This window comes from Ixodes scapularis, unplaced genomic scaffold (assembly GCF_016920785.2).
Source record: "Ixodes scapularis isolate PalLabHiFi unplaced genomic scaffold, ASM1692078v2 PGA_scaffold8__174_contigs__length_109621045, whole genome shotgun sequence".
In the NCBI taxonomy this organism is placed as follows: Eukaryota; Metazoa; Arthropoda; class Arachnida; order Ixodida; family Ixodidae; genus Ixodes; species Ixodes scapularis.
The window spans coordinates 54,782,010-54,854,098 of NW_024609883.1; the positions used below are offsets into that span (position 1 = coordinate 54,782,010).

At 46.6% G+C, this 72,089-nt stretch overlaps 1 protein-coding gene, 1 long non-coding RNA gene and 1 pseudogene across 2 annotated transcripts; all 3 read right to left on the reverse strand.

Moving 5' to 3' along the window:
- Positions 1-27,871: 27,871 nt before the first annotated feature.
- On the reverse strand, positions 27,872-30,355 carry LOC121833579 (annotated as a pseudogene).
- LOC121833429 lies at positions 30,025-31,509 on the reverse strand. The gene is made up of 4 exons (XM_042286712.1): positions 31,246-31,509; positions 30,956-31,034; positions 30,541-30,901; positions 30,025-30,461 (listed from the first exon to the last, which is right to left on the reverse strand). The coding sequence occupies exons 1-4, from the start codon at positions 31,328-31,330 to the stop codon at positions 30,225-30,227; spliced, it is 762 nt and encodes a 253-aa protein (XP_042142646.1). The 5' UTR covers positions 31,331-31,509; the 3' UTR covers positions 30,025-30,224.
- A 790-nt stretch (positions 31,510-32,299) lies between these two features.
- On the reverse strand, positions 32,300-33,814 carry LOC115330385. Its single transcript, XR_005716299.3, has 4 exons — positions 33,054-33,814; positions 32,766-32,834; positions 32,624-32,692; positions 32,300-32,332 (listed from the first exon to the last, which is right to left on the reverse strand). It is a non-coding gene; the product is annotated as an uncharacterized LOC115330385 (long non-coding RNA).
- Between the last annotated feature and the right edge of the window lie 38,275 nt (positions 33,815-72,089).

Sequence of the window (72,089 nt, forward strand, 5' to 3'; positions counted from 1 at the left end):
ATTGCCAGGGAGGGAACGAAACGAAGGACAGAAAGGGATCGGCCGTCAGGGCTCGGCGACTGAAGCTTGTCCCGGGACGGACGTCGGCGAGCGACCTGCTGACAAGCAGCCACAGTCAGACCTCACCAGCCCGTGCCTGCTGACAAGGAGCCACAGCCAGACCTCACCGGCCCGGGCCTGCTGACAAGCAGCCACAGCCAGACCTCACCAGCCCGTGCCTGCTGACAAGGAGCCACAGCCAGACCTCACCAGCCCGTGCCGGGTGACAAGCAGCCACAGCCCGACCTCACCACCCCGTGCCGTGTGACAAGAGGCCACGACACGAGAGAATGACGTGCAACCTGCCAGGTTCCAAGTGCCGGCCCAAGCGGGTGAGCGGACACCTTACGTCCCCAGTCGGACAATAAACGTCCTAATTTAAATCCGAGTCTCGTGGCATTTCTTCTCCTCTCTACCCCAAAAGGGACCCCAAGGGTGGTGTAACCGCTACCTCCGGTAGCGATCATCACATTGGTGGCAGCGGTGGGATCCATTTAACTTTTGGCGGTTGGCATTGACCCGACTTGTCTGGATCCCCTTTGCCAGAGAGAGCTGGAGGAGTGCCACGGGATTTCGAGCACGTTTGGTCTGTGTGTTGGCCGGCATGGCTCTTTCCGGGAATTCTGCCGCAAGCAGTAGTGCAATGGCTCCTAGTCTGCTTACATTAAGCAACCTAATCCCAAGTTTTGGGGGTGACGGCTCAGTTAAAGAGTTTTTGACTGTTGTGGAGCAAGTGGCTACTATGGGGCTGTGGAATGACGCCACCACGCTGTGCTTATGTAAATGTAAGATGTTGGGGGCTGCGAAAGAATTCGTATGGAATGACGCGAAGGCCAGGTCGGCTAAGACGTTCACGGAGCTCAAACAGGTTCTCCTGAGCCGTTTCGACACCGAACCGCTAACGATTCGCGTGCAGAGGTTTATGGGGGCGAGGCAGCTCCCGAGTGAAGACGTGCGAACGTTCGCGACTCGCGTTCAGATACTCGCTCAGGCTACGGTGATGGATTCGGACGGCTCTCCGGACGCGAAGTCGAAAATGAGACAAGAATTGTTGCTCGAGCAGGTGCGCTCTCAGTTTGTGGCTGGGCTCCGGGATCCCGTTCGGAGGTTTGTCATGTCACGTGACCCTAAGAGTTTCGACGACGCGGTAGACTTTGCTGCTAGGGAGGAGGCGAACGAGTCGTTGAGCAACGGCATCGCGGGAATCCGGCTAGTGAGTGAGGGTGACGGAAAGGAGAAAACCGAGTTGCAGGAACTCAAAGAAAGGCTAAGTAACATCGAGAAGATGTTGATGGAACAAACGCGATTGCCGTCGTTCAACAGACGCCCAGGCAGGTCGACCGGCCCTCCAACCTGTTATGCGTGCGGCAGGGTCGGGCACATGGCTCGCAGCTGTGGAGAGCGACCCGCAGAGGATCGTTCGCAAACGTATCCAAAAAACGTATAGACGTCCCCTCTGCTAGGGAGGAAGAGGGGGCGGCAGTCGTTAGTAGTCGGAAAGGGAAAGGCGCAAAAAGGGCGAAAGACAGGGCAGGAGGGCGCGGGGAACCGGCGCCCACAGTGGTCGCGAAGCCGGTAGCTGTCATCCGGTATTCAAGGGAGACGAGCCCCGTGATCGCGTGCAGTGTTAATGGTTTCGGCGTTAACTTGCTCGTTGACACTGGATCACGGGTGACTTTGATTCGTGAGAGCGTGCTGCAGAAGGTAACTGAGGCAAATGAAAAATCTCCGGCCGTTGCGAACATGAGCCACGGGCCATTAGTAGGAATAACCGGGGAGGAAATTGACATCAGAGGGTGTTTCTTGATGCAGTTCGCTTTGGGGGAGCACCGATTTGATCACGCATGCTACGTGGTTGCGGACGGCCCGGCCGTTCCCGTTGACGGGATTTTGGGTCAGGACGTCCTTTCCAGTCAGCGCATCGACCTTCTCACAACGCGAAAAGTTTTGAGGGTCGGGGAAAACGAGATTCCCATCTGGAATTGGCGGACTGCTCCTGCGACTGAGCATGGCGACAGTGTTGGTGCGGGGCGGGTTACTCCAGCGGGCGTTTCGGTGCGCCTTGCCAGTCCTTGCACTATACCTGCGATGTCTGAAGTCGTGTGTTGGGCCAAACTGGCCAAACCAATCGCTGCGGGAGAGCTGGGCGTTGCGGAGACCGGCCCGCTATCGGTACACGGACTCGCGGGAGCATCGGCGCTGGTCCACGTAACTGAAAACCTCCGGGTACCTGTGCGGATAGCCAATTTCACGTTGGAAGAGTTGACACTGCCTCGGAACAAGAATGTAGCACTGTTTCATGGCGCGGAGCTCAGTGCTGAGGTGGAATGCGTTCGTGCAGTTCAGAAGACCGCCGAGGCATTCTCAGACGCGGAGATTGATTCCCTTTTCGACATTGCTCATGTGACCGGAGAGGAGTTGGTCGAGCTCCGGCAGGTGATAAGACGATATGCGGGCGTCTTTGCCAGGACCAATCTAGACCTAGGGCAGTGCGGGGAGATCAAGCACCGGATTAACACCGGTGACGCCACGCCTGTGTTAATCCGGAGGAGATGGATCGCCAGGTGGGAGGCATGATGAAGGCGGGCATAGTGGAGCATTCCAAGTCGCCCTGGGGGTCGCCGGCGCTCTTGGTCGAGAAGGCGGACGGATCGTTTCGATTTGTCGTTGACTACCGGAAGTTGAACAGCGTGACACGTGTGGACCCATACCCTCTGCCAAATATCCAGGAGACGCTGTCTCAGTTGGGGTCGGCCAGATATTTCTCTGTGGTAGACATGGCCTGTGGATTTTGGCAGATTGAAATGGATCCCACTGACAAAGAAAAGAAAGCGTTCAACACGACTAACGGGCACTACCAGTGGACCAGGATGCCTATGGGGCTCGTAAATAGCCCCGCGGTGTGGCAGCGTACTGCGGACGTGGTGCTAGAAGGGCTGGTGGGTCAGGTCTGCCACGTGTACATGGACGACATTGTCATATACAGCGAGACCTTTGATCAGCACATGAAAGATGTCGAAAGTGTGCTTCGGCGTCTTAGGGGCGCGGGTTTAAAACTAAAGCCAAAAAAATGTCAGTTCCTGAAGGCGGAGGTGAAATACCTCGGACACATGGTGTCCGCGGCGGGAGTTCGACCGGACCCAGAGAAGGTAAGCTCCGTGCAGAGCTTTCTTCGCCCGACGAACCTGCGAGAGGTCCAGGAGTTCTTGGGCCTTATCGGGTACTACCGCCGACACATCAACCAGTTCTCTAGGGAAGCGAAACCACTCACACGCCTGACGGCCAAAAATGTAAAGTTCGAGTGGACTGACGATGCCGAGGGCGCCTTTCAAAGTTTAAAGCAGAGACTGGTCAAGGCTCCGATCCTGAGGTACCCCGACTTCCGTATTCCGTTTGTTCTCGCCACAGACGCGTCACAGTACGCCCTTGGGGCGGCTCTGTCCCAGAGACACAATGGGCACGAGCACCCGGTGGCATTCGCAAGTCGCCAGCTGAACAAGGCCGAGCAGTCGTACAGCGCGACTGAAAAAGAATGTTTAGCATTGGTATGGGCGGTCCGGCATTTTCGATGCTACTTGTATGGTCGCGATTTTAAGATCACCACGGATTGCCGCCCTCTAAAATGGCTAATGAACATGCGAGACCCGAGTTCTCGGCTGGCGAGGTGGAACCTGCAGCTTCAGGAATACAACTTCGAGGTAGAGCACAAAGCGGGAAAAGCGCACACTAATGCAGACGCCCTGAGCCGTAGAACTCCCGAGCGTGACCCTCCGGCCCACGTTAAGTTGGTAACATCTTACGTCCCAACCATAAGCGAAGAGAGGCTAAGGGAGGAACAACAAAATGATCCCTCTCTTGAGGCCTTGCTCAGGCGACTTCCCTCGGAGCCAGCACTCCAATCGGAGTACAAAATGAATGACCAGGGCTTGCTTTGCAAGATTTCCCAAGAGCGAGAGGGCAGTCGCCGAGGGTGCCTCTCGGAGAGATTCGTTGTGCCAGCATGTATGGTGCCTGACGTATTGAAGGCATTTCACAATGCCCCGTACGCAGGTCACTTTGGAGAAAAGAAAACACGACAAAAGGTCGAAAAGTCATTCTTCTGGAGTGACATGAGGAAGGAAATTAAGCACTATTGCGCATGCTGCGAATCCTGCCAACTCCGGAAGACCTCGAAACAGAGAAAGAGGGCGCCTCTGCAGGTGTTCGGTGAGGTGACTCGGCCGTTTGAGAGAACGGCAATGGATATTGTGGGACCGTTGCCCTGTACGGCCGATGGTCACCGGTACATCCTCATGTTCGTCGACCACCTCACGAGATTCGCCGAGGCCCTCCCTTTGTTTGATCAGAAAGCGGAGACGGTGGCAAGGGCTTTTGTTGAAAAGATCGTGCTAAAGCATGGGGTACCGCACCAGCTTCTGACTGATCAAGGCAGTAACTTCGTGTCGGGATTAATGACAGAGGTCTGCAAGCTTCTTGGGGTAGAGAGGCTTCGGACAACCCCCTACCATCCCGAAGCTAACGGAGCAGTCGAGAGGCTGAACCAGACCGTAAAGGGGTTGCTTTCACATCTGGTCGCAAAGGACCAAAAAGACTGGGACGTTTGGCTTCCCTATGTAATGTTTGCGTACAATACCGCTACACACGAGAGTACCAACGAGACTCCATTCTACCTTGTGTATGGCAGAGACCCGGATCTCCCGCAGGAGCTGTTGACGCGCCCTCAGCTTCCTTACTACGGCACACTCGAGAACTACAGGGAGGAGCTTGAACTTCGTCTGCGGGTGTCTCATGAGCTGGCTCGCGAGGTCTCCTCCATGGCAGCAGAGAGTCGGAAGGGGCAATATGACAAGCGCTCGGCAGATGCCGATTTCGAGGTTGGAGAAAGAGTTTACCTTCGCGTGGAGCAAACCGGTCAGGGCCTGTCCCGAAAACTTGCCCCAAAGTGGAAAGGTCCTTATCGGGTGGTGGAACAGTTGAGCTCAGTTGTCTACCGTTTGAGGTGTAGTAACGGGGGAAGGGGTACATTCACCGTTCACGCCAACAGGTTAAAGAGAGTGATGTATGAGGGCCCGTACCCTCAGGCCGACGGAGAAGCGCCCGCGGCCGACCGGCCAAGAACAAGGCAGCTAGATTTTCAGCGGGAACAGCCAACATTACCCGACGAGAGCCCTCCGCGTTCATCAGACCGGGGTTTTTTTGAGGCCGTCGAGGAGTTCGAGCGTGAGCTGCGGCGAGCGCATTTGTCTCAGGAGCAGGGAAGTCCGACGGCGAATCAGACGGAAGGAGCTCCAGAGTCTTTGGAGCAGCCACAGGGTCACGCAGTCGCGATCGATCCGAATGTTTGGGAACTGAGTTATACTCCACAATAGAGAAGTACATGGAGGGTGTCTATGCCCGTTTGCGCATATTCTTCAAGATTCATTACTCGGATGCAGGCATGATAGTTTTATAGAGCATGTTTGTATGTTTAGAGCGTATTTCTTTCTTTTAATGCACCTGACCAAACGTGTTCCTTTTCTTTGGATTCTGAGTCAGACTGGGGACTTTGTGTGTCTCCGCTCTTACAAAAGAAGGGGAAAACCAGCGAAGCGACGTGCAGTGATGTGGTTTTTTTTGTTGTTGTTGTTGTTGTCGCCTGAACAAAAGCTTGACTACACTGTTAAAAAAAAAAAAAGTGGTGGCGATTGTGAAGTGCGCACAAACTGGGGACCTTCCCCGAGAACAACTTTGGTGGATTAACCGTGACCGGACGTGGGGACACCGTGGCTAATCTTAATCCTCAGCGCGCCCTCCGTTCCAAGGAGACGAGGTATGGGGTCAAGGAGAGGGCTGACTTTCGGCTGTCTGGCGACGCGAGGCTTATTTTTGTCTGGCGCGTTTCCGCGCTTTTTGTGTTGCACGTGCGGATCATCTTCGACGGGTGGCGTCTCCGGGGACTGTAAATATTGGTGACCCTGACGGGTTTAGAGGTTGGCGTCCGTCAAGGTTCCGGAAGGGGGAAAAGGCTCGAGAACGAGGTGGAGATGAAGAGCGTCACGGAGGTTCCGGAAGGGGAAAAAGGCTCGAGAACGAGGAGGAGATCAAGAGCGTCCCAATCGAGGCCTGCCCCGATTGCCAGGGAGGGAACGAAACGAAGGACTGAAAGGGATCGGCCGTCAGGGCTCGGCGACTGAAGCTTGTCCCGGGACGGACGTCGGCGAGCGACCTGCTGATAAGCAGCCACAGTCAGACCTCACCAGCCCGTGCCTGCTGACAAGGAGCCACAGCCAGACCTCACCGGCCCGGGCCTGCTGACAAGCAGCCACAGCCAGACCTCACCAGCCCGTGCCTGCTGACAAGGAGCCACAGCCAGACCTCACCAGCCCGTGCCGGGTGACAAGCAGCCACAGCCCGACCTCACCAGCCCGTGCCGTGTGACAAGAGGCCACGACACGAGAGAATGACGTGCAACCTGCCAGGTTCCAAGCGCCGGCCCAAGCGGGTGAGCGGACACCTTACGTCCCCAGTCGGACAATAAACGTCCTAATTTAAATCCGAGTCTCGTGGCATTTCTTCTCCTCTCTACCCCAAAAGGGACCCAAGGGTGGTGTAACCGCTACCTCCGGTAGCGATCATCACATATGTAACAGTGTGCTTATTTTTTATATCGTATTTTCCGGGCTATAGTCCAAGGTCTATACATGTTGAAAAGTTAAAATTTTAGGCTGTGCGAACTCTCTACAGCATTTTGTCATAGGCGTCTTCCCCCCCCCCCCCCCCGAAACAAAATTTCGGCTACGTGCCTGATTGTAGGCTTCTTCGTGTGCTAAGAAAGCAGACATGTGTCAAGGTGTGCCGTCTGTAAGATTTTCGTGTCGACCTAGCACTAGGTGCCGACTATGCACGGCACGCGGACTATGCACCGGGTGCGGACTATCTAAGTATCTAAGCAAGAACTTTTACTTTGGACCCCCAATTTGCCCCTGCGGACTATACGCCGGGTGCGGACTATAGCCCGGAAAATACGGTACATATATTTTAGGTTTTTGCATGTCCTATATTCCGTTCACGCCTACGCTGACAGTGCGGTGCAAGCTACTTGTTCGCCAACTATAATTAAAGCCTCTTATCGCTTGACCTCGCTCTCCCCGCGTGAGTATGCGGAGAGGCGGTGACCACGTTGTGCAGAATCGACAGTTGACTGGTCAAACGAACATGCAGCTTCCACCGCACTGTCTGTTTAGGGGTGAACATTCCGCGAAATCGTAATAATTAGCTTAGCATACCCAACGGCTGATCGGCTTCGCAGAAGTTTATATTTTATTTATTTTTCTGCGCTTTCTTGTTTTATTTCTCATTGATGAGTACTGTTCATTCATTTGCACACCTGAGTCATTAGACAGCTGAAATGACGTCGAAAGCTTCTGGTGATATAGTTTTTTTTTTTTTGTAATCTTGAACGGATTGTTAAGGAAAATGAAGGTGATATATATGTGGATGCCGTCCTTACTGTATAATTATAGGGCTCAGCGGACATTAGACAGGCGGATAAACGTCGAAATATGTTTACTAATTAACCAAAAATTGTAAAGTCACTGTTTAATTACTTAGCTTTTTACTTTTCTTTTCATATTTCACTGTAGATTACACTTTTGCACCTTCAGACACCCCGGCCGTGACACTTCCCCTTTGGACTCGGTTTAATGAATTTGTGTTTAGTATAGTTGCGTTATTTGTGTTTAGTATAGTTATGTTTATTATCATTAGTGCAGGATCTTTTTTTTAACGAGGTTATAATTGCTTCCTCTTTTTTACAGTGACTATTTTCAAACCTAACGTTGCATTTGCATATGTTGGTGTGCATGTGCATGTGTGTGTCTAGATCTAACTGTGTCACATGACACCTGTGACATCCTAATGACGTCTGCATATAGTTGTTTCACTTTGCACTCGGGCTGAAAGTATAGCTATGTTGGACTGTTAATTTCAGGGTGGCATATCCCACAAGCCTCATGTTGGCTTTGATGTGCCCATCATGCTAACTGATGTGCGCTAGATACAATAAATGTATTATATTATTATTATGAATATTATTATTATTATTTAGCGGTTTAATGGGCCTCTTCGCAATTGCAATTTTAGAAAGAGTAATGTAACCCCAAAACTCTAACCCGCGATTTCCGAAAAACATGGATTACCTCAAAACTTGCTGCTTTTTCACGAAATTATTTCATTTAGGTTGGGCTTTAATAATGTCTCCGTTTAAAATTGCAATCGCAGAATAGCCCATTATACCAATACTTAAGAAGGTAATTAACATATTTTGGTTAGTAAACATAATTTTATGTTTATTCACTTCTCTAACGTTTGTCATTGCTGTGGTATTGCTGGCTACTGCACTGTGTGACCCAATTGTTATATGTTTGTTAAAGGTAGTTTGGCCAGATAAACCTCAAAAGAGGTACCAGGTGTGCACCATGCCATACCGCAAAGAGCGGCATTTATCCGAAAGTGCTCGGGCTCATCAAGGAAGGGAAATGAACCCGTACATACTATCCAAAGATTGCCAGCCGCTCTCTTCAAGCCGCATGGAGAGCTCTATGAGTTCAGCAAGCGTTCCTAGTGGTCCTTGGAATATTTCATGCTGGAGGCTTATGTAATATTGGTCTTGTCTTTGTAACTTTGTGGGTATATTGCAGGTTCCAGTTGCACCAAGCAGGTGCACTCACCCTCAGGTTGCAAGCCGCTCTCTTCAAGTCGCATGGGGTGCTTTATGAGGTGAGCAAGCATTTCTAGCAATCCTTGGGACATGTCGTGCTTTAGGCTTATGTATTACTGGCCTTGTCTTTGATCATTGTGGTATATGGCAAGCTGTACTAAATTTATTGCAGGTCCCAGCTGCACCAAACAGGTGCACGCACCATTACAGATTGCAAGCCGTTCTCTTTAAGCCACATGGAATGTTCCATGAGGTGAGCGTGCATTTGTAGTGGTCCTTGGGACATGTGCTGTAGGCTTATGTATTACTGGCTTTGTCTTCCCTATTGAAAACATTTCTAAAGGGCCCGTCAGCCTTGAAGGATTATGGGACCTCACAGGCCTTCAAAACCCTTCAAAAATACCCTACAGAAAAACCCTTCAAGAATACCCCATAGAAAAACCCTTTAGCCCCACAGCCCTTCAACCCGTCAGACCCTTTAGCCCATCAACCCTTTAGACGCCCAAATGACTGTGAATCATAGACAAAAATGCAGGTCAAAACACTGAAAATTTATTGCCGACATTTAGTTTTACATGCATATTATAACTCAAAAAGCAACGCTTGTTCAAACCCGGCGCAAGGAGCTGTAGACGAAAGGGATCACATCAAACAGGGACAACTGACATCCTTATCACAAAGAAAAATAGCTTTCAAGGTACTCACAATGCCGCTGGGTATATTCCTGATGTACGGTAGTTCAGCTAATAAAACCGAGCAGGTGCACCTCACGGACGCATACGCAGTCTCAGTAAGCACGTTTAGCGAAAACCACGAACTCGTAAGCAGCACCCGCCGCCGTTGAGAAATCCCGAGCACAGTCACGGTTTCGTCCATGATGACATCGCGCCGGAGTCTTCGGCGTATTTTTCGCTCGCTGGTCTGAAGTCGGATGGACGAAGAGGCGCAAGGAACAAGTCCGGACAGCGGCCGTCATCCACTGTCTCAACACCCACAGTGCCATAATCCCGGTGCGCAGGCACAACATGCAGCGGGACGCTGACCCCGACTGCCAGGCTTTGCAGCGAGTAAGCCGACACCGGCCACCATCTCCTTGAATGCGCTGAACACAATGGCGCTCGAGCGGTGCTGAAGGCGGCCTGCGCCGAACTATGGTTCACCTGCGGTACCAAGAAAGAAACTGCACGGATCAAAACAGACCAAGGGGCGAGTCCTCAAAACCATGCATGCTCACCTTCCTGGAGGAAATTGGTCCGCTCCAAACATCCCGACTCGTGGGATAACCGGAACCGCACACGAGCAGAGAGAAAATGGCTATGGCCTCCCCCGCTTGCACACACGACCCTCCTCCCCCCACCGCTGGCCTCGCAGCCCTGCACCCTCTCCCCATCGCCGGGCGGAGAGAGGCGATTGCTTTTTGGGGACAGTCCCCCGTGGGGGGACCGGTTTCCGGAACGAGTTGCTCCCGCGTGCGTCCCTGTTCCTGGAAAGCGCGCACTGCTCTCGGGTTGTTCTTTTTTTTTCTTTTTTTTTTTATACATGGTTGCACGTATTTCGCCTCGAGCGGACAGGATTGCGTTCGCCTCAAAACACCGCTCGGCCAACACCACTCGGCCCGCGGCTCGTCAATTCTCCACATGGGCGGTCGCCCTCAGTAGCCTCTTTCGCGACCGAACACCCGGGCAGTGACAGACGGGTCCAGGAGCCCACTCGTATTTGATAGAAGAGCAGTAATAAAAATCTGACCGTACTCACACACGATCGGCATTCTCCAAATACTTATTTTTCCCCCCGTAGCGTACAATAAGCAGCTATGTTCATTAATTCTGCGAAATGTGTTTTTTCCACCTGGGCCGTTGCCCACAGACATATCAAGAGGCCTGAAGGTTTTCCCGACCCCATTAGAAAAGTTCTTGACAGGCTTTCAGACATTTCAAGGCATCGTAAAGGGGACTTTAGACATTTCAGGAGAGCCTCTGACGGGGCCAGTGAACCCACCAGGAAATATCGGTGCCCCCGTCAAACATCTCAGAAATTCCTGAAGTCCCCTTCACACCCTTTAAAAAAATCCTGAAGTCCCATCAGAGCGATTTTCAATAGGGTTTGTGGTATACAGCAGGCTGTATTAAATACATTGCAGGTCCCAGCAACAAAAATTGCAAGCCGCTCTCTTCAAGCCGCGTGGAGTGCTCTCTGAGGTGAGCAATGATTTCTGGTGGTCCTTGGTACATGCCCTTCTGGGGGTTTATGTAATACTGACCTTGTCTTTGTTATTTTCTGGTATATGGCAAGCTGCATTAAAGGGACACTGACACCCCCCAAAAATTTGTTTTCATTTTTTGCCAGGCGCTTCAAAATGGTGTCGGAGGACCACCCAATTAATATTTTGCAACAGAGTAGCGTATTTTTTAAATAAAGCCAAAAGACGCAACTGCTCGAAACCGAAACCGAAACCCGACGAAGGTCGGAGAAGTGGAGAGAAGAGAGTGAGTGGCGGAAGTCACGTGGCTACACCCGACTGTGCGTTTTTTTTTTCTCCTCTTTGTAGCAGACGATACGACATACGGCGTGCGAAGCGGCGTGCGGGAACTGCTCGCCGTGCGATTCTTTTGCAGTTATGTTTGTTCCGCTCGTTGTTCTGTACTCCAAGATGAGTTGTTTTGTACATTGAGGGGTTGAAGATGAGTAGTGAGTGCCCGTGGTGAATTTCCATGATCGGCTCCGAAAAGAATACACCCAAGATGTTGCGTGAAGAGCTGCCTCACATGTCCTGCATCCGAAAAAAGTGGCATTGTGCGACAGAGTTTCCGAAAGATCAACGGGATCGGTACCAATGGCTGGCTGCAATTCCTGTAGAACATTTACGAGCACCTCGGAAAGCGGACGCTACCTGATTTATATGCTCCTTGCATTTTGTGGAAAGTGATTACATTGAGTTCGTAGGTGTCAAAACGGAAATCCCATACCAATTAATTCAGCGAAGTGTCGTCCACAACATTTGCTTGTTATTTTTTTGTTTGTTTCTTCAGTGACGATTGGTAAAAAAAAAAAAAAAAGATATAAAACATCGGAAAATGATTGAAAAAAGAAAAGAAAAAGTTTCACAGGAGATCGAACCCGGTCCTACCGCGTATGAACCGGACGTTTTTTCCACTGAGCTATTGGGGCATATCTTCTCTGGTGGATCTCTTTCCTTAGTAATAATTCAGCCGGTAAACTGTAACTTGGAAAGTTTGCTGCCGATTTTTCTCTAGCAAAAGCACTCCCGGGTCGAAGTCGGGAAGCACCACGCTTTGGGGACATTCGCACCTAGTAAAGAAATCGTACGCGTGCATATTCAACTCGAAGTAGACACGTCGTGCTTGACGTTTGCGCGAGCGATGTCTTCAGCCACGAGAAGGGAGCGACGGCTCGGCGACGTCTTCGTGCAAATCGGCTTGGCGGCCGGGCGTGTTGTACGGGACGAATACCAATTCTTTTGATCAGTCCCAAATTTCTATTTTAAAGGTAGACAGAATTCGCCGGTACCGCGAACGACAGTTCTGAAATCGAGGTCCCACGCTTGTCGTCCGCTGCCATCGCCGTCTCCGCGAGTCCCACGATACGCGAAACGACGAACGCACAGAATGCTTCCGGTTGTCTGTGGAACTTTTTTTTTCAATCAACGTATTTAATGCTTTTTAGAAGCCACAAAAAATGGGTTTCATATTTTTTTCTATTTTTAATATTGAGTGTGTGCCTTCAGTGACCCACGACTTTGATTAAATTTGGTGGTCGCATCGATACCTTAGAAAACGGCCCGTGACCGCGAAAAAGAGAGTGAGCGAGACTCGAACCGGCCAGTTCTTGATCGGCGGTTTTCGGGCTGAAAGAAACCGAATTTCGAGCAGCAAATTCTGTTCTGGGTAGTTGAGCTCTCATATGTCACGTACAACTAAAAACCTCGGCGAGCATAAATACCCTGTCAGTGTCCCTTTAACTTTCTCGCAGTTCCCATCTACACCAAGCGGGTTGACCCACCGTCAGACCGCAAGCCGCTGTCTTCAAGCCGCACAAAGTGTTCTATGAGGTGAGCAATCATTTCTGGCTGTCTTTGGTGCATGCCATGCTGGGGGTTTATGTAATACTGGCTTTGTCTTTGTTACTTTCTGGTACATGGCAAGCTGCATTAACTTTCTCGCAGTTCCCATCTACACCAAACGGGTTGACCCACCTTCAGACCGCAAGCCTCTGTTTTCAAGCCGCACAAAGTGTTCTATGAGGTGAGCAATCATTTCTGGCGGTCTTTGGTGCATGCCTGCTGGGGGTTTATGTAATACTGGCCTTGTCTTTGTTACTTTCTGGTATATGGCAAGCTGCATTAACTTTCTTGCAGGTCCCAGCTGCACCAAGCGGGTAGACCCACCGTCAAAGACCGCAAGCCGCTTTCTTCAAGCCGCACAGAGTGTTCTGAGGTGAGCAATCATTTCTGGCGGCCCTTGGTACATACCATGCTGGGGGTCTATGTAAAACTGGCCTTCTCCAGTTTGATCCAGTTTTACCTAAGGAAAAGGTGGACCTCTATAGTGGGATGGACATGCATTCAATATTTTTATGTACATGGATACAAAGCTGTCTATTTTGATTCGAACGAAATTAAAAAAAAAACAAAAAAAAAACGGCACGAGTTACTTAAATGATTCCCTCACTGTGTGTTTCTGGGACTTGGAGGACATTAGATAAGGGCATAACCGTTGCAGCATCTTAATCAAAACTAATGAACAACATTTGTTTAATAATGTTTTTAATTAATTGTTTTGTGGGATACGTTTCAATTCGAGTTTCAAAGGCAGTAAATATTAGACTAACAGAATTTCTGTATAGCAACAAGGTTCAAGATAAGGAATGCTAAAAATTTGCTTTTTTCGTCACCCGATTCGAAAATTGCGCACTCGGGGAAGACCTCAGGATGTTGTGCGGACGTGGTTGCTTCGGACGCACCTTTTTTATCTTGGAAGTATGACGTGGATGCATCTACCAAGGACACACTGTCGAGATAGTGACAATGTGCCCAGTACGACTATGTCACTCTTCCACCCACCATTAATGGCACAGATTCTTGAGCTCCTGAGCGCGGTTTTTGCATTCGACATTAAAACACAATGGACAATGAATATGTGGAAGCCGCTTGGCATTTCGTGAATTGTTTAAGTCGGGATAACCTTTAATATTGGCTGGCTTTTAACACTGGTGTTGCAGCATGGCCCATAAAGCCATTAGTTACAAAGCTAACAAATTTTCGTCAATTAGTCAACATACTGTGACGGTTATCTCCTTTACTGATGTCCACAGAGTTCCACGAATGCGCAATGAAGAAGACATTCTCATAACTCTCGCAGCCTTTTTTGAAAATTCTGTTAGCTTTGATATAGAAGGATATGTATAGATGTAAAACGACTTGTAGAATGTAATCATGCACATGATTGTGTTACAAGGCTTTGTTTTTCACCCAATTAAGTAGTGCATTTTTTATCGCAACCTTCCAAAAACAAGCAAAGCATCCAGTTTGGTATTCAAATTGTATTCTATTTCGGTAATAAATCAACGGACTATTACTTGGTTCGCTTTTGGCTTCATACTGAGAATAATAGGCATGTGCGAATCATGAATTTTGGGCTTAAAGTGTATAATGACTTGAGCTTATTAACTTTTCAGTTGAATATCACAGTGTCTGCACCTCTCTCCAAGCCTGTTACTTAGTGCCATCACGCTAGCCTCAGGCATCCTGACAGTGTTGGTATCACTTGTTTAGCTGTAGGCTGCTTTGATTACTTTAGTACATATGTTTTCAAAATGCAGTAATATGTCAGTGAAGGAGCATGATCGTGCACGAATAGTAACTTTAGGTATGGTACAAAAAATACCTAATATCAGGGGCAGATAGTCATCCACTGAAATAAAGTTAGAAGTGAATAATTTTGATTACCAAGCTGAATGCTCTCTTAAAATTCTCGGGGATCTGCTTAAGCTGCACAGTTGTAATCGAGGCAGCAAGCAAAGCTTGTCATTTATTTATGCTTGTCAGCAGCAAGCTGCATGGGCATATATATTTATAAGCGTACATAATCAGCATGAGGGCAGTACATATACTTTTTAAATGAAATTCTAATTGATCTCGTTATCATTGCCCCACTGCCAAAGCTCGGTTAGTTCTGATCCAAATTATGTAGTGGCTCTGGCTAGCATCAGGTCAAGGCCCACATAGAGGTTGTGAGTATAAATATACGATTTGATGGCCTTCTCGCCATGCTCATCCTTCAAATTCAAATTAGAACTGTTGCTGCAATGTCGTGACATAGCATGTTAGGACACTGCAGCCTAATACATATTCTTGATAACAGAATAGCTACAGTGTTATTTGTTTTCTAAATTTGACCTTGAGGGGAGTACCGACATCCATCAGATACATAAACATTCACGTAACCATTTTTAAATTTTTTTCTTAATTCCTCCTGTGTACATGTCAAAACCTCTCCGCTATGGAGGTGTGCATTTCTCACCAAAGTATGAGTCTGCACTGCGACAAAGCGAGATTCTTGCGACCGGGGTGTTACACCACCACCTAGATAAGCAGATGGCCTCTGCACCGTCATCACAGCCAGATCGATTGAGGCCTGAGATTGGGCACGAGTGCCGCGTCAGTGTTCGGCCGGGGCTCGTGTTCCATCAGCGCGTCAAAGGTCGGACTCGGGCCCAGTATAGCCGAGTTAGCGCCATCCGACTGTGATGACGTTTCATGAAGGGAGAGGAGGCGATGCCGAGGCTTTGATTATTCTAGATGGTGTTGGGTGTTAGCGCGATTAATGCGATTGCGGAGTCTGCTCCATGGGTTTCGCTTCTCCGCAGCGCAGTGCACATGCGGAGAAGCGCACTGAACAAAGCCAATTCATTGCAATGGTGACTTTACAAGCGCTTTGAAATGTTCGACTGGCGTAAACGACTTCATTTTCGCGAGCTTGATATTTCATACATTTTGTGAAGTGTCAGTTTTGGAAATACTTTGCGGGAACAAAATTTCACAATCAGGAGTAATGTTCAATGCATTCGTAGCCATGGGGTTACTTATTTGCATGACCAATTTGAAGCAATTTCGATAAACTCGCAAAAACTAAGCCTTTGCAAAAATTAAGCCGTTTACAGTAGTACGATTAATGTTGAAACCAATATCAAATACTGTATAATGCTAAACTGCTATAAGAAAATTTTAATATTAGCACAGCCCTGAAAAATGGCCATTTGCAGATGTTTTCGCTGTGGCCTTCATCAATCCATATGGGCTTCAAATGTAGCAGCTGCAACCTTGAACCTGGAAAAGGCTATTGTTTGTCACACATTTTCTTTATCGTGCCTAAGGTTTGATGTAATAAATGTTGTGCCCTGCAGTGAACACTATTACCTGTAACATAGCCCTGGGCATGCAAAGAAGGCACACCAGCAATGTCTGACATATCAGACTTTCAAAAATGCTATTGTCCGATTTTCCTCACCCTTTTGTCAGGATGAAGCTGTTACTCTCTTTCTTGCTTTCCTCTCATAGTGGTCCTTTGAGCGAGTTATGTGACGTTATATCATAAGGTGGCATAGGGTAATTTTCTCTTCTCTTTTCCAGCAGGATGTAATGGCACACCATCATCACCAAGGAGAGTGTACAGTGATAAAGCTCGGAAACTTGAATAAAGTGATAAGTAATCTTTCAATTTTTGTCTTTATAATTACGTGAAGAACACTGATCATAATGACTGTATGCTACACATACATACTTTCAGCTGAAAAATGTAATCCACATTTTCTTTATTGCTTTTCTCACACAGTTTCAGAAGACGCTGGTACATGATTTTCACGAGGAATGTTTGGAAATAGAGCTGCCAAAGATTGCCTCGTAATTTTCACGTACAAAGCCGCAAATAAAAATGACGTCTTTCCTAGTCAATTTAGAAAAACGACAGTACGTTATTTTCACGAGGGAAGATTTGAAAACGATTCAATCGTCATTTTCACGTCTATGCTCGTAAACTAAGAATGCGGTGCCTCGTTTTTTTGACAACTTTTCCCATATAATTTCAAAAAATGATTGTACGTTATTTTGGCGGGAAATGTTTGGAAATAGAGCTGCCAGAACTTTCCTCGTAAATTTCACGACTGATTTTTAAGAGTGTACGAGAACCAAGCATCAATAGCAGACGACAGAATCGAAACCACCTCCTCTCCTGAGCTTCTCGGCGTTGCCGCTACGTGGCGTCGATTTCGCTCGAGTCCTCAATATCACCGTCGTGATGACGTGGCGCCACGAATCTATTTTGTCTGGAGTTCTTGTGCCGTGGTCTTCCAACGTTGCATTCGCACAAATGTTTTCTTCATCTCCTGTGCCTCTCGGGCCAGCCTCTGTGCGTCTGGCGTGTCCCTTGTACGAGGCTTTGCTCGCTGATGGCCCTCGTTTATTTGCTCTGATATCTCTTGCACGACACTTCACCATAAAGATATTTTTTCTACTTTTCTTAAAGCTTGCAGATGAACTCTTTTATTTGGGACTAAAGTAATAAAAAAGGTTCTCGTTGAATGGGGACAAAAGCACTCCCGTCGGGGACCACCGTGGAAGTAGCCAAGTCCTTTGTTGAATATAACGTCCTCTGACACGGCGCTCCCCAAATCCTGATTACGGACCGAGGCTCCTCGTTCATAGTGCAACTGACACCAGAGATACTCCACCTGAGCCACACCGACCACCGCCGGACCGCGGCATACCACCCGCACACCAACCGGCTGACGGAGCGACTAAACAAGACCATCGCCGACATCATCTCGATGTACGTGGAAGTGGAACACAAGACGTGGGATGACGTGCTGCCCTACGTAACGTTTGCGCACAACACAACGATTCAAGAAACCACGGGAATGACGCCATTCCCTCTGGTACATGGCCAGACGGTTACCACGATGCTCGACGCCATGCTGCCTCACGTGCCAACCGACGATGGAAACAACTATGCTCAACTTATCTCTCAACGCGCGGAGGCAGCTCGTCACCTGCCAAGAGTCAAGTTTCAAGAGGAAAAGCGCCGAGTCGACGCACGCCGGTATAACCTTCGTCGCCGGGACGTCCACTTTCAACCCGGAGACCGGGACTGGGTGTGGACACCAATAGGACGCCACGGTCTCAGCGAGAAGCTTCTGAAGCGCTACTTAGTGCCCTACAAGGTTCTTCGCCGTCTCAAGGACCTAAACTACGAGCTGCTTCCCGACGGCACTTGATCATTAAGACGACGCCAACCGCGACCCGAAGTAGCAACGTCATGCTCCTCAGGCCGTATTACGAACGATAGAAATTTGGACTCTTGTCCAACTGTAAAGTGTGAACTGTGGTTCGCGATTCTGCTGTCCTTTCGTTGTGGATTTGTGTTTTTGGTTTGTGTTGCATCGGGACTATGCGCTTTTAAAGGGGAAGATAATGCCGCGCGCAGTGCCAAGAAAGCAGCGCTCGGTTAGGGGCTTGTAGAAGGTTCTCGTGCATTCTTGCTGCTGACATAACTTCTATCATTTATTCCTGCTTTCTTGTGGTAGAACGTTCGTGCTCATTCTCGCCCGAGATTGAGCCTTCTTTGCCGAATCTACGAGATAGTGACTCACTCCAGATAAGAGGCCACTGCGACCTCGTTGAGTCAGTCTCGCCCCAGCGTTCGATCCCGCTGTTACGCCGACTTCGACGCCCGCGACTCTCTATTGTTATCTTCTTCTTTTTTTTTTTTCTTGTGGGCACAAGTTCGCCTCATTAAACATTTAGCTTACTTCATTTTTCGTCGCCTGATCACTTGTCGTTCGTGACAATATTACAGAAATGACTCGTCCGTGCCAACTCTATTGCACCGTGTACATCACCAAGCCGGGGGGGGGGGGGGGGAGCGAGAGGAGGAGGGGAGGGGGCAAATAATTTATTTGCCCTTAAAAGTCCTCGTTTCAGACATTACAATAAAAAATCGTCAAAATATGCACAAAAAAATTCTCATGCAGCTCTGGCGGGGGGCATTATGACACCCCCCCCCCCCCCCCTTTCCGCTGTGGGTGCGCCCCTGTAATGTTAGCTTTACGAAGCAGATCTCTTCTCATTCCTACAGGTATCCCCTAATGACAACAAGTCGCCCCAGGGCTCAAGTGCAAGCTGGAGGTGTGAGATGCAGTGTTTGTGTTGCTTCATTGTATGGATGGATTGATGGTTATGGGTATACCCTTTGTAACGGGCGGCAGCTTGCGCCACCCTAGTGTAGCATTTCGTCATCCCTTCTTTTTTTTCATTTGTATACATTTTGTTCTAACACAACCTTTTCTTCATTCCCTTTAAATATTTCCAATGTTTATTTTTATCTGTATTTTTACCCCTCCCTAGATATTTTCCACCAATCTTCCAATCTCCTCTTAGTTACCGCAATTCTTTCCCTTTCCATTCGTCCATCCATATCTGCGACTCAAGTGCACCCTCCAAATTTATATTCATCCTTCCCAAGAAGATGGGACGAAGCCCCGTGCACTTTAAAATTACATGCTCTATAGTTTCCCTTTCGCGTTTGCATATGTTGCATAGACTGTCTATTTCCTGGTATTTAGCCCTATTTAGCCCCGTTCTAGATTCAAAGAGCAATGAGCTCCCCAAAGAATTGTCATACAACTGTTACTTTTTTTATTTCTTGTTTTTGTGCCTTGTATATTGTTAAAGCTGATTTCCCCTGCATTCTCTCTTCCCACAATTTCCTCTCAGTTCCCGTTACTCCCTTTTCTACTGATATGATCTGATCTGCCTCATTTTGTTGAATTTATTTTGATCTCAGCTTGCCGGTTCAGTTTGTCCACTAAAGTTTAGACATTTCATATATAAATACTCGTACGCTTTCCCTGCCCACCGTGTATCCTCAATTCCAGCTAGTCTTTGTTCTAATTTTACTTTACTGATCGCTCTATACTCTCGAAAGGTGCCCAACTTATATCCCCCCTGTACTCTGTCATTTGGTGTATTCCCATGTGTCCCCAGTGCCAACCCAACTACACTCCAATGCTCTATCTCTAAACCTGCCTGGGTTTCTGACCTCATACAAAATACCGCATTCCCAAAAGACCTTCCTGGCACCATGACTTCCTTCCATACACCCCCTTCATACCTATTATAGTTCGAGAGTGACCTGTGTTTCATAATATCTAAATCTTGTTTCCCCTTTTTTATTACAATATCTTCATGTTCTTTTAGAAACTTTCTTCCCTCACTTAACCATTCGCTCAGATATTTGTACTTTTCTACGTGTTCTACCACTGTTTCCTGTGACTCCAAGGGTTCTCCCTTTCTTGTCATTAAAAACTGTTATACCCGACTTGTCCCTGCTGAAGCTTAGGCCTAAACTGTCCCCTTCCCTGCTGCAAATCCTAATCAGTTCCTCTATTGTCTCATGACTTCCTGCTACGAGTTCAATGTCGTGTGCATACACTAACCCTGGCAATACTTGATTTACTTTTGTCCATCCTCCATCTAAGTCAGATCAAAACCTGGGTTGAACTGCTCTAATCTTTTCTCCATCTCACTGAGGTATATCATAAAAAGTGGGGGAGACAATAGGCAACCTTGTCTAAGTCCTCTTTTTATTGCTGCTGGTCTTGTAGTTTCGGATTGCCATGTTATAACCACACTATTCTCCGTATAAACCTGTTCTAGAAACTTAATCATGGTTCCCCCTAGCCCAAATTCCTTCAGTGGATCCCAGACTGTTTCGTGATTCACACTGCCTTATGTTCTTTGATGTCCAAAAATGCTGCCCATATTGGCCTTTGATTTGCCATTTCTATCTCTATGCACCGCGTGATTACGAATAAGTTATCATTTAGTCGTCTATCCCTCCTGAAATTTTGTTGAAGCTCTCCCAGAATCTGCTTTCACTTTACCCATTCTGTCATTCTTCTTTTTACAATTTGCATAGCGAATCTCTATATTACTGAAGCTACCGTGATTGGTTGGTATGATTTGATACTGTCTTTGTTTCCCTTGCCTTTATATAATATTCTCATCCTGCTCAATTTCCAGTCACTGGGTACCTCCCCTCCCATAAGCATCTAGTCAATTACCTGCCTTAGTTTTAATTTGCTTGTCTTGCCAATAACTTTTATCAGCCTCATTCGTATGCCGTCTGGTCCTGTCGCAGTTCGAACCAGAACCTTTCCTTCTGCTTTTCCCCCTTCACCTGCGGCCATTTTTACTTCTTCCCTAAGATCCTCCTCTTGTGTTGTGTGAATGCTACCATTCTCTACGGCCCGATCTGGTTCTAACTCCGAAAATGCTGCTTCGATTGTATGTTTAATGAATTCTCTTGCCTTTTCCGCCTCTACCTTTATGCCTTCCCGTGTGGTTAGTGCCTGCTGGTACCCCTCGGTCTTTTTCTCTGTGCACTGATGTGTTCCCAGAACCTTTTTACCGCATTCCCATCCTTCTGGTTTATCTCTATCATCCACCGGAACCATGCCCTCCCAATTTTGGACTGTATTAATGCTGATGCTTCCCGCTTTCTTTCCTGAAATTCCCCTCATTTTGATGTTACTTCGGCTAGTGTGGCCCCCTTTTTCTTTGCCCATCTGTGTTCTCTAAACGTCGCTTGGCGTCTTGATATTTCTGCCTTAATCTCTTTATCCCACCAGCTTTTGAGCTTGCGTTTTAGTTTTCTTCCTCCTTGTTTGATTCGATATTTCTCTAACTCTGTTTTGAAAGCACGAAGTCTTCATATGTCCATTTTCTTTTCGGTTGCTTGGATACTGCGTTCTCAATTCGCTTAGATGCCTCCTGTAATTGTTTATCATTTAACCTATTCCTACCACCTTGTTTTTCTTTTATTTTGCACTTCGGTCGACAGCACCGTCCTGTCCTGGTATCAAGTTCATCGAGAACCTCGTTCACACCACGTCATCAGCAGGGACATCGACAGCGGCAGCTATAAAGGAGCTCCCCTTGCGACAGCGCGCCAGTGGGCATGGAGGCTCTGCAGCCATGAAGTTGCTCATGTTTTTCGTCCTCCCGCAGTCCCTGAGCGTGTCGGCGCGTGGGTCCCCAACTAACTGGAGTCACGATGACGACGTGGTTTTCTTCCGGCATCCGAACGACAATCTTCAACCTGCCAATCACTGGTCGACAGCACCATCCTGTCCTGGTATCAAGTTCATCGAGAACCTCGTTCACACCACGTCATCAGCAGGGACATCGACAGCGGCAGCTATAAAGGAGCTCCCCTTGCGACAGCGCGCCAGTGGGCATGGAGGCTCTGCAGCCATGCGGTTGCTCATGTTTTTCGTCCTCCCGCAGTTCCTGAGCGTGTCGGCGCGTGGGTCCCCAACTAACTGGAGTCACGATGACGGCGCGGTTTTCTTCCGGCATCCGGACGACAATCTTCAACCTGCCAATCACTGGTCGACAGCACCGTCCTGTCCTGGTATCAAGTTCATCCAGAACCTCGTTCGCACCACGTCATCAGCAGGGACATCGGCAGCGGCAGCTATAAAGGAGCTCCCCTTGCGACAGCGCGCCAGTGGGCATGGAGGCTCTGCAGCCATGAAGTTGCTCATGTTTTTCGTCCTCCCGCAGGTTAGTAAACAAAAACCTTGTAAATTGTTTTAAATCAGACAATATTTGCCTTGTTATGCTTCCATGCCTCGAAGCTTGTATTGAGTCTTTTAGAGTTCTGCTGCTGTTGTTGTCTGGTGATGTTGAGCGGAACCCAGGTCCCATGTCAAAACCCCATGAAGAACAATTACTTAGCTTACAAGAAACAGTCGATAAACTTAAAAACAGTCATGCTATGCTTCAACAAGAAGTAAACCTTCTAAAAGAAAAACAAAAACAAAGTGAACAGACAGTTTAGTGCGTCGAGTGAACTCGACGTACTAAAGCAGAAGGACACTAGTAGCGCTGCGACTACTGAACCCCAGCTTACTGCAGCCTTAAACGAACTATCTCAGCTAAAAACACGTTGCGATGATGCAGAGGGCAGATCCCGTCGCTGTAATCTTATTTTTTGGCATCACCGACGCAGACAAGGAAACGTGGGCTCAGTCAGAGTGCTTGGTCACTAGCTTGTGCTCCGAAAAACTAAACGTGCAAGTTGAATCATCTAGGATTGAAAGGGCGCATCGCCTAGGAGCATTCGACCCTCAGAAATGTCGCCCAATAATAGTAAGTTTTCTTCGTTTAAAGATAAAGATAGCGTTCTTTCATCAGCCCACAAGCTTAAAGGAACTCGCGTAGCCATCAGCGAAGACTTCCCAATTTCTGTCCGGCTCGCACGCCGTCACCTTCTTGATTTTGCAAGGCCAAAAGGCACCCCATACAGACCGCGTCATGATAAACTTTTTATAAATGATAAGTGCTACGTATTCGATGCCGCTCTTGGCGCCGTTATAAAAAAGACACATCGCCACGTTAGCGCTTCTTCTCGTCGCCCTCTAGGAGTTGACCGGCAAAGCACCATGTTATCACTAACAAATCTTCAAGTCATTCTATTCTATTTACTAACATTAGAAGCCTAATACCAAAGAGAGACGAAGTAATTTCAGTAATTGAAGCGTGTAATGCCGCTTTTGTTGTACTTACAGAGACGTGGCTAAGCCCTGATATATCTGACGTTGAGCTATTTCCCTCGCACCTAAACTTTCGAGTGTATAGGTTTGATAGAAAAACTAGAAAAGGACGCGGCGTACTTTTGGCCATAAAAGACCATATACCATTTCGGCTAATACCGCTTACCACTGACCTAGAAGTTGTTTGGGTGTATCTTTGCACAACGCCTTCCGTAATAATGGGTGTGTGTTACAGGACGCCGGATAATAAGAGAGATTTTGTTATTGAGCTGTATAAATGCCTTTCTGAACTCGCATGTAAATATCCTAACGCTTTAGTTACCCTTTTTGGGGATTTCAATTACCCAAATATTGACTGGTCTACTATTTGTTCTAGCTGTGCATTTTCTCAAGAGTTTATTGACCTTTGTTTAGATTTTAGCCTATCTAATGTTATCACTCAACCCACTAGAATTACCAATCGCTGCAGCAACGTACTCGACCTATGTTTAAAGGGTAACTGCAAAGAAAAAAGTTTTTTTTTAAACAGCCTAGTTGGGACAAGTACGTCACAAAACAAATATCCCGCGAAAGAAAAAAATTTTTTTTTACAATATTTGCGTCACAGGACGTAATTTAGTCGGAGTCACAACTCTCCACATTTGAAACTCCCGCGCTTTCGCCGCCCCCGGAGAAGAAGATCGCCCCGCCCCTCGCTCTTGGATTTGCTGTTGGATTGTCTTGGCTGCGGAGTTGAACGTACGCAGCGTCCCGATTTCCGGTGCGTCTTGTGTGCGTACTACTGTCCACAGCCTTGTGTAGCTTCTGCACTTTACTTCTGTGTCCTCGCGCAAAATGGACCCCGAGTTGAAGCGTCAGCTTCTTGACCGCAGCGAGCAGCTGGGTCTTCGGTCATTCGAAGACACGCCGCGGAGGACGGCTGCCGACAACGACGACGGCGCACCGCCCGAACCTCCCGAGCCTTCGGCGCGCTTGGACGACACCCGCTGGTAATTGAACTCCAGCTGTTCTTCGTTAGGCGTTATGCATGTCCGCGTTCTGTTATGCTCCTTTGTATTGCTTAAATGTATCACATTAATGTACAATTTCCCCCCACTGTAATGCCACCCTGGTGCTGTGGGAAAGTGAATAAATAAATAAATGAAATGAAAAGGACTGCGTCGCTGCTACCCTCTCGCGCGAGACATCGCATGCTTCGACGAATTGGCCACTGAATGGCTCGGGTGGTACCCAACTTCCTCGATTTGTCAAGACTGAAAGAAAAAAAGTTAGTCTACTGCTGCTATTGACTCTTGCGATATTACGTGCAACCAGGTGCCACTGCGGCCGCTGCCAGCTAATGCCGACAGCCCGCGAGTGCGTCTGCTGCCTGGAGGTTCCGAAGGTCGCCTCCAAGGCTGGTAACCGCTGCATCACCGATCACTCAGACTTTTTCGGTGGCATCCTAAATCCAGTCGTGCTCCAGATCGCCTACCGGATGAGGGCGATGGAGCTAAATGACATGGAGCTCATCGGACAGAGGAGCACCCATAAGTAAGGCTAACACCACGTCGTGTTGCATGCTGTAGACCAGAAAAGTTGATGTATTTTTACTACATTATTTGGCCTGACTTAGTAAGCAGATGCTGGGGCATGACTGACTTTTGCTGTGATTGTAATTGACCTTGCTGTCGATGGGGGCCTATTTGTTTGGTGCATAGACAATCGGCAAGAGGAGCGATACTTGTTCACATTATGTGCATCTTGTTACTATCTGAGGTGATAAGTTAATTTTACTGTGGGCTGATTTGATTGCATATAGTCCATTGTTTCTTTTTTTTTTTTTCTAGATTCACAACATTTCTGCTCTTCAGAGCAGTCTCTTCCCCGAGTTTTTCTTGTATTCTCATATGTCACCTAAATCATCATTCTGGTCTTTCAACAGGAAGTACCTGTATGTGGCGTACCGGCAGTTTGTCTGGTGGATCTGGCGCCGCCTTGGCAGAGGGAACCGGATGGTCTTGCCAGCTTGTGTTGTACAGGCTATTCGAAACATGTATCCATCTGATGAATACCGGGGCTTTGAAGCTCTGTGAGCCGTGGGATTTATGAGCACACAACTTCATCCCTAAAGTTACGAGAACAGTTAATGGGTGCTCCTCTGTCCCATGAGCCCCATGTCGTTCAGCTCCATTGCCCTTATTCGGTAGGCAATCAGGAGCACGACTGGTTTTAGGATGCCACCAAAACAGTCGGCGTGATCCGTGATACAGCGGCTACCAGCATTCGAGGCGACCTCCTGAGCGGTCAAACGAACTTCACCTCTTTTTTCTTTCGAAATATCTCTTTACATTTTTTTCACCCAATTCCAACGGCTGCTGCTCGACAGTAGAAAGGATCGCACATAATTGTAAGTGACCGAAGAGGCGCTCAGAATATGTGAAGGGTCACGTTAGAACGGTGAGGTGTAAGAAGTGTACGAACGACAGTTCTGGTCCTGAAATTATTTTTGTTAAAAAAGTAGTTCCCAAGCTTTAGATTTTAAGGGTGATTACTACACAGCTAGTGTCTTGATGCTATTTGTTAACTTAGTTTCATACTCATTTATGTTATGTTGTAGGTTTTTTTCTGTGTTTCCCAGTAACATGAAACGTCTTGCATTGCACTGCATGTTGTGTTTGCGAATTGTGGTATTCGGTTTTTTCCTTTTGACTTGGTGTGCAATGTTGTATGCAAATAAAGAAGTTCTGGAAAAAAAAAGTCAGTGGAGTAAACTTTTATTGATATTTACACATGCAGTGAGGGAGGAGGGATGTACGTTATAGAAAGCCTCAGAATATGGTGGCATGTGGTTTGTATTACACTTGCCATTCATCAACGGCACACCAGTTTATGGGGGGGGGGGGGGGGAAGGGGAAGAAGGGAAGGGAAGCAATGAGGGAAATTGGCACTTGAAGCATTCTGAAAAAAGAACAAACCAGACGGGAAGTTACCCACACTGCAAAAGTAACAATAAGATAGAACTGTTAAATGCAATATATTTCGACAAATCGCAAGAAAAAAAATTAAAATTGAGCCCGCACAGGACACATTTCCTTTATGCCTCGGGGTAATGTTTCGGCACGGAGGGCACACCTGGAACTTTCAGAAAGAAAAAATCATTTCCCTACACGTTGCCTACCTCATGCCCGAGCAGAGACTCGGTCACGTGGAGAAGAGTGACTAGACCACCTACGTGTGCTTCTGAAATACAAAAACACCACACAGACAAGCAGCACAAAGGCACTTACCTGCACTGCAAAGAAAGGAACAATGAAACAGCACTGCAAAGAAAGGAACAATGAAACAGCAATGCAGTTCAGTTAAATAAATCGCAGCAAAAAAATGTACCCGCAGAGAACACATTTCTCTATGCCTCAGGGTAATGTTGCAGCACGGAGGGCACACCTGAAACTCGCAGGAGGAAAATGATCGCTTCACTACGCATTACCTACCTCATGCCCGAGGTGCAGACATGGCCGTGCAGAAAAGAGCGACGTGAGCACCCACCGCTGCTTCTGAAATATAAAAACGCCACGCACAAAAGCAGCAGACAAGCACTTACCTACACTGCTAAGAAAGCAACACAGTATAGTTAGACAAACCAGCAAAAAATTGAGGGACGCACAAGGCACATTTCCTTTATGCCTCGGGGTAATGTTTAGGCACGGAGGGTACACCTGGAACTTTCAGGAAAGAAAAAAATGATTTCCCTACACGTTGCCTACCTCATGCCCGAGCAGAGGCTCGGTCACTTGGAGAAGAGTGACTAGAGCACCTACGTGTGCTTCTGAAATACAAAAACACCACACAGACAAGCAGCACAAAGGCACTTACCTGCACTGCAAAGAAAGGAACAATGAAACAGCAATGCAGTTCAGTTAAATAAATCGCAGCAAAAAAATGTACCCGCAGAGAACACATTTCTCTATGCCTCAGGGTAATGTTGCAGCACGGAGGGCACACCTGAAACTCGCAGGAGGAAAATGATCGCTTCACTACGCGTTACCCGTTACCTACCTCACGCCTGAGGCGCAGACTTGGCTGCGTGGAACCAAAGGTGCTTCAGGACTGGTCCTGAGACGATCTACAGAGAAAATTTAAATATTAGCAACAGCTAAAAATGTTTGTATTGCCAATTATCAACAAAAACATAAAAATAATGCAGTTGAAGGCTATTGTAAAATCTATCATCCCTTGGATCAAGAGGTAGCTAGGCTATTGACATATTTATTACTGTTGAGGCTGTCTTGTTATCAGAAACATTCGGTACTTGTGTTAACGTACCCGGCATGAAAGCTGAAGCGGGATCGTCTGGCCGCAATCAGGTCACTCTTGGGGGGCCTCGGGTACCTGGCACATATCGGTGGCAGATGCTGCGACGCATTCGCCTCGAGGGCTTCCCTCAGGGTCGGCCACTTTTCCAGGCAGGTCATGACCTCATCCATGAACTCATCACGGTACTCTGAAAGACAGAATCTTGTGTCACTGTTTTGTCCCCAAACGAAGGAGCAATAACATACCAAACGTTGCGTCGCTTGGGATTGGCCGTGCTGTGGAATGGCCCTTCCGTGCTCTGGACGTGACGACCACGCCGTACTCCTTCCCGGGTTGTGGCCTGCTCCCGCCCAACGTTTTCGTTGTAGTGCAGTACAGCAACCAGGGTTCTGCAGTGAAAACAGACAAGATATGGGCTGGTGCTTATACAAAAGAACTTGGTTCCAATGTGGAGACCGAAATGTATACATACACTTGAAGGAAGAAAGTATAGACTCCGTATTATCCTAGTTTCACGGGCGCTCTCAACTGCCATTGAGTGACCTTGTACTGCACATGTCTATCATGCTAATTCCACGAAAAGAACATTAGGGATTTTTTTTTTTATTAAATATTGTTTTCAGAATTGGCTGCAGGCCACCATGCCAGGAATGGTCATTCAATTAGAAGAGTTGTTTACCTCGCTTCCATTCCTTCTGGCGTAAATGCCCGAGACTTGGAGGCGAACCCAATCAGCACGCTGTTAAACGCTTCCACGGAGGATGTCTGGGACCCGGGGGACAGATGCCTGATGTCCTTGAGGAGCCGCGGGCTTGAAACGATGCTCCGGAGCTTGTTGTACGCTGGGGTTCCTGGAATAAGCACACAGCTATGATGGACGCCATTCAGAAGTATTTTTATTTCTCCTACATCAGAATCGCAGGAGGGGTGTCCTGGACAAGGAACCGAGAAATGAACTTACCCTCAGTCAACCATGCACGGTCAGAAAGTGGCTGGTGCAGGCACTCGCTGAACGGTCCATCGTGGCCATCGTGCTTGTCCACCACGTGGTTCAGTAAGCTGAGCCACATACTTACTAGGAGTGGGCCGTTGCCATCACCCAGCGCTGCACAGTAGTACAGGTGGTTCGTGATTGGCTGCACCCACACCTGCAGTTCCCTCGACTCGCTCTTTCGGCTTGCTGCTTGGAGCTTCTTCTTCAAGCCTGGAAAAGTGTACAATTGTTAGCTATACGTCAGAAGTGTCCACTGCCATACAGAAATTTGCCGGGTAGTCAGGTATGGCCGTGACTATTTCAATGTCTGTGAACAAACTAAGTCTACGATATTATTTCCCGAAGACATGCAAATAGCTTTCAATTAATATTTTGACAGCTTCAGGTATCATGTCAGCTTTTACGCTCTTTGCAAGGCACGGTGCTTCGCAAGTTCTACCTGAAAAAAAATCATTCTCTGTTCGACGTGTGTGGTATGTGCTCAAGATTCGAATGTGTATGGTTTGTGCTCCAGAGTTCGACGGGTGACGGGTGGTGCATGGATTTTGAACTGTTGTTCTCTCGTAAATTTAAGAAACAAAGTTTAATTTGAGTATCGTCTTATTCTGCATGTAAGCAAGGTGTTTCTTGACTGGTGTCCTGTGCAACAGACTGGGTATGAGTTCAGGCGTACAATGTTTGGTCTCGTCCTCATTCCCACGGCGATAACAGCACCAAGGAGCAACTATTCACGCTAGTGACTCACAATTGCTGTGAAATAATCTATGAAAAGCAACGTTTGATTATCTCTATACTAATGCCCAGTCTTGATTCGAACCACAGTTCAAAGGTTCCGTTTCGCTGTCTGTAAGCAAAGTGTTCGACAATGCCGTTGGCGTACAGGTCGTACAAATGACCTTTTGTGTTGGAAAACGCATCAATTTTGTTGCATCAAAGCCCTTGAAATGGTTATCTCCTTTTATTCCATTACATCCAGTGAGAACAACAATACTTCTACGAAGGAGGTCACAATAATAAAGAAACTATTTTGGCGGGTGCACGCCCTTTGGAATCACCGTCATACACATAAAAGTAATTTATAATGTTATTTTGACCACGGATTGTCGAATTAGTCACTGCCTATCAGTAAATAAAATGAAATATTGGGAAACCAACCTTTGTCAATGTGCCATGTGTCGAAGTAGTGCTTTGTGCCCCTTTCTTCGGTCCTCATGTGGTGCTCAACGCCTGGGTGACGGTCTGCATATAAGGGCTTGTATTGTAATGAACACCAAATAACAGATAGCTGGTTAACCTTACAGAGAGCCAGAAAAAAACAGTTAGGTGAGTAGCTTATGTTGAAAGTTTCACGTACCCGAGATGAAAGAGCCAATGGTGAAGTCTTCCTTCTTGAGCTTGGTGAAGCCACGGACGAAGGCCACCTTTTCCATGGCGTTGCTGGAGGGCACCTCATCTGACTGATCACAATGTGTATGCATTCATTAGTACAACAGTCACCGTACTGCAGTCTGATTGTAAGGTTCTTAGAAATATCACACTTAAAGAGACAATAAGGATGATTTCTAATTATTCTAAACAAAGGGGTGTGTGATGCAGAGTAGGCCTTTTGTTTTGGTTAGTAAATCTTACCTCACCGACTTGCACCTGCTCGATGTGAATGACTTTTTTGGTGCTCGCCTCGTGGAAGCTGTAAGTGGAATATTTTGCACTAAACCCCGGCGAGTCGCAGCGCCCATCTCCAGCTAGGTCGATGGTCTTTCCTTGGAGTCCTTCTAGAAGCTCAGAGTTGTGCCGCTTGTACACCTGGCAAGCAATTATGTCTTATAAGTTAGTTATGCTATGCCATTTTTTTATTTTTAAACCCCTTCCTATACTAACTAACCTGCTTCACAGCGGGCAGCAGGTAAGCCTGCTGGTAGTAGTGGAAGGTGCGCTCCGAGACTGTTGCGACGTTGATGGACTTGAGCAACCGCAGGGTAGTCGCAACAGGGGCTCCTGAAAACAGAATTCCCGCACAAATCAAGATATTGCCTGCTGCTTTGCCACTTACCTGAGGTTGGCTCCACCACCGCTCCACGTGGTTCTGTGCACAGGTGCTTGTTATCTTCACTTGAGTGCCCTGGACTACGATGTTGTTGCGGCAAGTGGCAAGGCAGGTGCGACACACTTTGAAGAGCTCCAGGAGGCAACCCTCAAATACAATAAATTTGCGCTCCTTCTGGGGTGGCACCTGTTCACGGTCACTGAAAATAAAAATTCAACTGTAACGCACACTTGAACTTCCCTAAAAGTGCTACCTCATGAAGCTTTCGTCTGCAGAAAGCACGTAGGTGGTGTCGGGTTCACCAGGACCAGCAGACTCGTCCATATCTTGGTCTACAATGTAAGGAAGTTTGAAACGGTCATGAGTTTGCATAGCATAGTATGGACACACTTCCGAGTTGGCATCCCTCTGACAGACATCTTTGAATGTTAAGTGAGGGCCAAGCTTTCGTCTCAGACCATCACACCAAAAGAAATGTCCGGTGTGACTGTTTCGCTCTGGTGGAACCATCTCATTCTCTTTGAGGCATGTGCAGCTCCTCACCTGGGTCAGTGCCGCACTCGGCTTCGAAACGAATGTCCGACTCCTCCATGTCGGTGCTCGTGTCGCTCTCTCCGTCGGAACCCATGTCACTGTCTGAGGAGTCGTCCGTGGTGTCCTCCAGCTCACCATCGTCTGCAATCCAAGGCCTATCCAGCTGTTCACTGGGGCTTACCTGTCCTGCGCCGTGGTTACCCTCAGGTGGTATGGGCGTGCACCTGCGACGGCTTTCGTGAAGATCACTGCTGAGCTGGTCCGGGGCTCGCAGGCTGGAGGTCAGGCTGGAGGTCATGCTGGGGATTGGCGAAGGTAGCCGAGCTTGCAGTGTTGTGGCAAGTTGCACTGGACTGGGAAGCGCTCCTGGGGACTTTCCGCCTGGTTGTGGTGTGGGGGCACCAAAAACAAATGTCCGGTGGGATGGTCCCCTCTGGTGTAACCATCTCATTGTCTTTGAAGCATGTGCAGCTCCTCACCTGGGTGAGTGCTGCTCTCTGCTTCGAAATGGATGTCAGACTCCTCCATGTCGGTGCTCATGTCGCTCTTTCCGTTGGTGCCCATGTCACTGTCTGAGGGGTCATCTGACGCATCCTCCACCTCCCCATCTTGGCCTGCAATCCAAGGCCTATCCAGCTGTTCACTGGGACTTACCTGCCACGCGCTGTGGTCGTCGTCAGGTGGTATAGGCGTGGACCTGCGATGGCTGTCCTGAACGTCACTGCTGAGCTGGTCTGGGGCTCGCAGGCTGGAGGTCGTGCTGGGGATGGGCGAAGGTAGCCGAGCTTGCAGTGCTGTGGCAGGTTGCACTGGACTCGGAAGTGCTCTTGAGGACTTCCTGCCTGGTTGTGGTGGGGGGGCAGCCGCATTGCACCCAGGGTTGACCTGTGCAGCTGGAGATAGAACACATAACTTAAGCTCAGTAAGAAGTTGGCATGAAATGCTGCCGAGATTGCGATGTATTCCTAAAACACCGTACTTTAAGCATTCAGTTATACTCACACACGGGTATGACAGAATCTGCAGTGTCTGCATCTGTGGCCTCTGTTTGTGTGCCAATAGTTGCACGAGGAGCAGAGCACCTGCAGCAGTGAGCCTACAACACAGATTGCAAGAAGTACTAAGTATGGTCTAAATCTCTTGCATGCAGTAGCAACTGTACACATAGTCAGCTGAACAGGAGAGCATCCGACAGCCTACAAATAAATGCCATGGTTTCAAGCACTTGAATGTGCTTCTTGACTGACAGTCATTCACAGGTGCAGCCGCTTGGTCTTTGCTTGGTTCTGTCAGTTGCTAAGTGCAGAGGAAATTATAGTGAAATGTGCAGCTTACACCTAATGTACATGCACACTGGGGACCAAAATAGCGGCAGCAGAAAACTCACTGCAGAGGGGCTTCCAACTTGGCTGTCATGGTTAGGAACAGGTGCTTGCCTTGTTGGTCCGGTTGTCAGCTGGTTAGATTGTACAGGAGAGAATGCGTTCTAAATTTTTGGGGACCAAAATAGCAGGCAGCAGAAAACTCACTGCAGAGGGGCTTCCAACTTGGCTGTCACGGTTAGGCACAGGTGCTGGCCTTGTTGGTCCGGTTATCAGCTGGTTGGATTGCACAGAACAGAATGCGTTCTAAATTTTTGAAGACCAAAATAGCGGCAGCAGAAAACTCACTGCAGAGGAGCTCCCAACTTGGCTGTCACGGTTAGGCACAGGTGCTGACCCCAGCCTTGTTGGTCCGGTTACCAGCTGGTTGGATTGCACAGAAGAGAATGCGTTCTAAATTTTTGGGTACCAAAATAGCGGCAGCAGAAAACTCACTGCAGAGGGGCTTCCAACTTGGCTGTCATGGTTAGGCACAGGTGCTGGCCCCAGCCTTGTTGGTCCGGTTATCAGCTGGTTGGATTGCACAGAAGAGAATGCGTTCTAAATTTTTGATATTTCTTCATTCAATTCTTGGTGGCGTGGGTAAACAACACTGAAGGCAAGTAGCCCGTACCCGTAGGTGCTAATCACTGGCCACAGTGATTTAGGATGTTTGTAATTGCTGGATGCAAAATATTAACTTCTGAGCTGAAACTCGCTTACCAGCGTTACAACAATTTTCGGATAAAATAGAACAGTTCTAAAACGAGACAATGCGCCACCAGAAACCTTAGCGTAGGTAGTAAGCAATTATCCCTAGAAGTTTGACTTACCGATGATGCTGCACTTGCTGCTGTTGCACTCGGTAGGAATAGCGTCGGGACCGCCCCACGTCTCAGTCGTGGACGTTCGGTGAGCGGGGTGCGAATCTCGAAGGCCTCCGGAGCGAAGTGACGCGAACATACCTGGACATGTTTGTCGCTGCGCGAGCGTCCGATTGCCTCCAGCCAAATAGCATTCAGCTTGTCATCTTTCGGGGCGACATGGCTGCTGGAAGACTCCTTGTCGCGATCACTAATCCGGCAACACTTCACAGAGCAACGGAGCCGGTTTGCAGGAACTGACATCTCAAAAGAGTCGGCATTTGCACGCGCAAGCAACAGAAAAAAAAAAAAAGAAAACACGCTAAGGAAGCTAAGTTGACCCAGGAAAACGGAAGTAACAAACTGCGCTATAACAATAAACCCGCGTCGATTCCTATCACTAAAACTTGCGACAGCTGCTAAACACACACCACTTCACTTCAGGATGTCTTACTCAAGCACCTGGGTCAACACGAAATACTCACTTAGACGAAACGAACGAACTACGCGCGACAGCCGGGAGCAGACGTCGGCTGCTTCGGCGGCCACGAAAAGAATGGCGGAGCTTTTGTTTGTTATGGTATGAATTCAAACGGAAGTGCCCGTCCTGTAAACCTTTTGCAAAAAATGATGACTCTCATTACACGGGTTATTCTTTAAACGTAAAAATATGCCGCTCAAAAGGAAATTGCAGCATACAACAAAAGTTTAACAACCAAGACCAAAGCTGTCAATCAAACTCTTAGCCAATGAGAACCTGTTGGGATTGACGTCACATAATCACAACTTCGTGGCGCGCGATTCAAAACGGACGAAATAGCCGCAAACTAAAATGAGTCTCACGCAATAAATATTGCTGTAAAAAATTTTTTTTCTCGCGGAAAAATTGTTTTTTGACATGCTTGTCCCAATTAGGCTATTTAAAAAAAAACTTTTTTTTCTTTGCAGTTACCCTTTAAGTAATGGCCTTTCACTCTTGAGCAACGTCACACACTTACCCAGCATTAGCGACCATCTCGTCATTGAGCTAACATTCTCCATCACTACTCCTAAGAAATCACGTTATTGCAAATTCATTCACGATTACGCGAGAGCCGACTACGCATCTATCAACACCAACCTCGAAGAATTTTATCACATATTCTCAGTTAACTTCGCAGAAAGGACGGTCAACGAAAACTGGATTCTTTTCAAAGATAGACTAACATATCCCTAATCAAACGTTTCGTTCCACTCACTCGAATTATATCCGATAACACTAACCCTTGGTACGATAAAACAGTTCATTGTCACTCCAACAGGAAAAAAAGAGCTTATACGAGGGCAAAGGCTCATAACACTAACGCTTCTTGGAACGCCTATCACGAATGCGCTAGGGCCTACAAATCCGCGATTCATGATGCCAAATCCAAATTTTATACTCATGACCTCCCCAACATTTTAACCAATAAACCTTAAAAGTTTTGGAAAGTAATTAACCCAGCACTCTCTCTTTCATTACAATTCGTTGACGAGTACGGCCTTCCACTTCCTGACGAACATAGTGCTCTTGAAACTAACAACTTTTTTAGCTCGATCTTTACCAATGAAGACATGTCAAGTATGCCCAACTTGTGCTAACTCCTTCATCCTCCTATGAATCCTATCATGATCGACCACTCTGGTGCACTAAAGGCCATTGATCAGCTGAAGGTGTCTTCTAGCTCTGGCGACGACCAAATAAACTCGAAAATATTAATAAATACTAAACACGTCTCTTCAACTTTCCTCTGCGACATTTTCTCGCAGTCTCTTCAACTTTCTGAAATTCCATGCGATTGGAAAATCGCTAACGTCATCCCCGTTTACAAAGCAGGTGATCGCCAACTAATCAACAACTATCGCCCCATCTCGCTCACCAGTGTGTCGTCTAAACTCTTAGAGCATATACTCTATTCTAACATAATAAACTTTCTAGACTCCCACAGCCTTCTTTTCGAGCATCAGCACGGCTTTCGCAAGTCATACTCATGCGAAACGGAACTAACAGCTTTTCTTACTGACGTTTACTCAAACTTTGATTCTAATAAGCAAACTGACGCCATATTTATTGATTTCTCCAAGGCATTTGACAGGGTCCCTCAGCAACGTCTCTTACTGAAACTTAGAAATATTAATATCCATCCCTCAGTCGTCCAATGTATCTCCGAATTCCTCACAAATCGCACCCAGTACTCATCTATTAACAACACCAAATCTACCACCTGCACTGTAACCTCCGGCGTCCCCCAGGGAACCGTTCTTGGCCCCCTTCTATTTTTAATATACATTAATGATCTCTACCTCAACATCTCCTCTTCAATACGTCTGTTCGCCGACGACTGTGTAATTTATAGACCTATTAATTCAAACCATGATAATCAAATTTTGCAGAATGACCTCGCACTTATAACTCAGTGGTGCCACAAATGGCAAATGACTTTAAACTTTAATAAATGTAAATCTCTATCATTCACCCGTAGTTCACATGTTTCATCCTTTTCTTATCACCTTTCCACTATCCCAGTAGCTACCTGTTCCTCATATAAATACCTAGGCGTTCACCTGACCTCTGATCTGTCATGGGCTACTCACATAAGTGCTGTCACTGCCGATGCTAACCGTACTCTCGGTTTTCTTCGTCGTAACCTCAGACTAGCTACACCTTCAGTAAAACTACTAGCTTATACGACCTTGGTCAGATCTAAACTTGAATTTGCTTCATCCATATGATCACCATGGCAATCATATCTAACAACCTTGAATCCGTTCAAAACAGAGGTCTTCGTTTTATTTACTCTGACTACTCCCCATACACTAGCATATCAGGATTACGCAAATCAGCTAACCTTGACTTACTTTCTTTACGTCGAAGGGTATCACGTCTCACTCTTCTTCACAAAATCTTTTACCACAACAACCATCTAAAAGATTCTCTACTACCACCTCCCTACCGTATTTTCTCTCGTTTTGACCACTCATGTAAACTGCGCTCAATTACTTCGTCATCTGTCTCTTATAAGATGTCGACTTTACCATCTGCTATTGACGATTGGAACTCACTACCTGGCCTCATTGTAAACATGACTGACACTAACAAGTTTGCTGCAGCCGTTAACCTCTTTCTTTCTGAAATACAAGTATAGGTTACAGCGTGTTTTTTATTAACTATTTCTGTTGATGTTTTTATTGTGTTCACTCCCTTGTATATTGCCCCCTGGGGCCCTCAAGGAAAATAAATGATGATGATGATGGTGATTTCTAGTTTTACAGTGCCAAATCTTATTGAATCACTTATGGTCGCTCCTATGACTTTTTGTGCTTTCTTTGTCTATCTCCAGACCTCCTAGTCTGTTGTATATCTTGCGCGACATTAAACAGTAGTCACTAGTCGATTGCGAGTTCTTTCTTTCGGATGTTATTTTAGAGCGCAGCTCTTAGGCGCCCGTTTCCCGCTTGAGCGGCGTCGGCGTAACCACGGCCACCCCCCCATCCCCCCCCCCCCCCCCCCCCACCAAGGACCTCGGGTTCCTTCGGGAGGACCTCGGGAGGACCTCGGGAGGGGGAGGTCACGTGATATTCATATAAGATATTCATCCCCTGAGCCATTCAAAATACTCTCAGAGGTATGAAATTGCTGGAAAAACTCAACATCCTGGGAAAATTTCTTATTGCTTAGGCGGTCACCGAGAAATTCCGTACGCTCAAAACTACCAGTATAAAAGACGGAATCGCAGAATTCGGAAGTAGTAATAGGGTCAGTGTGCTGTTGTATTGATGTTTGTATGTGTCGTGGATGTGTATGCGATCAATGTATGTGTTCAGCTGATGCTTGTAGTATGCGTAATTGTCTAAATGTGTGTATAATAAACGTTCCCGAAGATCCCGAAGCGCAATGGTGGCGTGAGGAAATCAAATTATTTTTGTAGAACATGAATTGAGCGGTACCTAGCGCCACCTAGCCTTGCTACTTGCAGTTACTCTGCTTGACCCTGCCATCTGGTGGCAAGCGATTTAACCTTCTTTCACGCTACGCGATAAACAGCGGCTTCGAGTTTGTTCTTTTGATAGCGGCATTTGGTTTCGCGGATTCGCTTGCGTTTCTTCCGTGATATGCGGTTGACGAAGAGACGGTGACTCGAGGAATAGCAAAGGTGCGCGGAGTAACGGGGTGCCGTTCGTCTCCGTTTAACATCGCAGTGCTGACGACGAGAAGACTGAGTAACTGCTTTTGAAACGCAAGTTTCTTTACCTGCGGGGGGAAGCTCTTTTCGAAAATAGACACAGTTCGCAGAAAGCTCGACTTACGCTTTTATTTGCTGCTCCTGTCGTCCCATACAGGAGACGTAGAGTCTTCGTTAAGCCTTACTGAGCTCAATTTGCTCGATTCGGGGCGCCATATTGAGATGCAGGTGACGGAGGAACTTTGCCCCCCTGCCTTAGGGACGAAAGTTTCTCCCTTTTTAAAGGAACATAGGTTACAAGACCGTCCCTCCCTTATTCTAGGCAGGACTATAGATACCTTTTTTTCTAAGATTGCATGGCCGCGGCCGCAGCGTTTCGTCACGCTATGACTTTGTAACGCTGCAGAAACTTTTTTTTTTCTCCTGAGTATCTACGCATCAATCGGTGGCACGCAAGGCGCGGCGGCCTCATCTTGTCCTGACCTGCGCTGCTCGTGGGCCTCGCGGGATCTCGTCAGTCAGTAACCGCGTGATAGGTTCGTCACTAGAGGCGCCGACTGCCAGCTTAGTGGCTATTTATGAGCGATCCGAGAACGTGCCCTTTTTCGACGAAGAGCAGCGGGGCTAAAATAACGCCCTTACTCTTCAGTGGCTAAACAACGCGCTATTTCTATCTAAGCAGACATGAGAACAATGTCCCTTTCTACGTGCTACTCTTTCTACCGGGCATCCCAAGTAGTGGCAAGGCTCTTTAAGTCGACCGCGAAATTCGGTTTCTTGACCTATCGCGCTATGATTCTTTGCAACGTTGCCCACAGATCGTGCATTGTTTTGTAAAGTTTGCGAAGAGCGAATTTACCTGTGGAAAAGGCAAAGAAAGAAAAAGGCTTAGCTCCTATGGAAACGCAACGAAGCCACTGGTCTTCAAACAATACGGCGCCGTTTTGCACGGGCGACAAAAGATGGCGCAAGCGGTCGCGACACCAACTGCCACCAACGAACAAGCATACGGCGCCGACAGCCGACGTATTTAGCAGACGATCCTTTCCACTCAAAAGCTGTTTGCGTTCTGCAGGCGGCGACAGTTCCAGAAACAAAAACAGGCGCGGTAACAACAAAAAACCGCAAAGCAGACGACATAAGTACCACGAAAAAAACATTTAAATTAACCGGACAAACCAGTTTTTAATCAATTATGTGTCCATTCAATGTGTTTTATTAGTAAGGATGGTAAAAAAATGCATTGACAACTGTTATGAAGAAAGCTCGTGCCTCTTTTGAGTCTAAAATATCGGCTGCTAAAGACGCTGGCTCTCGGCGCCGTATGCTCGTTCGTTGGCGGCGTTCGTTGCGCCATCTCTTGTCTCGCGTTTTAAACGTCGCCGTGTTCTTTAAAGACCGGTTCCGTCGCTGCGTTTCCATAGGAGCTAAGCATTTTCTTTTCTACTTTTTCCTCAGGTAAGTTCGCTCACTGCAAGCCTTACAACAAAAAAAGACACAAAAAAAAACGCACCATCTGCGGGCAACGCTCCGCAAAATCGTAGCGCGATAGATGAGGAAACCGAATTTTCCGGTCTATACAAAGAGCCTGGCCGGTACTTCGGACACCCGGTACAACCTGCTTCCGCCAAGCTACGGTAGGTGTTCCCGAGAAACAGATATCACCAGGTGCGCGCTGTGCGGACCGCGTGCGCTAGACAGGCTGTGAACCGTGTTCGCGTCGCCAAAAAGCCTTTACCCAGCGCCCCCAATAGCAATGCCAGACATTTCATCGGTGACAGCGGGCAGCCCTATTGGAAAAACGTACAAGAAACAAACCTGCTGCTTGTACAGTTCTGGTATGACACCAACATAATTTCTTGTTATTATGAATGCAGCTAGTTTGGTTTGGCGTTCTGCATAACTGGAGATACCGGCACCGCTATGGCTCCGGGTCTGTCTATACTGGCAGTCAGTTTGCTTGCCGATATGATTCGGTGTGGCTGGTAGGATTTTGCGTCCGATGACGTAGCGACCGCCATCTTTCCAACAAAAACGCTTATACCACAAGACCACCGGTATAATCAAATCATACATGCAGAAAGACGGCCGCCATATTCCACCAAAAACGTCCATCGTTCACCACCGGTATCGTTACATACACAATGAATGTCGAAAAAGAACATAAGCCGCGTTTACATGAATGCAACTTAGTCGCATTGAATCCAGTTGCCGCATACAATATGCGGTCATGCAAACGGCATAATGCGCGAAGCGCATCGCATTTTGGAACGGGGAGGATAATCGCAAGGCGCTCGCTGCGGGAGCGAGTGAATAGCTGAGAACATGGCGGCGGCCAACCTCGTAGGCGGCGCAGAGAGCGGTCCCGCAATTTTTTTCCCGAGAACAAACGCAAGCTTTTATTGCGATCATAAGTAAGCGGAATATAGCAGAGCTGCTCGGTGAGGGCGGCTCCGTCCAAACCATTGCGAAGTACGACTTGCGCGTCCGAAGGGGTCACAAAGGCTTCGGTGCAAGCACGAACGACACCGAGAGCTCCGAGCACTGTAGAGCACTGCATGGTAGCGCAGAACGAGCAGCTCCTACCTCGGTGCCGTTCCTGGCTGCGCAAGAGCCTCTCGGACTCGGGGTCCGGTTGGTCCGGTCGCGATCGGCGACGTCTGGCGCGGCGAAACGCGGAGGCTTCCTCAAAGCGTGCGCACACACGTCGCCTCTCGTTCAGAGTGAACCGGCGGCCCAGCCTGGAGTCCTAAACGCCTTGGTCTTGATGCTTATTCCGTCTCGCAACTTCTTCCACAGCACCGAAGACAGCGGGCACGATCTTTACTTTTGCCGAATGCGTCGAAAGGCCTCCACGTGCGATGCACCGGAAAACGCGGTGCGGCTGGTGCCGGAACGGAACTGCACAACTTCGAGCTTTGAGTCAGCCTGCACGGCAACAAACCGATCGTGACACCAAGCCGCGGATACCGCATCGCCGGTCGACAGCAGCAAACGGCCCGTTGCTCGTATCGTGGGCCGAGACTCGTACTCGGCCAACTTGGCGTCTTTTCGTGGTCCCTCGCGTCGTCGCAACCAGCCACAAACCCGACAAACCCAACCAGCCCGAAACCGTAGCAAACGTAGCCTGCGTTGGAGAAAAGCGAAACCGAAACGTAAAGCTTCCGCCCGGTGGCTTCCGCTGCCGCGCCTTTTCTAACTTCTCGGCTTCCACTTCCGGTCGTCGCGGAGATGACGAACAATGGCGAAGATAGAGTGGTGCGTGGGGTCGTTCGCTCGTTTACGGTTACGGGACAGATGTTTTGCGGTCCGTTTCTACTGCGTCTCTGGTTCTAAACTCGACGGCGCCTCTCATAGTTCAACCAGGTGTGGTCGGCCTGGGTCAGCGGGGCCGGCTCGCCTCGTCCGATTGCCGGACCGCCGGCGACTTCCGAAATCTTTAGGCCTAGGATCCGAAGGTCTCTGTGAAACGGTAAGCGAATCTCGTCCCGTTTTCGTTCTACTTTTAAATTACGTTAGGTGTGTTCGTGACAATTTTGAACTAGAATAATTGTTCTTCATTGTGGTTTGTCATTTACCGAAAATGTAAATCGAGCAATGAACGAGGAGCCATGCGTGAAAACGATGTCTGTACGATGTTAACTTCTACCTGGGCGGCTAAAAAAAAAGTCGACTGGTTACGGTTGGATGCGAGGCTGCTCCCAATGCAATGGTAAGCACTTAATGCGCCTTTCTGGACGGCATGTAAGCTATATAGCGATCAACGAGACGAGTGACGGCGAGAAGCTACGAGTGCCGGCGACGAGCGACGAAGATTTCTCACTGTCGCAGCTTGCGTCCCTCGGTTTTTGGGTTTCGAGAAAACGTCGCTCATCGCCTTGGTCGCTTGCACCAATCGCTTTCATAATGTGTGTCTCGTCGCGCGGCTGACTACCGTATTTATTCGAAAATAAGTCGACCTTTTTTTTTTTTTTTTTTTTTTTCGAAAATCGGGACCAAAGAATTTCGACCTCCATTGGCGACCAAATTTTGCGACGCTACCGGAGGCATGCAGCTATCGAGTCGCCGAGCCGGCTTGCCGTAGAGCCGCGCCGCTTCTTGTTTCAAAAAGCTTTTGGTAAACAACAGAAATGGCCCGCCCGCGGTGGCTGGTGCCGCTATCGCGCGCACCGCTCCTACGTCGGATTTCGCCATCGCGCCTCTAGTGTTCCCCTTGCTGGGCAATGGGGAAGGAGAGGAACGCGATGCGCAATGCACTTTGCCCTCCATCCTCGCTAAACAAAACAAAAAAAAAAAAAGATGTTTTTGTTAGTTGCTTGAGGCGGCTCGGCTCGCGTGTTGCTCATGGCGACACGGCGGCTTTGCTTGCGTCTTTGTAGCTTCTTTCCTCGCTTCGCACCTTTTTTCGTTTCTTGTCGTTTTACAACGGTGTCAGTGAAGTATTGTTGCGAATTTGCGAGGATGTCTACGAAGCTGACGAAGCTTCGGACGACGATGACATGCCCAGAAGTTCTGACGGTGATTAAGTTTTTGGCATCGCCCCGTGATTTAGCTGAGAGTGATGTAAATAAAGGTTTGTTTCTTTCTTTTGCCCAAAATGTCCCCTGTGTTAAAAATACAAAAAAAAAAAGGTCGACCTATATTTGAATTATTTTTTTTTAAATTTATTCTCGGTGGGTCCAATAAATATGGTTCGACCTATTTTCGAGTAAATACAGTAACTTTAATTCTTATTTTGGGTTACGTCGGACGCAACTCGAATGGTTGACAGTTAGTTACGTTGGGCGTAACTCTAATTTTTATTTCGGGTTCCGTCGGACGTAACGTTAGACACTGCGTTACACTTAAGCAAAATAGGGGCTGCTGGTTCATCATATAAACCAACCATTGGTGTTTAATTAAAACGCATCACTGGCCTAAAAAAATACTGCTATCCTAGAGTTTATGCTATAGGAATGTAGCGCTTCAGATAAATTTGTTAATTTTTACTTTTAGTCCCTGCCCCACCAGATACAACATCTGGCCTAAAGCAATGTTCCGGACCTCCTTCCAAGACCACAGGCGGGTCGTCATTCAATCCAGGAGTCGGCGGCGTCTCATGGGCGTGTTGCTGGTGCTTCTTACTGGATGGTGCTACCGAGGGAAAAGTGGTCGTGCTTGGGAAAGGCAAGTATGGCCGCCGTAAGTATACATATTGTTTTTACCTTTGCTCGAACCTACTTTAAAGAAATGCACAGTTTGCATGTGTGCATCTCTCAATGCTTCTACAGTCGGCTGTTATTATTTGGAGTGCTCCAACTCTGTCAGCGCTAGTTTCTCTAGATCATGCAAATGGGATGCAACACTAAACCACATATGCTCTCGCAACAAACAGTGCTGTGCCGAAGCGCTGTGGAATTTACTCTAGCTTTATAATGCAGCACAAAATAAATGACGCCAAGTATAGCTACTTTTGTGACTCCGTTTTACCAAAAGCTCTGCCGAAACAAACTTGCCGCCTTATAGGTAGTGCAAAAGAACCTCGCGTGCCTAACCTGGAGAAGGGCATTTTTTTCATAGGTCAATTTTTTCTTAAACGAATACCTTCAGCCTCCTTGAAATGTTAACATCATGTGACACACGGAAGTACAGTAAACCCCTTAATGTTGGCGAACCTTTAATTTTCGCGGCCTTTAATTTTGTGGAATTCAGTGGCTTCGATTATGTCTTCTGTGACCGATTCGAGAAGAAATAGGGGCCACGAAGATAAGGGGGTTTTACTGTACGTCGGAGGAAAGAGGAAGTCACTTTTGTTTGTATCCAAGAGTAAAACCAACAACAACAATTATGGTGTTGACACTTTGTGAGCCTATCTGTGTCTATTGGATGATATCAATTTTGTTTTAGTTCGTTAAACCTTGTTGCCTGTACATTGTGGGATGTCGTCTTCAACACGAGCAGTGGTTTTCCTCTGAAGCAGGCAGCATGGACGCGTGCTGCAGCACAACATAGTTCATTTGCAGGTGGTACCGCAGGTTGAAGGATGGTTGGCACAATATGGCGGAATCACAATTCAATGTTCTACCTCGAGCGTAGACAAGATTTGCTTATTCTAAATCATTTTGTCTAAAAATCTGGGATTTGCGATGAATGTACCCGCATGGTTGGAAGGGTTAGACAAGCCTTGTGAGCGCTTTGTTTTCTAGCCTCTCAGTCCTGAACCCACTCACGCACCACATGTGTAAATGTTCCGATAGGGGGGATCACTTATTTGGAAAATGGTGAATGGCAACTGTTATCTTTATCAGAATTCTGTATTATGGTCAAAGTTGGACTGCATATTTGCAATACTTTTTCTCACTTAAAAATATGTCATACTAAAAATATGTAGAATAGCCGATGACAAAAAGAGAATGGCTGGGCGTCCTCCAGTACGTTCGTGTGCTTTTCACCCCACTTTGGACAGATGTGCTCGCTCCAGGCTCATGAGGCGCTGAAACGTCATCGAAGGTAGCAGACGGGCTGGTGGTGGAACAACGGAGACTTCTCCCTGCCTTTCTCATGCTGTCAGTCAGCGTGTACTTCTATACTCTAACTTAGCTTAACCTGCACAGAGCTGAGGAGAATAGGCTTTGCGAGTGCCCTTAATGCATATGCATTTGTACAGCTGAGGCACTTTCTGAATCAAGAACAATGTGTATCTTACCTTTAAAAACACATCATTTTGGGGGTGCAAAAGGAATTATTTTTGTTTGTATTGTCTTATTACGCATCGCAGGCACGTAGCCAGGGGGAGGCCCATGGGGCCCGGGCGCCCCCCCCCCCCCCCCCCGAAATCTTGCATTTTGCATGAGTCATCCTCTTCCCCCTCCCCCTCATACAGCATTTTGTCATGAATGGGCCCCCCCTGAAACAAAATCCTGGCTACGTGCCTGACGCATCGACTCCTTCAACTTAATGCGGAGTCGACCTACGCTGTTGAAAAATTTAATGCCTGCCAGGTAATTGTTTTGCATTTAGTTAATATATCAGTATTCAGTTAGGTATCCCAAGTCATTAGTCGCTGAGATGCACTCTCTCTGTAAGTCAGTCATGTTTAACATTCATAAAACTGCTTGTCAAATAATGGCACTGTCGAGGACATGTACTCGGCACGAGCAATCGCTGTGCACAAGCTGGTCGTGTGGATACAGGCAGCAAACATCCCGGTTGAAACGTCCTTCCTCGCAATGTAGCTCAAGACTAGGTCAGGGTCCCACTCACAAACGTCTATACTTTGCATCTCTTTAAGCTGGACCACTTTTGACACTACAGGCCATTGCAGCAAAAACAGTGTGATACATGATTATAAGCTCGACGTACCATGGCATCTAACTAGAAGGTCACATGGCTTGCAGCTTCTGCCGTGGTTAACTTTAAACTGAGATAGTTTGGAATAATGCTCTCGGTTTTTAGTGTTGCCCGGCACGGTTAACAATTTGGTGATATAGTGCTGCAATGAAAAATCTGCATTCGTGACTATCACCTTATGAATGCATACTAGCTATTAAACTCTCCATTCTGCAGAGAAATGAAATGCACTTTGCTTCCAATTGCAGCTACTTCTGGAACTTCATGGTATGAAGCACCTTATGGCTGCAAGCTCTGACCGATATTGTTCTCTGGTCTGTGCAGGCCCATTGCAGGGAGTCACTCCGAGAGCCTCACCAGTGTTCCTGCCCGTGGTCGTTCTAAATTTTTTTGTTGTGGGTATGCATCCTTTCTGTCTTTCCCTTAATTGTACTCGGGCGTTTTCTTTTAATTATCGCAGATTTGCCTCAAAATTGGTTCAGCACACAAATGGACGCTTTACAACTGTATCCCACATATGTTGTTCAAGATAACTTTTCTTTGCGAAAGTTAGATTTTTTTTTTATGAAGGTTAGTCTTTTTTTGTTTTTATTTAGAAATTTATGCGAGTTTCCATGGGCAACACTAAAACGTTATGCCAGGAGCAAGGGCAAGTTTACTGCTCTGATTTGTTCTCAACTGATTGCAAGAAATTTCGTTAATGTTCTGAAACCTCCTTTCAGCGCTTGCTTTGCAGCATAAAAAAAAAATTATACATAGGACATACTTTGTTTTTTAAACTGCTTTCTTATTCTGCAGGTCTGCCTGCCATAGATGTCGCACTACTGGAGAGTAGGCGAATTCGATTGTTGGTTTTGCCATTGCTTTTTTTTTTAGCCGTTGTCTTAATAGTTCTTGTAAATTTAGAGATTTTCCTAAAAAGCAGGCCGGGAAGAATATTTAGTTTGATTAGGTAGCTGAAAATAATGACTTAGTACCCCTTTGTCCGAAAAATAGATACTGTGTGCCGCTGTTAGTGTTAAGCCTAGATCCTCGCTTTTTTGGCATTTTGCTCAGAGCAGTACCCATTTTTATTCATTAGCCTCTTGGTGCACCAACTAAACTCTTTCTATCCAGGAGCAAGTGAGTGTACCAGACACCTGCCCTCTGCTGGTACACTCTACCCTCACGTTCAGCGAGTGTATGGACTGGAGTTGTATCCCCAGTCGACACTCGCTGAGCACGAGGGTAGGAAAATCTTTCCATTGCAGCAGAGCCATTATGGGGAGAGTCTGGCAGTCTATGATTTCGCTGCCGTAACGTCTCCCTTTCGAGGGAGCTAATCAGCCCGCGGCACAGAGCAAGAGGTGTGAGCGCGTGCGCATGAACTCTAGGCTGCTCCCAGCTGAGCGGGGAGGGCCGCCATTTTCATTCATTCGCCCGGCATGGGATCGATATTCAAATTTCGGATCTTTCCTTTTATTTGGCAGGCTCCGGCAATAAAATGATATAGTGTTATTCCTCGGTGGCTTAAAAACCTAAAAAAAGAAGTTCCTTCATGTTTGAACGCAAACTTTTATTCGGGAAAAAAAAAAAAGAAATAAGCCCGTAGCAGACGACGCATAGCCTCAACAGTGCTCCGTGCCAACAGCTTTGTGTCAAAATGGCGGTCGTCTCGTCTTTGCCTCTTTGCTGCCTTCTCTCTCCCTCCTTCGGCGCTCTTCTCCCTTTCCTCCTCTCCGGCGCCTTCGTCACCACACCCACTGGCTAAACTCTCCCACTATACGGCTCTGCATTGCAGTAGTAGTTTTATTTATAGTCTTTACAGTTGAATGTGAATATTTGACAGAAATCTCACAGGTTGGGGGGGAAAGAGGGTTAAATGAATGCATTTGATCATTCGCCTTAATTCGGTACCCATCATTTTAACGCCTACGTGGCCTTGTCCTGGGGGGTGACTATGACTAAAATAAAAGGATCTATGTGCTGATCACGAAAGAATATGCTAGCCATTCTAATGTAGCTCTGCCAAGTACTTGATTGTGATTTGTTTTTATTTTCAGCTATTGGGTGCCTCAAGATCTGGAGATCCTAGTGGCCACAAGCTTGGACTCAATCTTCTTCTGTGGTCCGGCCAGGACCATGGGGGAGGTAGTCCGAGCAACAAGAGCATCGCAGTATCTCCCTGCCTGTGACTTTCGATCAGCGTCACGACGGGGGAGTCCTCGTGCCACCAGGTGTTAGGTATGCCACTTGAAATAAGCATTCTATTTACCTATTAATAGAACAGCAAAAGCACTACGAAGCCTAAAATGCAAAAAAACATATTTAAATCTTGGGTTGGATGGAGTTCCAATTACAAAAAGGAGTCTGCAGACATGATTAACATGTGAACTTAAAGCCCGCGGATGTAGGTTCGACGGTGTCACAGAAATAACTTCCCGCAGATGGCTTCGCTAATGCTATACCCTAACAAGTTCTTAAAATAATCATTGTGTTACATTGGTGTCATCAATCTTATGTACCTACCCCACCCAGCAGTCGGGAGATGTGAAATATAAAAAAAATGTGAACTTGCACATTGTCAGCTCTGCAAAGATAATATATTGAACCGAGCATAGCACGTTCAACTTAAGAGAGCAATTCAGTGCAGGCCTAGTTTTGAGGTTCACATATGTGTTATTGCCCTTCATAATGAAGTAAAAACTGTTTAAGTTGTAGCCCACTACAGGCTTTCTATTAGTGTTAAAAAGTGTTATGGCGTTTTAAACAGCTCGCTCTAAATATTTTCTTGAAATACGTAGGTTTATGGAAATTATTATGTGGACGTTTGCAGACAGTCATGGTGAGACCAATCTTTAGTGCCAAGTGTTCCACTTATTCAGAGTTGGTTGAGTCTGTAAATATTGTAGGTCGCAAATTATATTTTTATGGTATGCGATGGGCACAATCATCCGTAATGACTAGCTCTACCTAGGGGAACTTTATACGTTTCCTACGGCAAGATGGTTTCGCAAAACTAAGTATTTAGTTTATTCAACTCTTGCACTAACCTTATCTCTAGAAACTTTTTATATTCTTTACGATGCTGAGATAGGATTCTGGAAGTAGTTTTTCTAGAACTACGCTAGACATTTCCAGTTCATCATTTTTCTCGCAAAGCATTCGAGAGAGCCAAACCCTGTAATATACGGATGGAACTCGCAGAATGATGCGACTGGCAGTTTGAAACATTCGGCACTGTAACAGTAATAATGACATGTCACTTGCCTATGTAATGCTCATTGTCGCAGATCAAACTGCTTTTTCCGTCTACACTAATTTTCAGTGGACTTATTCAGCGAACTCGCACCCGAGACTGCAGCGCTGGGTTCTGCGAAGTAATTTGCATGAATATAGATGCAACAGGTTTCTTTGAGTGTGCGGCTAACACGTATTCTTCATATTGAATCTGCTAACTGTATTCATGACCATGTCCATAATTGTATCCACATTCCAGCTTATTTTTATTTTGACATTTGCGTTTTCTTCAGTACTTTTCTCAACATCTGTGCTTGTTGAGCCGTACTCAAGTCCATACATCTTGTCTTTCGCTATTACATTAATATATAAAACTGTTGATGCCGAGTGAGAATTCAAGGTACCAAATCTGTCTTGTGAGTTAAATAAGAACCAATAAAAAGCTTTACAAAGAAAATTTTGATAAAGGATGCTGTATGGTCATTAGAATAGCACATGCCATGCTAAAAAAAAATACAAATTCTTGTTAGTTATGCAAGGATGACAGTGCTGTGCTGTTTCTGATGTGTCAAAAAAATCAGTGCCATACAGTGTTCCTTATGGAAGTACAAACTGTTGAATTCGAAGCCTAGAAGTTTCATTCAAGAATGTTCCTCAATACAAATGTATTTAGAGATCTGAGCCACTGACTTATACATGACTATGTCAGGGGTGGAAGCGCTGCGCCAATTGCGCCACCCTGCGCCAATTCACTTCCCTGCGCCAGCCTGCTCCAAAACGCCAATTTCAACTTTTTTTTTTTTTTTTTTTTTAGTGTTTTCTCTAAATTTAGCGGAAAACGGTTGGCCACGGGCCACCATGTGGTGTGTACTTTTGCTTAGGTGTCACTGCGGGTGACTCCTACCAACTCGACTGGGGCTCCGAACCATGTCTAACCTCAGGGCGAGGCGCCGATTTTAGTTCATCGAGAGTGCGATGTCGTTTTTTACTACAAAGAGCTTGATATACGAACACATCGGTTTGGTTTCGGGCATAGTTGGTTGGTGCGGTTGGAGCGCGCATGCAGTTGCCCGTGGTCCCGATTTGCCGTGATCGTGGGAGTTGGTGCCTCGGCACCGGTGGGCTACCTTGGCCATTAACATGAGCAGAAGTAAGTGGTCTTTACTAGCTTTACCTGTTATTTGGTAGCCTACCATATTTGGACGCTTAGCCGTGAAGAATCGCGAGCACAGGCACATCCGTTCTCGAGCTCAATTTGTCTTATCAAAACGAAACCAAAACCATCATTGTTTGCGCGAATGTGCACGCTGTCGTGTGTTGCCTCCCGCCGTCAGACCACTAGCGAAAACAATACCCGCGATCTTAAGCGAGTTGGTTAATTGGCAGTGCTACACACTTTTTTGTTTCTTTCCTTTAGCGTGGAGGAGTGGGGGTGACATCAGAAATGCCGTACAACACTCCCGCGCTGCCGATTTCTGTCAAGAACGTACCTTAACTTTATATAGCCACCCTACTCGTATAAGTGTCGGGTATAGGTGTATCTGGTTTGGGGGGGGGGGGGTGGTTGGGTAGGGTAGAGAGAAGTTGGTGGGCTTTTTGTCACGTAAGAAGGCAGCCTGCCCCGCAGGGATCAGCGCCTGATCAGCTACATCTCATTTTCAGTCTCGTTCAAACTGTCTTCTCTTAAAGCACTTCTACTGAGTGCACAAGAACTCATAAGCAAGGGTGAGGCAGTTAAGGACGTGGACAAGGTGGGGAGTGGACACCTCCTGCTAAGAGATGTGAACTCTAAACTGCCCAAAGTACTCGAGCGCATAAAAGAAATTGACTCTGCTCTTCAAACTGTGAAAAAAAGGTGAACTTCAGTTGTTTCTAAATTACACAGATTCAGCTTAGTCACAACCCCTTTTTTTTGAACATGGAGCCTGTGGGCTCTTCTAGTCAGTGTTTATGCTGCATATGTATTAGTGGCCGTGATATCTTTAAGACAATATATTTTTCTATCCAAAGTAATATAGATATAGCTTTGTATGTTAACTTGGGTGTAGGGATTACTGTATTTTATGAACAGGGATTAAGAACATTTGTATTTAATGAAAACAGGTCAGCAAGGACTGCTTTATTCTGAGACATGTTGTGGTACCTTAATTTTTTTATGGAGACACGCAATGCACAGCATTTTATGGAGTACATAAGGTTGCGTTGCTCTTCTAGTCGATGCTTAAAGCTGCATATGTACGAGTGACTGTGGTAGTCTAAAGATATAAAATACACATTTTATTTTGCATCTGAATTTTTGTCAAATGTCAGTGGCCTTGTATTTTGTTACTAAACTTGATATAGGGCTTTTTAAGTAGTGATTGAACATGTGTATTCTTTATTAAACAAAAACTGTAGTCGGCGGAGGTAGATTATCTGACACCTTGCAATGGTTTAGTTTTCTGGATACATGTTTACAATTGGTCTATTAAGTAGACGGTTTTGTACTGGCGTGGCTCAAGCTAGGCTTTTATTGTCGGGGCCTCCCATATAAAGTCTATCATGTCTCTGCCTGCTGCCGGAATGGTTCTCAAAGCCTTTCCTTTGCATAAATTGCCAATATTCCATATTTCAATGCAATAGAAATAGAAAGGTGTGTATGTATGTTGCTTGAAAATTATTCTGGGATGTGCATGCATATAGTTTTGCTACATTTTCACATTTAGAAACAACAAATCACTTTTAGACATTTGTTTGACCTCCGTGACCTGCCGCAAAACCTACTTCGACGGCTACAAAACTTATTTTTGCTGCTCCCGAGCTGCTCTAAAGCGAGCGTTTTACTGCTCCAAAACTGCTCCAAAGTGGGACTTTTGCTGCTCCCAGCCCTGATACAAAAGGCTCTAGCCCGCTTCCACCCCTGCTATGTGGCGAACATTCATTTTCATGTGCATTATAGTCTACAAGGTCTAGTCTGCATTGATTTATTGCATTCATGCTGAAACTGGGAGGGGTTCTCTGGGTATGAATAAAGAGATATAAATTTCTTGAAATCAAAACATTTGAGAACGGACAAAAGGAAGGATCTGAGAACGGTATCTTAGGTTTTCTTTTCTTTTTCTTACAGTATGTTCACTTTATTTCACCTGATGCATTTAGTTTTTAGCGCAGCTCTTAGCACCCGTTTCCACGTTTCGCTGCGTCGCTGTCGGCCTAACCGCCCAACTGAACTTGGTAGGAAATTGAATTAATGTTGCGGTCATGTGACGTTAATATTTCCGCTAAGTCTAGCTGAGAAACTGAATTTTTTTATGGATGACGTGACACGGTCATGCGACGTCATTTTCCCCGCTACTTTTAGCGGGAAAACTGCATTTGTGTTGAGGTCATGTGACGTCAATTTCCGCGCTAAATTTAGTGGGAAACGTAACCCGCTAAATTTAGTGGGGAAATTTTCCCGCTAAATTCAGGGAAATTTCCCGCTAAATGGGAGGGAGCAGAAGAGGAGGAGGGGAGGGGGAGGAGGGGCATACCCTCCCATCCTCCTCTTCAAGATCTGTGCTCATATTTCATCTCACGTCTCATATTTCATCTCATGTTTATTCAACTTTTATATTGCAGGTGCACTTGCAGCACAAATCTGGGTTGTGCTGATCCTCTACGCACAAGTTAGGAACTCCTGAGTGGCAAGAGTGGGAGTTCGGTCTGACAGCTCAAGGGACACCATTGTTCAGTATTGAATTTTTAATTATCTTTTGAGCAAAGTTAAGCTTTGCTGCTTGCAGTTCTTCTAAAAATAAATACCTGCAACCAAATTTACCAGGTCACAACATTTTGCCTCTGCTCTTAGTGCTCCTGGTGAGCCTCGGATAAGAGCTTACTGGTGTGCAAACATCATGCTTGTTTGAAACCACTCACTGATGTAGACTAGCTGACATCCAGCATTCCAATGAAACGCTGGATGTCCACAAGTCTTTCTTGAACAATGCAAACGGGAAAGGAACCATACAATCGTATCGTATTGGGGGATATTCTACACAGTGTTTTTTTGTATGTTTTACAGACTTTTTTTAAAAAAGCCATAAAAGCTACATTTACGCGATCTGTGCACGTGAGTTGCATGGCCAGGGCGGCATAGTATAAAAGGCTAATTTGTAATGATCAGTCGGCTTATTACAGAGATGTGCCAGACTTCTTTCAGAAAACTGGATGGAGGTTCATTGTAGCGTAGTTTTATCCCGCAAGCCTAAATATCCCGTTCGTTTTCCACAAAGATATAACTAAACGTGAGAAAACACAAAAAAAAACCTCCTACCAATAGTGACATCGTAAGAAGACCTTTCGGCCGCCAAGCGTTTGTCGCTTAAGGGCCGCACGTCCAGTCGCAAGTTTTCTAGGTATATTCTCCCGCATTGGCACCAGTCGTGACACATTTTACTGCCGTTTTAAAAAATGACATGTGCGTGCATAGCTTCGATAGGCGCTGAAGATGCGTGAGCAAAGGTTTCGAAAGCTGCTTTTGTGATGTCGCTCTCTAGGGAAGGGCTTTCACAGCGCTTTAAAAATGACTCTATGCAGCCTCGATTCATCAAATTACCAAATAATTTCGATATTTGAGATTCTGGAGGTCAAATGAAGTTTTAAAAGTGTTTTCTCAAATACAAAACCGCTTCAGCCTCTCTTGAAGTACAAGAATTTTTAATCAGTGAAAATAGACCCATGGTTCCAATTAGAAACTTGCTAACCGTCATCAAAACACACTAAATCAACTTTCTTTGTGAAGATATAAGACAAGAGAAGCATTTTATGGCATTCTAAAAAAATGGTCAATTTGGACGCGTTTCCAGACTTCGGTTTCTTACCAGAGCGCATCTTTGCACCTGTGGTCCTGGTGGCCGCAGTGCGAAGCCACCCCCTCGCCTCCCTCGTAGGATGGAGGGAAGCAAGGCGCACGTGTGTTTCGCGTCTAAGCCCCTGGGGAACAGGACTGTGGGCGTAGAGATGAGCTCTGATAAGAAACTGAAACCTAGAAACTCGTCCAAATAAAGCGTTTTTACAGAATCCGTAAAATGCTACACCTGCATTATATCCTTCTAGAAAGTTGATTTTGTGGTTTTCAATGACTCGGCAAGTTTCTAATTAAAACCATATTTTCATTTTCAATAATTAAAAAGTTATTTAACAAATTGTATTTAATTATCTGACTGATTGTTACGATTAGGCCCCTATACTATGTACGCCTGGCCATATAACTTGCCTGCACAAACCGCATTAATTTAGCTTTCACGACCTTTCTAAACATATATGTAAAGCTTAAAACTAAATCGCCCTGTACAACAGTGACAAGGCGAAACCAGCACGTTGGAGCCATATGGCTCCACCGTGCTGGTATTGCCTTTTCGCTGGTATAGGATGTCCCATATTACGTCATGCATGTATGGTTCCGTCCGCCTACATGGTTCCGCCATAATCCACTACGCAGGTATAGGATGTCCCATAATACGACACGCTTGTATGGTTCCGCCTACCTGTATCGTTCCGACGTAATCCACTATACTGGAGCCGCGGTTTCGCTGGTATAGGATGTCCCATATTACGGTTATGCTTGTATGAGCCTTTTCCATCATCTTTCCATCTTCGAAATTTTCCAACAGGGAGGTCAGGATCACACCAGGCCGTTGCGGAGTCGACCCGGGTGTGATGGCTAACGTGAGGCCTAGCGAGCCGAGTACCGCATGGGTGGTTGAGGTGGACCTTGAGCGTTAAAAGTTAGTTTTCTGAGTCTGGGATCGGGCCGCTCGGGATTGCAAATAAAGCTTCCTGAGCATTTGGTGCAGTTTCAGCCCGTATGTAACTCTTATATCTGGGCCATATCTGGCCATATCAAACATTATATGATTATATATGGCCTATATACAGCCTTATCTGGCGTATATACATACTTATCTGGCATATATACTGCCTCATATGGCGTGTATACAGACTTATTTGGCGTATACACAGACTTATCTGGCATATATACAGCCTGATATGGCGTATATACAGACTTATCTGGCGTATATACAGACTTATCTTGCGTATATACAGACTTATATAGCGTATATACAGACTTATCTCACGGCCGGTTTTCAATATGTTAAAAAATTCAAAAAAGTAAAAAAGAGTTCTTTGTTAGCAAACTCTGAATGACTTATTGTTCGCGAGCTAAGTATTAGCACAAATAATCCCAAACTTCAGCTTTGACAAGCTTAAGTTTGAGATTATTTGTGCTCGTTTTCACGAGGATTTCAATGTAGCTTAATTATTTCAAAGTGTTAACATTACGCCCGAGTAGACAATTTGCTAAATCCCCCAAGCGCCTCGGCCCGTACTCCAGGAATCATGGGGACGGTGTTTCTTCAGCTGCCTAGTGATCGAAAATTCCAACAAATGCCATACAGAACCCAAGTACCTGCCATACCACTTTTAAAATGTCCCGCCAATGTCAGTACTGTGCATTCCGTCCAACATTCAACCCGGATGAGCTGCAGACATATCTCTTACATTATTATCATTCTCGTACAGCTTCAAAGACGCTGATATTAAGTTAGAAACGTTAAAAATGGCATAAACAGCTTGGCTGAATCTGAGCTAAATCCCGGGTTTTGGTTTTTGTGATTTCTCGGCTTTTAAGTAATTCATGCTAAAACAACAATCACGAGAATGATAATATGATAAGAAATTTCGGCGGCTCAGCTTCGTTGAAGGTTGGACAGAATGCACAGTATCATAAACGTTGCCATTGACGAAAAAATTTAAAAGTGATATGACAGGTACTTGAGCCCTGTGGGGCGCTTGTTCACGGTGACTACGAATTGCACTCGAAACTGTGTAACCATTGAATTGGTCAAAAGTAGCGATCACTAGGGAGCTGAAGGATCACCGTTTCCATAACTCCTCGAGTGCGGGCCGGGGCACTCGGGAGCATTGTAGACAATAAAAAGTTATAAAGCGCTGATTTCAGGCTTGTGTCCTTCTGAACTGCCTGGCCAGATCTGGAATTTCCTTACCTAGCGAGATCTGGGATTTCCATACCTGGCCAGGGGTATCAGGCTATATCTGGCATTATGAGGCTATATCTGGCCGATATACCATATCAGGTTATATGTGGAACATTTTTGATATGACCATATCTGAAATCTTCAGATCTGGCCAGGTATACATTTTTTGGAAGGGAGAGTCCATTGGAGAGATATGCGGGGGTTTTTGTAAAAAATTCGCAGAGCACGGTACGCATCAATACGCACTCGGCGTTCGAGAGAGCACGAGGCTTTTGAGTGTAAGCGGCGCCAAATTAGCGATTCGGAGGAGCTTCTGAATTTAACCCAATTGCCGGAAATAATAATTTTTTGGTCACTTGACTTCATTTAATATGTGCCGTCATTGCCAAAAATAACTGGAGCACTCCGATTACCCCTGGTGCAATACATATCAGTTTAATAGGTCTATTGAAGATTGTGTTAAAAAGTAGGTGTTCCCCAAACAATCAAAAAACAAATTTACCGCAAAAAAAACAACCTACACAACGCCGAACTCTTTTTTTTACAAACATATTTATCCACCTTGTCCAGAATGTTATAACAATAGTGTATAGAGGCTATAGATATTCTAAAGAAAATGTATATACTTTTCGGCCCACCGACATAGCTTTTTGGCCGCTTGTTGCTGTAGACTTTCTATAAAACGTATTGCATAATAAACTATATAAAAATTGTATAGAATACATAGATATAATAGCAACCTTTCTCTACAGTTTGTAGCGACGACAAATTAGTTTTTCGCAAAAACAAAATTTAGAATTTTATTTTAAGGTTTGTCCCGGCATATGCGCGGAAACATGCCTTGCCGTGTGCACATACCCAGGCCTCACAAATGCACAGGCCACAGAGCACTCAAACGACTATAGCCAGTTACAGGTTAACAAAATATTTTGAGAAAAAGTAGGGCATTGGAGGAGGAAGCAAACGGGAATGATGGAGGGGAGAGGAGGAAACCTCATCCTCTGTTCAGCATTCCGGTTGCTTCCTCCTCCCCGGCAAGAAAATGTTTCTTAACTTGTGACTGACTATAGTAATTCAGTAGTGTTAATAATGATACACACTTTTTTTTTTGTAAAAGCGGCAGGTGGACACCTGGCAGCAATGCCGGTAGGTCACTGACGCTTGGGGATTGGGAGGGAGAGGCGAGGGAAGCAGAAGAAAGAAACGAAGATAAAACACAGCAACAAGGGAATGACAAGAACACTCAGTAGCGTTGAAAGCTCCCCCGCTATATGCAAAAGACAATAATTACTTGAGTCGAAAAAAATCAGCCTGCTCAAGGAGGCTACAACTGGGTGTGTTGTCGCTTTCCCGCACTACATATTATTATTCTCTCGAGTTACGAGTCTAGTCTATAGACATCTTATAGAAATGTCAAAACAGAAAGTCAATTGATGACGTGGAGATAGAAATTTTATAGTATTCCCGTCATCTGTACGTTATAGACTTCGTTTGAAAGATAGGCTATGGAAAGTGTATATAAAAGGGCCGATAAAACGTGACTGGATAGAAGTTCAAGGAGTTGTTTACGGGATATCATCTCAGTAGTCAATCCTGAGCTCATTTCCCATGCGTAGGTATGCAATGTGGTCATGTTCTGCCCAGGTGCTACCGACCAGCACGTTCACATTAAAATGCAAGTACGATTTCTATAAACCGCCTGAAATATTCTTTGTATGGGTCATTCTCCTCTCAAATATAGCCCTAGAGTTCTGAACCAGATAACAAGGTTTCACAACTAACCCTTATCCTATTAAAAAGTATAAGTGATTTCCTTAAATTTTCAATGGCATAATGACGGCCGAGAGAGCCCTTAAAGACGTGAAACTCTATGGTACTGCAGTTACCGAAAACGGGCGAAAATGGGCCCCATTCTTCCATTGAAAAATTCAGAAAACCGCTTAAATCTTTTGAATAAAATAATGGTTAGGCTCGGACCTCTAGCACCGCATTGAGGCGCAGAATGATCGTTCCGCGATGTATAGTCTATAATTTGCGGTAAAAAAAAACAAATCTGTAAATTCTATTTTTGTCCTTTTTTTTTCGTGGGGACATCTTGCACTTTATTTTCAGAGTGCATTGCATTTATAGTACATAGCGGCCGCTGTACTCACTACTTTACCTGAAGCAGATCCGCTCATTTACTTTGTACTTTACATCAAGTACTTTTTAGATGGAATACACTGCCCAATACTGATGAGTGAGTAGGTACTTAAAGATCAGCTTTCGAGTTCGGTTTGTTCATTTCGATGAAGGATCACGGTGCATTCACTGAAATGATCACACTGCATCCCCTGAAATTATCACACTGCATTCACTGAAATGATCACAGTGCATTCACTGAAATGAAGCCGGATCACGGTGAAATGGATGCAATGCTCAACGCCTTCTCAACGTCAAGACTTCATTTTGAGCACTAGTCAGTCCAATTGCAGAAGGGGAGAGAAGAGGAAGCCCTTCAGCCGACGTCACAAAAGGTCCGTTTACCTTGTAGGCTGCTCAAAGAGGAAGCCCGTCAGGCGACGTCACAAAAGGTCCGGCTGGGCCTTTTGTGACGTCACAGCCGACGTCACAAAAGGTCCGTTTACCTCGTAGGCTGCTCAAAGAGGAAGCCCGTCAGCCGACGTCACAAAACGTCCGTTTACCTCTTAAGCGCGATCCAAACCAACGCTTCTTTTTGCGCCTGTAGGTCGTGCGGCTGCGGATGTGACGTATTTTCGTGACGTCGCGCCACTTCTTCGCTCCTTCCGGGCGCGCACAAGAAAGTTGGTTGATTTCAACTTCTTTCTCAATGCGCACAAAAACGCGCGGTGACGTAGTAGGGCGCTCCTGTGTCCCGGCCAATCGGTGGAGGGCAAGCTAGTTCCGGCTCCGCGTTTCTCGCCGTCTGGCTGCCCTCTCCTCCGCCCCTTTTATTCTCTTCCAACATGACCACGCGATCTCTCTCTCACTCTCTCTCTTTCTCTCGCCGTCTGGCCGGCCAGTCTGTCGCAGTTGCACTTTGCTTGTGCGCTCGTGCCTGCGTGCGCGCGTGCGCGCTCGCCCAAAGTTTTGCCCGTCCAAACCAAAGCGCACGGTTCTGACTCAGAAAGCGCGCCCGGAAACAGCAAAAACGCCACGAAATGCGTCACATCCGCAGCCGCACGACCTACAGGCGCAAAAAGAAGCGTTGGTTTGGATCGCGCTTTAGGCTGCTCAAAGAGGAAGCCCGTCAGCCGACGTCACAAAAGGTCCGGCTGGGCCTTTTGTGGCGTCACAGCCGACGTCACAAAAGGTCCGTTTACCTCGTAGGCTGCTCAAAAAGGAAGCCCGTCAGGCGACGTCACAAAAGGTCCGGCTGGGCCTTTTGTGACGTCACAGCCGACGTCACAAAAGGTCCGTTTACCTCGTAGACTGCTCAAAGAGGAAGCCCGTCAGGCGACGTCACAAAAGGTCCGTTTACCTCGTAGGCTGCTCAAAGAGGAAGCCCGTCAGCCGACGTCACAAAAGGTCCGGCTGGGCCTTTTGTGACGTCAAAAAAAAAAAGGTCCGTTTACCTCGTAGGCTGCTCAAAGAGGAAGCCCGTCAGTCGACGTCACAAAAGGTCCGGCTGGGCCTTTTGTGGCGTCACAGCTGACGTCACAAAAGGTCCGTTTACCTCGTAGGCTGCTCAAAGAGGAAGCCCGTCAGGCGACGTCACAAAAGGTCCGGCTGGGCCTCTTGTGACGTCAGAGCCGACGTCACAAAAGGTCCGTTTACCTCGTAGGCTGCTCAAAGAGGAAGCCCGTCAGCCGACGTCACAAAAGGTTCGGCTGGGCCTTTTGTGACGTCACAGCCGACGTCACAAAAGGTCCGTTTACCTCGTAGGCTGCTCAAAGAGGAAGCCCGTCAGCCGACGTCACAAAAGGTCCGGCTGGGCCTTTTGTGACGTCACAGCCGACGTCACAAAAGGTCCGTTTACCTCGTAGGCTGCTCAAAGAGGAAGGCCGTCAGCCGACGTCACAAAAGGTCCGGCTGGGCCTTTTGTGACATCAAAGCCGACGTCACAAAAGGTCCGTTTACCTCGTAGGCTGCTCAAAGAGGAAGCCCGTCAGCCGACGTCACAAAAGGTCCGGCTGGGCCTTTTGTGACGTTACAGCCGACGTCACAAAAGGTCCGTTTACCTCGTAGGCTGCTCAAAGAGGAAGCCCGTCAGCCGACGTCACAAAAGGTCCGTTTACCTCGTAGGCTGCTCAAAGAAGAAGCCCGTCAGCCGACGTCACAAAAAGTCCGGCTGGGCCTTTTGTGACGTTACAGCCGACGTCACAAAAGGTCCGTTTACCTCGTAGGCTGCTCAAAGAGGAAGCCCGTCAGCCGACGTCCCAAAAGGTCCGGCTGGGCCTTTTGTGACGTCACAGCCGACGTCACAAAAGGTCCGTTTACCTCGTAGGCTGCTCAAAGAGGAAGCCCGTCAGCCGACGTCACAAAAGGTCCGGCTGGGCCTTTTGTGACGTCACAGCCGACGTCACAAAAGGTCCGTTTACCTCGTAGGCTGCTCAAAGAGGAAGCCCGTCAGCCGACGTCACAAAAGGTCCGGCTGGGCCTTTTGTGACGTCACAGCCGACGTCACAAAAGGTCCGTTTACCTCGTAGGCTGCTCAAAGAGAAAGCCCGTCAGCCGACGTCACAAAAGGTCTGGCTGGGCCTTTTGTGACGTCACAGCCGACGTCACAAAAGGTCCGTTTACCTCGTAGGCTGCTCAAAGAGGAAGCCCGTCAGCCGACGTCACAAAAGGTCCGGCTGCCCTACTGAAAAAAACCACTTGAAATTCAAACGGGTGGCAAACTGGTCGCCCGTTTGAATCAAACCTGTCGATCCGTTTGGATCAAACGTGATTATGGGATACGGGTACCCGTTCGAAACGGTACCCGTTTGATACAGGTGCCCGTTTGATACGGGTGCCGTGTGGTACGAGTACCCGTTCGACATGGCACGTGACCACACGTTTGAACGTGCACTTCGAAATGGCAAATTATGTGCTAGCCCTAAATGGGTATCGTCTGGGAGGTTGGTTATCTTAAACATATTTAAGACGTCCCGAAACTCATAAACGTATTTATAACATGGAGAAAACACGTAGAACAAATGCACTCGCGTAGGTGCTTGTAAGTGGACAGGAAAACCGACACAAAAGATTGTTTTCAATTCTCCTCGAAGTTTATTACCTCTTCTGTAGACAAGTACAAACGTGCAAGCGATCTGTGAACACTATACAGGTAGACTTTCGGGGAAATTATTCTCCTGGCTGCCGCGCGAATAGGCGCTGCATAATTCTTTAGATAATTTAGAAGAGTACGCGTAGAAGAACGGTCAATCGTTGCCAACACGTAGGTTGCAGTGCACTTACCATAACAATAGCGGACTTGAAAGAGGTAATCCGTGATATTTGTCGACACGGTCAAAGCAGGACAACCACACAAACACAAACGAGAGGGAACGGCTCCTTGGAAGTTTCAACACGATGCGGCGCACAAGCTGTCATTTGCCGAACCCAACCAAACCGCGAGAATTTGCGACTTCTTTGAAGAATCGCTCGTTGCCGACATACACGTGGGTCTTTTCGAACACTGATAGCTTTGGTGCACATCCAATACGTTGTCGAGAGACATCCCAATAAGACCGCAGGGTTAGGCGACAGATTGAAGCAGGTAGGACGAGCGAACTTCGAGCAGCAACTGACAACAAGCAGACAAAGAAAAAAGCGGCTGCAAGGCGCGCCCTTCCGGATCTCGATGCTTATCAGCGTGTAGCTCGCGCGCTGCTGTGGGTCACGTGACAGGGGTGACAAGAGAGGAGGGAGGGGGCGAGGTCAAGGCGCTGGGACCACCGGGACAGCCCCTCTCCCTCTCCCCAGGCATTCCAGGGAGATGCGTTTTTGTAGTCCCGAAGAACAAACGCGCGCGGAAGCGCGCGCTCGAACTTTGGAAATGGCGGCGGGGCTGCCAGAAGCTCGGCTTGCGCCCGAGCGAAGAAAGAACTCAGCGCAAGCTCGTAGTTTGAGTGCTGCAACGGCGGGCGTGCTCTCGCATTGCTCGATGTTCTTGCAGCCGCGTGTACGCGTGCTACCTTCGCTGCGTCTTGAAGTAAAGTGAAACGGAGTCTAGACGTACATTCTTTCACGCGGTCGCGTCTTCTGCGAGAGAGATTCGAGCTGAATAAGTAAATTGAGGCAACAAAGATGGACAAAGTATTAAAGGTCTGTCAAAAATATCGGCTCACCAACGTCGCGCGTTTACGTAAAACAAAAAAAAAAAAGGTGTTAGTTTTAGTTGCAGTATAATCGAAAATCAGCGCAATTGAAATATAAATATAATTACTTGCATTACGCGGACGATCTGAAATCGATGAACCGGCGCTCCCAGCCTTCCGGAAAACATTGGCTGCCACGGCTGAAACGCTAGGCGTGCCCACGCCGCCGATCTGTACGTTCAATATCAAACGGGCTCCGGAGAGCCGTTTGATTAAACCGGTGCAGTTTGCAACATGGTCGCCGGTTTGAGCAAACGTGCGACAACTTTGCCCAAACGAGTCGCCCATTTGCCCAGACGAGAAACCCGTTTGCAAAATAGGTGACCGTTATGGCTCATACGGGGGACCCCTTTGAGCCATACGGGCGACCCCTTTGACAAACTGGTGACCAGTATGGTTAAACGGTTACCGGTATGGACCCGTTTATTTTCATATGGGCGCCAAATGGTTTTTTTCAGTAGGGTGGGCCTTTTGTGACGTCACAGCCGACGTCACAAAAGGTCCGTTTACCTCGTAGGCTGCTCAAAGAGGAAGCCCGTCAGCCGACGTCACAAGAGGTCCGGCTGGGCCTTGTGTGACGTCACAGCCGACGTCACAAAAGGTCCGTTTACCTCGTAGGCTGCTCAACTGACTTTTCGAGCCGTCGTCCTTCTGCCGCTGTATAGCGCTTGCATTCACCTGTTGACCAGTCGTTCTATTGACTCAATAGCCTTACGTGCTGATTGTTTTCTTGCTTGTTCACGGGTTTGCGGAATTCTACTGACATCGAAGCAAATGACTCGGGCTGTTGCACGATGCTGTACACATATATAGCCGTCGGCTTGCACGAACAGCGCTCGTTGCACCTGTTCTTCCCGCTTACCCCACCTCTCACCCCGACAACGAGATTTTAAAGGGGTGGGTTCCCGCTATGCTAACAGACGAGTTTGAGCAAGTACACCGTTTTTTGTTTGGAACGTGTTCCGGACGGCGCATATGAAAATAAGGTACGTATTGGTTTGGGCCTGAAGAAGGCGATCGCCTTAACCTGATGCTCTACCGACCATCTTTAAGCTGATATTGTGGTGGAAGCTTCGCGCTTGCCGAACCAATCAGCCGCTTCCCTTTCATCGCCTGACCTCATTCTCTGCGCGTGGGTATGTGCGAAGGAGCGTAATCACGTGGCAAGTGTGGCTGGCCCAACGAGCACGTAGCTTCCACAGCTCTGTCAGCTTCGAGGTGAACGGGTTGGGGAAAGCAACTTTTGTTTGAATTTTGAGCAACGGGCTAATTTTTTAAGGGGACAATGGCTCTGTCAGGGTACACAAACCAGATTCCGAGCAAGAGGGGCCTCCCCTCTTTTCGTCTTCTTGAACTGTTTAGTAGAATGAGCGATTTATGAGTTCAGGAGGAAAGCTAAACAGGAAAAGGTTGGAAAAGCGTTTCATGATCCCTTTAAGTCATTTCACTAAACGCGCTAAAAACCAACTATGTTTTTTTATTGTACTTGTTGTTTGCCTTAAGGGAGTACCTAGTACTCGTCAAGCTGCATAAGCGAGGTTTCTTTCTCAGTGTTTTTCAGATGTTGAAAGTATAAAAGTAACAATGCAGATATTCATGTTGAAGATGATTATAATCATTTATCAAGCCGGGCGTGTTAAAACAATACCAAGTTTCTTAAAATTGTAGGCAAATATTTTGACCATGCCAATAAACAGCATTTCTCTACTGCGCATGCGCCGAGCCCAAACCACGTTTTGACTTCAGACATGGCGAACATTTATTGTAAAATTCGATAATAGTTTGAGTCTAGAGTTAAACCAGTAGGCCGTCCTATGTTCAACACAATAAATAGTCGCTGAAAAAATTAGAGCAGCAGGGAGGTCCTCTAGTTTTCCCCACCTTAAGCGTGAGTTTCCCTAACGTTCGATAACAGCCCGGCGCTTCAAGAGCTTCGGGCGTGCACAAGCAGCCAAAGCATGGCGGAGGCTAAAGCACGGCGTGCTGGCTGAAGGCGGAACATTCGAGAGGGATTCCATGTCGTTCTTATCATTTCAGTGGCTACACGCCAAACAAGTGTTTCAAACAAGGGTTTTTTGGCACATCAGAACGCAAGAGGCACGGAAATCCAATGGCAAGATAGAGAGAGTGCAAGGAACGCTCAATGACGAGGCATCAATCATGCGCCGTAGTTGGTTGAGGTTGAGGAAAAACCAAGGTACGGGGGCGCATTTGGCGGGTAAACAAAGGCACGCGATGCTTAAGGAGCAGACAGACTTGCGCGCCGTATAGTGTGTTGGCGCACCATGGATCGGAGAACATGAATCGCAAGCTCACTCTGCAGAACCCTTGGATTTTGGTATCAATTCTCGCCCTTGCACGTTTCGATAAGCTTGCGCATCTTATACCGACGTGCGGTCGTGTATAACTAACTACTGCGCGGTGTGCGCAACGACTAATCGTTTACCTTGCCGCAAGTGAAAATCGAACTCTCTTCATCAAAACTCGGAATTCTAGTATTTTTTTTTAATGCATAGCCCGAAAAAATGCGTGCTGAAGCTTGGTTATGGCTGCTATTAAATTGAATGGTAAAGATTGGAGCTTGATACTTGACTGTGGAAGTGAAAGCGGTATAGCTCCAACATAGGGCTGAGGTGAACTATGTCGTGCAGTGTGTTTAAAAAGGCGATGCAACAATTTTTGTTCTTCACGTAAATACAGCATAGAACGGATCCCTCATGTTAATGACCTGTGAAAAACCCATTCGTGTTTCACCGCAGGCAATCGAAGTCCCAGAAAAAAAATAAAGAAAAACGAGCAGCGTTCACCCCTCCAACTCGCAGTCAGAACAAGCGTCCACGTAACCTGGAGCCTATAATATGCCGCCAGTGTTGGTCATGGCCACGCGCTGGGGTTGGCAAGGCACAAGACAGGCGCTGAATTCTAGGCATTGTTATGGTTCGGGTATTATCGTCATTGGAGCGATTGGGCACAGGCCACTACCCGAACGCTTCTCGAGCTATCGATTATCACGAGCCCAAATCGAGTGCGCACGCAATGCTCGGGTCCAATCTATGAGCCGCATTCAAATATCGTCACTGGGCGGTACTGTGACCGCCCAGCTACACCCTCAAGTTTTGCGAGGGAGAGTTTGAATGTCAACGCTCGCTTTAGTCCTTGAAATTACACCGCAATAAAAGTTTTTCTTGGCAGTCGCGTTGGGTGCGAGTATCCTCGCGTCGCACTAGTGCCAGCAAGCTCGTGTAAAGTGAAAAACATTCCATTTGAATATCGTTGCACTGAACCTTTAACGTGAAAATAAAGAGACAGTATTAAATATGCCACATGTTTCGTGCGCCACCAAACGGTGCTGTTGCGGGAGCAATGAACTTTCGGGTCGACGTTAGGAAAAAGATACCGCTAGTCCGACGAACCTCTTGCTGTCGGTCGCTCAACCCGGAATTCAGAAGTCGGCGAATTGTGACAACTGTTACCACAAAAAAAGAAGGAATAAAAGTTGCGTGCACCGCAAAAACAAAATTTAGATACACATTATATTGTCCTAAACATGTCCATCCAACTTCGCTAAAAGAAAACGGGAGTATTAACCTTCGGCACCTGTGGGAGTGAAACACCGGTATATAATCGTGGGAACTACACCAACGGTTGCATCCTGACCTTCCTGCTAGAACTAGGGTAAGGCAGCGTTCTTTATGTCCTAAGGCTACATTGTGCTTGTTTGAACGTATTTTGTTGTTTGTACGAGGCACTCTTAGGATTTTAGTGTATAGGCGAAAAATTGTTTGGCGACAGAACGATTTGTTTAATTATATACAACACACTAATTCCAGGTTGCTTAGTCGTAGGAGAGTTGTGAATTTAATAAATATAGGAGGAAACGAGGTACTAGACAAGACAAGTTTTGCAGCTGTCTAAAAATGTAGACACCCGCATATCAAAATGAGATGAGCTATATCCATTTAAACGCCAAAACAAATCACATTAGTATAATAAAAGCGTTAAATTTGTTGCGAAAAAAATGTACAAGAAAACACGCGAAAAAATAAAGCAAACAATCTTAAGAATACGCTTCTCGTGGTGAAGACGTGTTAACTAAATTCAAGAACACAACGGTATAGGTTCATAAGGCTAACACCCAACACGTCTGAGGGGCATAGCAAAAGAAAATGTTTACTCAAATTGAGAAATCTTTTGCACTTCCACCCAACCAGAAACACCTTTTTGGGCGCAGACAGTCCCCCCCAAAGAAGGCTTCCATTATTCGCACTTCCGAACATATACCAACATTCTCAAAACTTTGACGTCACAACATCTACCCCCAAGAAGACGTGTGCGAACAGCCGGAATTGTGAAAGATATCTTCGTACTCCGAAAGAGCTGCCTTTGTTCCGTTTCTCATTTGTGTTGATTGTTCGCTTTTTGGAAGTAAGATCTGATAGAGCGGGAAAGGCAATGGGAAATTTCGGTTGTCCTGTCTTCCGCCCTATTAAGTCTCCTGAGTATAATTTGAATTATACTAACACTCAGTTTTAATAGATAAAAAAAAATCTTGGAATTTGATTTTGACTTAATTGTGTCACCCCTGGATGCACGTTCTCGAAGTTCAGGGGAAGCCTTGACTTTCGCTAAAAATCTTCGTCAGCAATCTCAGTCCAAATACAACGTGTCAGTAGTGCGTGTTGGGTTCCAGAGATGTTTGACCAACATACAACATGAAGTTTCTCGCCCTTGTCCTGCTCATCACCATGACGGCCCTGCTCGGTAAGCAAATAAATCCGGGACCATTGTCACTAGGCGCGAGTCGGTTTCTTAAGTAAGCATGCACCGAATGAGGTCAGGCAAAAAGGCTCATTGTGGTGACAGTTTGCCTCTTTCTTTTACACCTCCACTCTCCCTGTCTTCATTCAGCAAATATGTCGTGCCTGAGGAGCTTATGGTCGGAAACGTACCTGTAGTGGCGTCAAAACAAGGGGGGAGGGGAATTCTCCCTTCCCTCCCCTCTCCCCCCTTTATGTGAAATATTTCTAGTAAACAAATGCAGGGGGAGCTTTACCACTTCGATTAGTGCCACGAATGATGAAGTTTCGCCACACTATTCATTTTATGGCGGCCTTTCATTTTTAGAACTGAAGAAAACTGACGATCACGTGTTCGCGATGACAAGGCGTCAAGGGACGTGCACATCGTGACACACACAGTGCACCTCACATGACACATTAAGGAGCAGCTTATCTTAAATGGCAAAAAAATATATGACGGAAGAACGCTTAAGCCTTTAGAAAGAAAACGCGAAACCTAAATATAAATCCCCGCTCATTTCCAAGCGCTGGAAGCGTGTTTTCGAGGCCTACAATAAAGAAACAAAAATTATTCATGGCCTAGTCGCTAGCGTGTAAGGATCGCAACCGAAGAGTCGTGGGTTCAAACCCGCCTTTAAAGCTCTTAGAATTTTTTCTGATCGATTAATCAGGACTTTCCCATTCCAGCGACCCTTAATCCCAAACTTCTGTCCGTCCATCCGTTTGCTCATGCATTTTTTGCTAAATTTAGCGGGGGAACCTATGTCACAAAACCTAACATCACGTGGCCAACACCTTGGGGAAATCGTTGAAACGTGAACTATACCTAAATTCAGCTTCCCCGATAAACTAAACGGAAAAATGCACGTCTAGTAACCTAACATCATTAAGTTTCCCTGTTAAATGTTCCGGTGGAACTAACGTCATTTGACGTAAACACCAATTTAGTTTCTCCGCTAAATTTTGCTGGGAAATAATATATGTCATGTTACACGCCAATTTCCTCTCCCCATTCCTCGATCTTCCCTTGTCGCTTTCCTTCTCCCAACCCTCTCCTCATTCTTTCGCAGTGCCCTCCCTCCCTCCCCTATTCCCCTTCCTTCCTCCTCCCTTTCTTACACTCTTACAGTGCCCTACCTCCACTCTTCACCCTCGCTTGCCTCCCTTCCCATTCCCCCTCGACGGCGATATAACCCTCCAACTAAGTTTCTCCAAAAATCCATAAAAATATGTGTTCCTCACTCCCGGAACGACTGTTTAATGTCTTCGAAACAATTGAAACAATCGCTCCTAAAAACTGCGTTTAATGAAATAGAAAAGATTGAAGGTAAAGGCCGCTGCAAATATGCCCCCCCCCCCCCCCCCCCTTTTATTCGCATATGTAAGCAGGCATATAGCATGGATGTGGGATCAAGCTCAAGATGACCTGCATACCTGCATGCGGTTAGAAGCTACAACCAGCTTCTGGGTCCACCAGCTTTCTCCATGCACTAATAAAAAACAAATGTGTTTACTTTTTGTTTAGGACTCGTGGAGAGTTATTTACCTCAATCTACAAACGCTCGTTCTCCGCCCGAAGGTAGCGCTAGCGGTCTGGCACAGATGCCGAACTTTAAGACGAGCTGATGGGGCCAATGAAACAGGCGCACCATTATGGTGTTTGCAGGTATAAAATCATCCCTGAACAATTAATAAACACAAAAGGCCCAGTGACTTGCGCTTCTCACGCTGTGTGATTGCTCCCATCAGCTCGCAGCGTCGGCTATGTCTGAACTTGAGCGAAACAAAGTATAGTCGTAATCTTTGTTCAAAAGTTGCGCGTAATTTTGTGAACTTTCATCGTGAAATGGGGCCCTTTCCCTGCAGTTAACCTATTCGTCTTCACATGTTTGTGTGCTTCGTCGGTCACCATTCGTTATTAAACGTTTAAGAAAGATCGCCTGTAACTTGTGAATGATTGAAAAAATAAAATATTGTTTTTGAAGATTGGCAGGCTTGCCCGGATTTCAAGCGCTACATTTTAATAAAAAATTAGCAATCGCAAAAAAACAAAAACAAATAAAAAAGAATCATTTTTGCGAGAGAAAAAACAAACGTCAATATTTTTTTTTTTTTTTTCAGACACCCGTTAGAAAAGGAGTTCGGAAAAAAATGTTAGTTGTAAAAAAAGGAAAAGAGAATTCAATAACCTGATGCGGACGTAAGCGTATTTTACGCATGCTCTATGTCTTCAAAACAAATTTTTTTGTTGTTGCTGGAAACAGAGTTTTTTTTGTTTTGGACTTTACCTATACTGGTTGTCCCATTCAGAAAAAAATTACGTTTTGTGTGTTATTCGTGAGCTGCGCGAAGTTGTTCTCGCAAGATTTCATTTTTGAAAGAAATAATGATTTTGGTTTTAAAAATGTGTACCTCCAGAAAATTTATAACTTTCCGCCAGGACCCGAACTTTTTACTATCGGGCTCTTGAGGTGAAAATAAGTGTAGCTGTTTCTTCTGCAGAGAAATTCTCTGCATATAAAATGAGAGTACGAGAGTTTTTGTTCAAACAGGAACAGAAAATTGAAAATCAAGGATCTTACTAATCTGCAGGCTTGAAGTGCTTTCTTAACGTTTCTTCAGAATTTGCATTTCTTTCATACGCTGCAGGCTCAACGGTGGGTCAGGCACCTCATGTCCAGAGGCCTCCGCATGGTTAGTACAAAATTAAAATATGTGCTATCCAACGTAGTTATTCTCAGCTTCAGAGATGGTAACATCACCCACCGGAAAAGACGTGAAGGAAAGAAGCCGAGAGCTACTGCGTAACTACGCGAATCGTAATATGTGGAGCGGCATGGCGGTCAAATTATTAAGCAGAGGAAAGGGGATTAGACGCAAGCCTTTGTAGTTGCGAACACTCACCCCGCATGACGAAAATAATCCCTGGAGTAGGGGAACAAGAGGGACAATAGATAGACACAAACTACAACACAGCTAGGTGACTGGTGCGGGTAAATCCGCCTGGTCCGGGTATCGAACCCGGGACCTCCCCATTACAGGTGGAGCGCTCTACCAACTGAGCTAACGAGGGGTTAGACGTCGGTAGAGCAAACAGGTTTTATAAGGTGCCACCAGCTTAACACCAACAAGGGCGAAGCCTGCAAATTAAGGTTATGATTATATTGCAATTAAATGCAAAGGTGCGACCGAGCTGGACAACAATGACGAAAACAATCCCTGGAGAGGGGAACAAGAGGGACAAAGGACAAACACAAACTCCAACACAGCTAGGTGACTGGTGCGCGACCAAAACGTCCGTCTGGTCCGGGTATTGAACCCGAGACCTCTCCATTACAGGCGGATTTTCCACTTTTGTCCTTTTGTCCCTCTTGTTCCCCTCTCCATAGATTGTTTTCGTCATTGTTGTTTAGCTCGCTTGCACCTTTGCATTTAATAGCATTATACTCACCCCGCAGCTGCATAACGAACCGCACGTTTTAAAAAAATGCCGTTAGTTTACATATGAAGCCGGCTGTTTTCTTACAACGTCACTTTCTGACCTCATCGAATCTCAAGTGCTTATCACTGAAGCCCTATTTTGCAGCAACAATCTTGCCTTTTCTTGTTTGTCTACTCCATTCATATTTCGAGGTAGATTCAACATGTTTCATATACATTTGTTTAATCTATCCATTGGTTTCTTCTGTCGCATATGAATTGTAGCCACAGGCATTTATGTTGTATACGTATTATTTCTGCCTAATTATTGTTTCCATTAAATTTTCGATGGTATTTGTGTTGAATGCGTCGAGAAACTGAGGTAGACGAGGAGACGAAAGGGCGCAGGGACGTCAGACTGCCGAGCTCGGGTTAGAATGATTAATGGGAGACCTAAAACAAGCTGGGTTTGTCTTCCACTGCACTCGTCAAACTCGTTCCATTGCGAGAGCCAGACACCTGATGCCGGAGTTCCGCGGACTAACTAGTTTTAGGAGCGCAGTGCAGACAAAAGCTGCTTTTGTTTTTACTGCCCTTTGTAAAACGCGTCCAAATACAAAAACCGAATGCCGGATGCCGGTGTTCCGCGCTCTAATGCGTTCGACGAGTGCGATGGAGACAAAGTCAGCTAGCCACTCCCCATTCCCCACTCAACATCACTCATCAGTCATCATCATCACATCTATCCACCCATCATTCCAACCAGACCACTGGGTTCTGAAGTCCGGGCGCGCTCTTGTCTACGCCTCTACCCCAGTTTCCCGGCGCATTGATTAAGTGCTTTCTTGTCTTGTGCGTAGTTTTGTTTACATCCTAATTTTTTGTACTTTCTTAGCCCCTCCCCCCCCCCCCCCCACCGCCTATAATGTATTATGAAGAAATAATCAATATATAAATGACACCTTTTAGCATATAAACAGTGCGCACTCAAATTGAACGGTTAGTCGACACCCCTCTTCTAAGCTTCGCTAGCTTCCGAGGGTTAGTCGATTATCCTCCCATGAGCTTTGCTAGCTCAGGAGAGGGAAGTCCACAAAACATACATGTATGCCATGGAAACACTTTGAATCGAAGACAATCATGAGAATCATACAGGGTGGTTTCACGATCACTTTTTTTATGTTGTAAGAAGCCGTGTCCTAATATGTGATTACAGAACTAAAGAAGCACGAAAGAAAACGTATTTAGGTGTTCCCTTTTTGTCGAAGTTCTCCACCAAGTCTGATAGAACTGCTATAGCTATCTCCAAGCAAACAGTGATGTGAATGTGAATCGTCCATGAAACCGAGACAACGTTGCACGTGTTTTTCAAGTTCGCACCCAGAGAACCTTGTCTATATAAGGGGATATTTTTTATTAAAGTGGTCCATATTAACGAGACAGGAGTGCACTCATCGGCCTGCTCGTGCCTGCCGCTAATTCAGAGTGGCATTCGTTAAAAACGATTTCTACTCATCGACGCAATTTTCTTACCCTAAAACCTACAGCTGATGCCGGTGACGTAGCTTTTGTTGATGAGTGACGACCATTTATGACCATTGGTTCCTATGCATTACCAATGACTAGGTGTGAATTAGTGTGCCTATAGATTTCAGACTGTTTCCAACTGCTTGAACGGGGGGATGTGGTTTATAGGCCACATCTGCAATACGATTTACGATAAGGTGACGAGGGCGTTGATCGCCTGCAAGCGTCTCCGTCTCTCCGCCCGCTTTCCACTTCGCCACTCTAATACGCAACGCTTGCGCACTTGCGACCAATTTGCGTAGAAGGCGTCCGCCATTAAATGGAAAATGCTGATTACAATGTTAGTTGCAACTTTTACAAAAAAAAAAAATATGGTCTCTACCGGAGACTCCTGACGTCAGCGCGCAGTAAACGAAGGGAGGATGTGATTCTCGCGAGAATTTACTGCAATTGTATGTTTTGCAGAACCTTGCTTTCGGACGCTAAGGATGCTTCCATAAGAAGCAAGCTTAGCGTCCAAGAGCTTTCAAACTCCGAGTCCATATACGTGTGACAGATTGGCAGACTAAAAACGGTCGGCTCCAAGTGTTGGAAACACAATCTCTTCACAAAATGTGTACGCCAGAATATGCAATCGCTGAAGGTCTCTTCATTTTTACCAGCTCTATGGCGGAAATTATCTACCGATGATTCACCTACTGTAGACGACACGCAAACACGTCTTGGTGAGTACTTGCAGTTTTGCTATATTTTTAATAAGTTAATGATTAGTCAACCGTCGTGGCTTTGAGTCTTGGACAATCCGTAGC

Coding starts and splice junctions, on each gene's coding strand:
- LOC121833429 (XM_042286712.1), bottom strand. CDS start 31,330: ATGGGTTCCGACGGAGAGAGCGACACGAGCACCGACATGGAGGAGTCG. Junction 31,035..31,245: donor CGAGTGCGGCACTGACCCAG/GTGAGGAGCTGC, acceptor CTTACATTGTAG/ACCAAGATATGGACGAGTCT. Junction 30,902..30,955: donor GCAGACGAAAGCTTCATGAG/GTAGCACTTTTA, acceptor TTTTATTTTCAG/TGACCGTGAACAGGTGCCAC.